Raw genomic sequence first — 59706 nt, forward strand, 5'->3', positions numbered from 1 at the left:
TTAATACGTAAAAGATAGACGGTTCCGATTGGAAAAAAAATGACTCAGGTAGGGGTCGAGTCTTACAATCTAATACTTTAATATCTCGGGATGCATCAAATGTGGTCCAATAAGGCGATGCTGATATCCGACGATCTTCGCTGTTGGTGACAGTGATGGAATTTGTGAGACATGAAATTCAAGCGGTTTAGATTGACGATTGTAAAAATTGAGTTTGTAATTACATGCATTTAAAATATAAATGTTCAATGTAATTCATAACAAACTTCATCTGGTGTTGTACTTGAACGTACATTAGCCACTCGACCACCACACAACGGTGATGATCAAGACCATTGATTTTGTTTTTCTTGTTAATTAAATCATTCCCATAAAAATTTAGTTTGATCGAGTTTAGATAACTTCTTTATTGAGATAAAATTTCATTAATAAAATAAAAAAATTTCCCCGATTAAGTGTGTAGTGATACCGAATTAATTTCATTCTTGGTTTGAAGGATGTACTCTTTACTATGTAAAAAATAGACGGTTCCAATCGAAAAAAAAAGAAGAAGATATTAGTAGGTGTTTGTATAGTATAAACCAAATTTAAAAAATTGGATTAAGAAAAATCTAGTTAATATAGTATAAATATTAGTAGGTGCTTCATTTTACACAAGTGTTGTACTAGCCAAGCTAGTTTGCGCGCGAGCGCATGAATGCGAGGTCCTGGGTCCTTTTCCCAGGAGAAACAAAATTTGTTGCACGCCCCACGAGGGCGACATGTGGGTGCCACATCAGCGCCACGTGGGCGACATGGGGTTGACACGTTAGCGCCATGTGGTTGTCATGTGGCCATTACGTTCCACAATGGTGATTTATAAAATAAAAAAAATTCTTTAGCAACGGTTATAAGCGTCGCTAAATAAACCGTTACTAAATTTTTTTTGTACCAACTCGTCAAAACCATCGCTATACCTCTACAGTGACGGTTTGGTCGACGATTAGTGAACCGTTGGTATAGCCTTTAGCGACGTTTTTTGTGTTCTTTAGTAACGCTTTTGACCGTTGCAAGATCCTGATTTTTGTTGTAGTGAAATCTTTCACAAGGTAACTTAACATAAACAAAAGGAACGGTGATAGAAGGGAACCGTTCCACTACTGCTCCAGACGATAAGGTACATAAAAAGGGAAAAGAAGAGTGATAGGAAAAACAACCATTTCCATAGACCCCATACTAAAAGTTTCGGTTACTGGGGGAAAAAGACAAAGTAAAAGAAATTGTTCATTTCAGAATATCCTTAAAACGCCCAGTGGTTCTCTCAGACGACTTCCTCCTCCAATTCAGCAAGCTCTTGATATACAGGTAATTTTCTTCCTAGATCCAAAAGAGCAAAACGTCAAAATTACCATATGAAGTCTGACGTGTTGTAAAGACACCACTATAAGCTTGGTATGAATTCCACGGCATGCATAATGTAATCACTCTGCTGCTAAAACCCTGAATTGATTGCAATGACACAAGACAACTGTGTATTCTAGCTAGGCACCACAACATATTTCTGGCAGGAGAATTAGGTTACACGATGTTTGTACCACAATTAAGATTTCTATTTTTACCCATTGATTAGGTGACACGTGGCAAGGGTAAATATGAGCAAATGTGAGGATAGAATGGACTTGACTTAATGATTCAGAGTAGAGGTGAATCGATGGTGAAACTATAAACAGTCTTGTCCATCGATTGACCTACACGTGGCGTATCCTGGTGGCATTTTGGACCGTCGATCGAGTGACAGGTGTCACATGGGCGTAAATCCCATGATTCCACGATTGAAGAGGATGGAAACCGCAATTAACGAGACAATTTTCTCAACGTGGGCATGATCGGCAGTTGAAGGAGGTTCATAATCAGAATCCGAGAAGTTTTCAACTGCCACTTTGGGGGGAAAGTTTTGAATTCAAATGTAATGTGAGAAGGCCTATTTAAGTACAAGTTAGTAGCAGTTTCAAGGACACACAAACAACGCCAATCAGGCCTTTATCTTTTCTTTTCTAGGAGTAGAATTAACTTGTAATTGTTCACTCAATCATCTCGATTGATTGTTCTTCTACTTTGAGGGTTAATAAAGTCCATTTTGTTAATCTTCTTCCATACTTCACCCACTTCATTGTTTGTTTCCAAAGAAGTCCTGAAATACGGCAAGGAACCAAACTCCACTTTTCACACCCACATTCCAGCAAGCTAACGATACAATTTCCCGTCGATTCTCCGTCGATTGGAAAGAAAACGAGAATTTTGATAACAATTTTGGCGCTAGAAGGAGGGCCCATTACTAATTTGGTAGTGAGTAATGGCACCAAAGACTAGGAATCAATTGCCAACAGATGGCAACAATGACAATAATTCTGCCAACACTAATGGTGGAAGTGATGCAAATGGAGTCAATACTGGGAATCCAGACCAGAGAAGTCCAGAAGTAGGCCAACCAATTGGCCTAGAAAGTGAGTCACGTGACTTGGTCCAAAAATTTGCGAGGATTTTAAATGATCCAGAAAGTGAAGTAGCCAAAACTCTGATGGCTATGTTTAAGGCAGCAGTGGTTCAAAATCAACCAACGGTGGAAGTCCCAGTTAACGTAAATGTTAACCCTGGACAGACCAGTGGATATGCTAACCGTAGTACTGAAATACCTACTACACAGGTATTTGAAAATCCAACTTTTGAAACTGTTTTTTCCGGCATGAATAGAGTTCCAAATAATGTTAGCAATGGTCAAAACCAGAGTTTTTATCAAAATTTACCAACCACTGTCCCTATGGGAACAGAGACTGGGAACATTGGAAATAATGCCCATGGAGGGCAAAATGCGTATGCAAGTATTTTTAAGAATGATAATAGGAATATTCCAGGTATGGCTAATGGTGATCCAAATCTTTATGGGTATGATCCACCAAACGTAAGAAGACAAGATTATCCATATGGATATGATATTAGGCCTGAAACTCTTGTTCTTCCAAATCAAACTGGAAGAATTCAAGAGCCTTATTTAAGGGCTCAACTCACGAATATTATGCAAGACATGTATGGCCCTGGATTACGGAGAATCGAAAAACCTATGTTTAGAAAACCATATCCAAATTGGGTTGATAATGTGCCTTTTCCTAGGCATTATAGAATCCCAGATTTAGTTCTTTTCAATGGAGAAGAAAATCAATCAACAATAGAGCATGTTGGAAGATTTTGCCTGCAAATAGGCGAAGCGGATTTGGACGAGGCTCTGAAATTAAAATTGTTTCCTCATTCTCTTACTAGAACTGCTTTTTCTTGGTTTATTAACTTGCCTCCAAATTCTGTTCATTCATGGAGGGAAATGGAAGAACAGTTCCATACTCAATTCTTTAGGCATGCACCAGAAATTTCAGTAGCAGACTTGGCTAAAATCAAACAAAAGCCTTCAGAGTCTGTTGAACAATATATGAACAGATTCAAAAAGATTAGGAATCAGTGTCATTTTTACATCCCTAAATCTGAAATAGTAAAGATAGCCCAGGAAAGGTTAGATTATGATTTTAAGAAACATTTTACTGGAACTGAATTTAGAGATTTATTTGATTTTACTTCCAAAGCCATTGGATATGAGGCTATTCTGATGGAAGGAGAGTACAGGAAAAGCAAATCACTTGGAACATATTATCAAGATATAGAGGGTGATGTAGAGATTGATGTCGCCCAAGTGATTGGAAAAACACCAATTGTTTGTGATACTTTGACAAAGGCTGAGAAGCCTGTGAATATGCCCTCATCTCATCCTAACAGGAGAAATCAAGCTAATTTTAGACAATACTCATTTGATTTGTCTAAAGCTGATCAATTGTTTGATGAACTAATTAATCAAAAGTTCTTAACTTTGTCACCAGGGCATATGATCCCTCCTGAAAAGGATAGAAAAGGAAAAGATTATTGTAAGTGGCATAACTCTTTCAGACACAATACTAACAACTGTGTTACATTTCGGAATTGTGTGCAGGATCTGATTCAGAAAGGTCTGTTACAATATGCTAAGGGAAATAAAGAAGTGATGGGGATTGATATTGATCCTTTTCCCTTGGTAGAGGTCAACATGGTGACTGCCAGAATGAAGAAAGGAAAAATGGCATCTCACATTGAAAGAAGGATTCAAGAAGAAAAGGAAATTATGGAAGGAGAAGAGGAAGTTCAGATGAGGCAGAAGTTTGAGAATTATTTTTGCCTAAGATGTGATGAGGAAATCAAAAAAGGGGAAGATGTTGTTGCAGAAAAAGAGTACAATGGTACCTATGCTAAAGGTTCCATTAGATTCAATACCATGGGAAGTAGTGATTTGCAGATCTATGTAGGACCAAAGTTGATTTTTGAAGGTGAAGACCCTGGAATTTTTATATCCTCTGAATCACTCAAATGGTATGGGGAAGATGATGGACCATTCCTATTTAAAGGATATCCTGTGATTCCAGCATTACCAGGGAAGCCAGATACGGGCCTAATATATCCACCTTCATTTATGAATGGAAGGGGAAGAGGCTTTTACCCAAGAGGTATGAAATCAAGGGGAAGAATGCCTTTTGTCAGAGGTGGATATCAAGGGAGGATGGTAATTCCACCAAATATGGAGCATCATGGATGGGATATAGTAAGACATCCTAAATTCCCAAGTGTAAGGGAATTTGAGCCCATTACTAATACTCAGAAAAGAAGGTTACAAAGGAAAATTTCAGAAAGAGAAAGGAGAGATCAACAGGTGATGATGGATTCAACACAGTGGCCTGAAATGAAGGCTAGAGCAGTTCTAAATCGGGCAGCTCCCATGGTATGGACTAGGGAGTCCACTGCACCAACTGGAACAGTGCCTAAACAACAGGTAAAGGAAGCTGAAAAACCTGGGGGGCAAACAATCAAACCAGCCATCACCCAAAGGCTTGGGGGGCAAAGCTCAAGTGTTTCTCCTGTTCTATCAATTAAGGAGCAAAAGGCAGAATTCAAGAAGAGTTTAAAGAAGAAAATGGCAGAATTTCAACAAGTATTGTTAGAAGATGATGAGGATGATGATCTTCTGTCAGTTAACAGTTCAGACATGATGAAAGAAGATTTCAAAGATGACAAGAATGAAGCAGATTCTCAAAAGTCTACCTCTTTTGGTCAAGCATTGGATACAATCCAATTCGGGTCAGTCTCCCCTACTAGAATTCATTGCAACATGATTTTAGTTTTGCCTAAAACTTTTCAGGCAAAACCTAATCAACCCACAAGCTTAGAAGGGGATGTTGAAGACAAAGCAGATGCCATAGTAAAAATAAGTGAGCAAAAGGAAGACTCAAAAAAGAAGTCTATTCAAATTGAGAAAGACACAAAAGGAAAAGACGTGGTTGTCTTGAGGGCTCCCGAAAATGCCTTGGTCAGGCATTTAAGGCCATTATATATTATGGTTCACATTAATGGGCAACCTATTAATAAGGTTTTGATTGACAATGGAGCTATAGTAAACATTTTGCCTTCGAAAATGATGAAGATTTTGAATAAAAATGAGTCAGACTTGATTCCAACAGAAGTGACAGTTGGAAACTTTGCAGGAGGATGTTCACCTGCTAAAGGTGTGATTTCTTTACAATTACAGATTGGAAACAGAAAGATGAATACTACTTTCTTTGTTATTGATTCTTCTTCCAATTATAATGCCTTGTTAGGCAGAGATTGGATTCATATAAATGGGTGTGTTCCCTCTTCTTTACATCAGGCATTAATATTTTTGAAACAAGGAGAGGATAAAGATATCGACGGTATGGAAATTTTCTGGGCAGACAAACATCCATTTAAAGCAGATACCAACAATGTGGAAGCAGGTCTATATGATGAAGACTTATGGCCAATCAAGGTGGAAGGTTCAGAAGTGAAATCGATGGGAATAAGTATTACTGAAAGCCAATTCCTTAAATACATTACTGATGGTTTTAAAGAAATAAGTGGAGATTTTGTTAGACCTAACATGATACTAAGGTCTAGTGGTTCTACATCAAAGGTTTCCCATGATCAGTGACAATCTAAGTCATGTGAATGAAGAGTTAGCTACTTTAAAAGCTACTTTTAAGAGATTATTTTCTTTCATTGTATCTAGGAAATTAGAGGCTGATGAGCCTATTTCTTGTAATTGGGCAGACTGCGTAGTTGATGATAGTCCTTTGTCTGTTAAGGAATTAGCTATGGAAGATCTTAAAGCTGCTCCTGCTAAGCTTGATGATTATAAAGCAGAAGTAAAAGATCCATTAGAGGATTTTAATGTAGGAACAGAGGAAGATCCTAGAATTCTTCATGTATGTGCTGCTTTACCTGATGAAATGAAGGATCGTTTGAAGTACTTGTTGTTAGAATTCAAGGATTGCTTTGCTTGGGATTATCCTGATATGCCTGGTTTGAATAGATCACTAGTTGAACATAAAATTCCTATTAAAGAGGACTTTGTCCCATATCAACAGATTCCAAGACAGATGACACCTGAAGTTCAAAAAGAAGTAAAGAAAGAAATGGAACGATTATTTAAGGCCAAATTTATTAGGCCTGTTAAGTATGTCGAATGGATTTCAAATATTGTTCCTGTAATCAAGAAAAATGGCAAGGTTAGAATATGCATTGATTTTAGGAATTTGAATACGGCATCACCAAAAGATGAGTATCACATGCCTGTTGTAGACCATCTAGTGGATGCAACCGCAGGCCATCGATTTCTTTCCTTTATGGATGGTTATTCTGGATATAACCAAATATTCATTGCAGAGGAAGATACACACAAAACTGCATTTAGATGTCCAGGATATATTGGACTATTTGAATGGATTGTTATGGCGTTTGGATTAAAGAATGCAGGAGCAACTTATCAAAGAACAATGAATGTGATTTTTCATGACCTAATTGGAAGGTTTATGGAAGTTTATATTGATGATATAGTGGTAAAATCACATACATTTGATGAGCATATAGACTATTTAAGACAAGTCTTGGTGAGAATGAGACTATATAAGCTGAAAATGAATGCAATGAAATGTGCTTTTGGAGTTACTGCTGGAAATTTTTTGGGATTTCTGGTTCATAAGAAAGGGATTGAGGTTGACAAAGATAAAGCAAAAGCTATAATAGAAGCACAACCTCCAACAAATAAACAGGAACTCCAACAGTTTCTAGGACAGGTAAACTTTCTTAGGCGATTTATTTCCAATTTGTCTGAAAAAACTCTTGCTTTTTCCCCACTCTTAAAGTTAAAATCTCAGAAAGATTTTAAATGGGAAGGAGAACATCAGAAGGCATTTGAGTTTTTAAAGCAATCGTTGGTAAGGCCTCCTGTTTTGATGCCACCAATAAATGGAAAACCTTTAAAATTATACATCTCAGCAGGACACCAGTCGATTGGTTGTCTTTTGGCTCAAGATAATGAAAATGGCCATGAACAAGCCATATATTATCTTAGTAGGAGATTAAATGAATGTGAGATAAAATACAAGCCTATTGAGAAGCTATGCTTGACATTATACTTTTCTGCCACCAAGCTAAGATGTTACATGTTACCATCGACGGTATATGTGATTGCACAAACGGACATCATCAAATATATGTTAACAAGGCCCATATTAAGAGGTAAACAAGGAAAATGGTTATTATCTTTAATAGAGTATGATTTACAGTATATGCCTCAAAAGGCAGTAAAAGGGCAAGCTTTAGCTGACTTCATAACTAATCATCCTAACATATTAATAGAAAAGGATGAATTTGAGATACATATGGTCGAAATAAAACCATGGAAGATGTCATTCGATGGCTCCAAGACTGACAGAGGAGTTGGAGCAGGTGTAGTTTTTACATCCCCAAAAGGAGAATTCTTACAGTTTTCTTTTCAGTTAGATGAAGACAGGATTCTGACCAATAATCAAGCTGAGTATGAAGCTTTAATTATTGGATTAGAGATTGCAAAAGAATTGAATATTAGGTATTTAAATGTCGCAGGAGATTCACAATTGGTAATTCGACAGATAACAGGTGAATATAAGTGCAATCATCCTTTATTAGAATTACAACTACAGAAAGTTAAAATTTTAATAACATATTTTGATGAAGTGCATTTACAACATGTTTATAGATTGGAGAATAGTGATGCTAATCAGATGGCACAAATTGCTTCTGGAATTAGGATTCCAGAAGGGCAAAGTGAAAAATTAATAAAGGTCCAAAAGAGATTCTTGCCTTTCTCTATTGAAAGAGATAACAATGATTTTGATATTATGGAAATAAATCTGGTTGATGATTGGAGGGTTCCAATAAGGAAATTTCTAGAGAACCCAAAAGAGAAAATAGACAGAAATATAAAGCAAAGGGCCATAAACTATGTTATAGTAGGCAATGATTTATTCAGAAAATCTTCAGATGAAGTATTATTGCTGTGTATTGATAAATCCCAAGCAATGACGGTTATGGGTGAAGTTCATGAGGGAACTTGTGGTTCTCACCAGTCTGGAGAGAAAATGAAATGGTTACTCAAAAGATATGGCTATTTTTGGCCAACAATAAGAAAAGATTGTATCTCATATGCTAAGGGATGTCAGAAGTGTCAGCAATATGGACCTCTTCAAAGGGTTCCAGCTTTTCCTTTACAGTCAATTGTTAAACCATGGCCTTTTAGGGGATGGGCAATTGATATGATTGGAGAAATAGTTCCTCATTCTTCTCAACAGCATGAGTATGTAATAGTGGCTACGGATTATTTTACAAAATGGACAGAAGCTATCCCATTGAAGAATGTAGCACAGAAACAAGTAATTGATTTCATTGAGGAGCATATTTTCTGTCGATTTGGTATTCCTGAGACAATTACAGTTGACCAAGCATCTGTGTTCAATGGTCATGAAGTAATGACTTATGTTAACTCATATGGAGTTAAAATCTTGAATTCTTCTCCTTATTATGACCTAGCAAATGGGCAAGTAGAATCTACAAATAAAATTATTAAGAATACTCTATCTAAAATGATAATTGACAATCCAAGGGATTGGCATAATTTACTGCCAAGAGTGTTGTGGGCCTATAGGACTTCAAAAAGGGATAGCACCAGGGCTACACCATATGAGTTAGTATATGGCCAAGCCGCAGTTTTACCCGTCGAAGTTAATATTATATCTCACAGAGTGGCTAAGCATTATAGCCCAAACAATATGGATTTTGAGGAAGCAATGTATCAAGAATTAGATGGACTGGAAGAATCCAGAATTGATGCTTTAAACAACATACAAGCACAGAAAAGGAATTTAGAAAGAGTCTACAATAAAAGAGTCCATGAGAAATCATTTGCAGAAGGTAATTTGGTTTGGAAAGCAATTTTGCCTTTAGATAAGAAAAAGAAAGGGTACTTTGGTAAATGGTCTCCAAATTGGAAGGGGCCATTTCGTGTGTTAAAAGTTCTAAGAGGAGGTGCTTATCAGTTAGAATCTATTCTTGGAAATGTTCATGAAAGAACAATCAATGGAAAGTATTTAAAGGCATATTTTCCATCCCCTTGGGAGTTAATTGACGAATGAAAACATAAAATCGACGGATGGACAAATAATTCAGACTTGAACAGACCATCACTTGAAAGCCTATAAATTTAGGCTAAACTTTTCATTAGAATAAAACAAGTTACATTTCCTGTTCATAAAAGGAAATAAACATAAATTTCCTATTTAGAAAGGAAATTCAGGCATTGATAGGGTTTCCCTCAGCATCAATCCGAATGATCTCAAAATAATGTGAGAAACTCCAAGTAACAAAAACGTGGAATTTTTCCCAAGCATAAGTCAGGAATGAATGCTCTTTGTCCCTAGCCATTGCCTCTGCATCCATCTTTATCATCTTATCTACCAATGGCCTCATGGCCATTACACTCTTTTCAGCTTGAGCCAAGAGGTGAGCTCTCTTGTGGTTTTTCTTCCGAAGCCAGTTTTGATGCTTTTTGAACAGAGCTTTTGAGGAGTTTGGTGGCAGTTCCCATTTGGAGTGATTTAAATCTAACACTTTGTTATGAAGTTTAACCACTTTGTCATGTTGAACTTCATAATCAACCCAAAAGGGATCATAGAAAGCAGCAGTGCTGGTCTTCATCCAAAGCCTTATAAGAGGCAGTGCAGATTTGAACCCATGAAGATGGGTAGTAATGAGGCTACTCTCATAAAATTGAAGGGTTTCACATGCCCATAAGAAGTTCAAATAGGGGACATGTTCCTCCAGAATGTGAATATCCAAAAAAGCAAAAGCAGCCAATAGCTCTTTGGCTGTAGTTTCATCAGAATCTCTATAAATCGAATACCCAACGTGGGCTTGAGATAGTGGAGGATTATACCTTAGATTCTCTAACTCTTGAAACCAATCAGGGTTCTCAGGTAGGGGGGAGATGTCAGGTTGGTCATCAGAAAAGCCAACAGGGAAAAGTGGCTTTCTAACCATTTCTTTCCAATAAGCTTGTTGATTTTTGGCCCTCTTGAAAAGGGATTCATGATTCTCCAAGCTTGGTTTGCCACCTGCCTCTGCCAGCTGAAATGGCATTGGCCTATATGGCATAGAAAGTAGTGAATCCAGTAACATTGCCTGGGGTTCGTCTCTGACCTAGGGAAATTGATAACTGACTTTGACGTGTGAACGTCGAACACTCGAATTAGGATATAGAGGAGGATCCTCCATTCTGACGACAACCCTTTCAGTGGGTGGATTGTTACCCCAAATGGATGGAGGGTTAGAAGGCAAAGGATCATCCCAGCCTGAAATGGCTGTAGTGGGAGAGAGTGGCCGATCGACGGTATTAAAAGAAGGCGATGGAGTGTTTAGATCGATGTCCATGGTGCTAATTTGACTATGAAGATGAGAAGTCAATTGAAAAGAAAGGGATCGATGTGTAATCATTCCACAAAGATCCAATTTATAAGGAAAATATGAACAATGGTTCAGTTTCCAAGCAGTTAATTAAAAGCAGTTATTACCCATGATCAGCCCCCACTAACAGGAAATGGAGGAAGTGACGGTTGGTATTTTCCATGATTTATCATTGGTTTATCCCAATGGTAAAGAAGGAAATGATTAGCCACAATTTACATCAATTACCAAGGAAGGGAATAGCTTTGGTTAGCTGGTTTCGTGATTTCCTATGAATGGACCCTATCAGTGGGTTTATTTCAAATTTTAAAAGAAATGAGTAAGCAGGGTTGATTTCCCCTATCGATTAGGGACGTGAGTTGCTAAGAGATTCTTGTAATTTGGATAAATACAGGAATAAGACAAACAAACTTCGAAATTAATATCAATATTTCAAGAAAAGAAATGTAAAATCCTACAAACAAGGCTAAACATTGCAAGAAAATACAGAGTTCAAATTAATGAGATGCCTGAAACATAGAGGCCAAAATGATAAGTTGTAATATACAGATTAATCATGGGTTCCTGAGTTTGGCTTCTAGGAGCAACTGGGAGAAATAGCTCCACTTGCTGTTGGTAGCATTATATTTTTCCTGATATTTCAAAAGATCAGTGTTGGCCATAGCAATGATGGCCTTAGTGCTTTGCTCATCACAGGAGACCTTGGATAATTCTTGACTGATCAACTCTTTGCGTGATAATAAGATCTTTTGTTGATTGTCAAGCTGACTCAAACGAGCAAGAAGGGCTGCCTTTTCGTCCTCAATCTGTTGCAACTCATCTTTCAATTGATGTATATTGTTCCCCATTGTGTCCAAATTAGCTGAGATGGTTGCAAATTGATTAAGGGTATCCTGTTTGCTTTTCATTTCTTTTTGACAGTAGGCTGCTACTGTCAAACTCTCCTTTACGATTGAGCCAAATTCTTCAAGCTTGATTTGCTCAGACAGTGGGAAAACTTTCTTGGATATCAAACAAGTGATACAGCCAGAAAAAGCTACAGAATGTTTAGTGGCAAGCTCCAACAGTGGAAGTTCAAGTAGCCCGAAAAAGGTTTTTATCTCATCTTTTGTTTCCTCACTAAGCTCAGACGGTGGTGGAGAAGTCAGAGATTCAGAAAACTCAGAAATGGACTTGGAATAGAACTCAGAGTATTGCTTGGTTTTAGTCAGCATGAGGTCCAAGTCAGAGTTTGATGAATTAGTTGGTAACTCAGCATCAGCCCCATGGGCAGGTGAGGAAAAAGTTATTGGAGTTGTAGGGATGAGGATCAACTCTGGAGTGAGGGCTTCTCCTTCAACTTGCTGTTGCCCTGAGGATTCAGTAGCCTTGACCAATAGTTCTACAGGCTCTGACATAAATTCTCCTTGGATAGGAGAACTAATTCTTGATTGATCAAAAGGAGGCTCCCGTACTCGGTCTCCTTGAGTAGGAGAGTGGATTTCTGGTTGCTCAACACTAGTAGTTCCTTGTTCCAGAAGGGGATCAATTCCCAGAGTCACAGGGGAATTAGGTGCTGAGCTCAAGATGAGTTCAGTAATTGGATCAAATGTTTGAACCTCTGGAAAGGTTGATTCGTGATCCATTTCAGAAATTTTGACATGTTCATCCGAAATTGGTGCTGGACATGTTAAAGGTAAAGGGATATTAAATGGAAGGTCAAATTGAATAATAGAAGAAGAAATTGACAGGAATTAATTGGTTTGTAGTCAAACCTTCATCTTTACTGCACTCATCCTCTGATTGGGGTGCCAATTGAAGTCTCCTCCTTGTTTTCTAAACATGAAAGAAATAAATCAATGGAGGAGTAACATATGATATCTATAGCCCAAAATTGACAGAAGGATGAAATTTTTACCCTTTTAAATGTCACCAGAGTCTCAGAATCTTCAGTAATTTCTGGAGAACTGGCTTGTCGATCGAGCAAGTCAAGACCTTTCATTGCATCCGCCATCAGTGGGGGATTGTGCAAAGCACTTCGAGTTTGAAAAGTCCTGCTTCTTTTCCTAGAAGGAAGTGAAACCTCAGGTTGCTTCCCTTTGTCTTGGCCTTTTAGGCCTCTTGAGACATAAGCTTCCTTAGGAACTAAAACAATGAGAAGTAGTTAATAAGGTTTAGGACTCTATATCTACAAAATAAAGAGGAATGATGTTATGAAAGATACCTGATGAGGATTCTTCAGGATCAAGTCTTAAGAGACAGTTGCTCAGATCTTTATTGAAGATGGTGGGTTTAATACAGTCCCAAAACAATTTGAATTCCGAAGTAAGGGAAGGTTCGGCCACAAAACTTGCTAATTGAAAGCTGGCCTTGATGCCTTGAAATTGTCCAATCAGTTCTGTAATTAGAGAGGTCTGGGTCACAATTGGCCTCGTTTTGGCCAAGTCCTTAATCCGTGGATGTGTATGAGGGACAGGGATCCCTTGTGACAGACCAAATTGCCGAGCACACTGATTTGGCATGTAGACTTCAAAACTACAATTGGAAAAGCGTGTGGTCGAGGGGGAGAATCCTATCGACAGGAATCTTGATATCAAAACGCTAGCCCAAAATTCATTAACTGTTTGGGCTGGCACCAAAAATTTGAGGATAGGTTCAATCCTTCGTGATGACGAGTACCGACAGTCCTTAAAAGGCAGCCAGGTAGGAGAGTCCTCAAGAAGAAGACTATGGAAAGCTGTGAAGTACCTTTTGAAGGATGAGTCTTCATGCTTGGGCTCATGAGCTAAAAAATATTCTGCGTAGCTCAAACACTTACCCCCATCTTTCCTTCTTGGAAAATAACTTAAAGGTTTAAGAAATGAAAAATAGGCATACAGCCATGCCTGGAGAATCCAAAAAGGGCCACCGCAGTTACTGGTGATCTTATTATTTGTGAATGTCCATAACCCTTTATATAATGTCCCTAGTACAAAGGGAGCTAAAGCAAGCTGTGCATCTTGAGCTAGGCAGATAGCCAAACGGACATATTCCTTGGTGATCTTTAAGCCAGACACACATAGCACGTATTTGTTGAGCCAATACAAATAAAAAGCCACTTTCTCAGTAAATGATGGTTCTCTGAGATCAGAAGTGCAAAAAAGGGATATAAAGTGTGAATAACTCCACGAATTATCAGTGGAGGCCTCAAACGGTGGATCACAAGGACGATGATCCAAAGCAGCGTTAACTTCTGCACCTATACACGGTAGGCCAGTCAGATGAGCAATGTCTAAGACTGTGGGACTCATGGGGCCGTACGGAAAAACAAAGGTATTGGATGAAACAGACCAAAAACAGGCGGCAGCAGCAATCAAATTAGGGTTAAATTCAAAAGCCTGTGTGGATAGGTCTATGGTTTCGTAAATTCCCATGGCACGCCACGAAAGGTGTAAGTATCCCCTCATGCGGTCTACCCACTTGGTCCAAGATGGAAATACAGAGGGCCATGATCGGATTGTCCCTCTGGTATTCCAGCCAGTGCGATGGAGACCTGGGAGCGAGAGGAGCAAGGGCTCATCAAAATTCACCGGATAATAGGTTGGTAGTGAATCAGGAGGGGTTGGAGAGTAAATAGGGCCCAGAATGAATTTAGAGGGACAACCAGCTACAGAAATAAAATAAAGAGGAAACTGTGGTGCCTCCCGTAGACATTGAGGATACCTTGGGGGATAGGACTCTGTTGGGGTTTCCGTTTTCTGAGAACTCGATGTTTTCTTCTGAGTTGTCTGAGGAGACGACGATTTGGAGAAAGCTTTGGAAGCCATGGCTTTGCCTTGAGGAGCTTTCTTACGCGCCATCGATTCGGGAGTTGATGGTTTCAAACGATGCCCTAATTTTTATAAACAAGAGAATATATATACGTTGGAAGAGCCCCGTGTGTTAATCGCGCCTCTTGGAAAAGGCGAAGGAATTATTTATTCGAGTTAAATGATGTCTTTTAACTCAAACAAATAAGGGGGGCATTGTTTGTACCACAATTAAGATTTCTATTTTTACCCATCGATTAGGTGACACGTGGCAAGGGTAAATATGAGCAAATGTGAAGATAGAATGGACTTGACTTAATGATTCAGAGTAGAGGTGAATCGATGGTGAAACTATAAACAGTCTTGTCCATCGATTGACCTACACATGGCGTATCCTGGTGGCATTTTGGACCGTCGATCGAGTGACAGGTGTCACATGGGCGTAAATCCCATGATTCCACGATTGAAGAGGATGGAAACCGCAATTAACGAGACAATTTTCTCAACGTGGGCATGATCGGCAGTTGAAGGAGGTTCATAATCAGAATCCGAGAAGTTTTCAACTGCCACTTTGGGGGGAAAGTTTTGAATTCAAATGTAATGTGAGAAGGCCTATTTAAGTACAAGTTAGTAGCAGTTTCAAGAACACACAAACAACGCCAATCAGGCCTTTATCTTTTCTTTTCTAGGAGTAGAATTAACTTGTAATTGTTCACTCAATCATCTCGATTGATTGTTCTTCTACTTTGAGGGTTAATAAAGTCCATTTTGTTAATCTTCTTCCATACTTCACCCACTTCATTGTTTGTTTCCAAAGAAGTCCTGAAATACGGCAAGGAACCAAACTCCACTTTTCACACCCACATTCCAGCAAGCTAACGATACAATTTCCCGTCGATTCTCCGTCGATTGGAAAGAAAACGAGAATTTTGATAACACACGACACGACACGATAGAAGTTTTTTGGCCCAGTACATAATCCACTGCTAAAATATTAGTTCAAAACAATTGTGATTGACAGTGGCAAGTGTCGTCAGAAGCTACTTACTAACCAGTAATCTAAGAAGCACAGACATGGATAGAAGATACGGACACGATACGATAGGAACACGCTGACACATCATTTCTCAAAAAATTAACAGAGACATCAAATGTAAAGTGTATTTGTAGTATAGAGGTATGTTATGATTTCATATACACGACAAAGACATTTTAATGTGTCCTTAGCATGTTCTAGTATTTAGGCATGTCCAATACGTGTCCGGAGAATGTCGCATCGTGTTTGTGACCGACACGTGTCGAACACGGATACGTGAGGCCGAAAAACGTTTCCATGCTTCTTAGCGAGTAATCCATATGCACTCTGAGAAGAGGATGATATTTTCCTAAGATATACTAAACGGCAGAATTACAGTATGTGTTCCCCTGATTCGAAGTCCTATCAGAATTCCATAATTCTACAGAAAATGATTTTCAGAAGAAAAACAAGCAGCAATTTCATACAATCTGTGGTAATTCGACAAAATAATCAGGAAATGATGCCACAAAAAGCAGAACCCCAACAAGTTAATACCCCAAGAGACCAAGTAGAGACCATTAATGTAAATGAACAATGAACGGACCCACACCCCAACTGGAAAGAGGCGAAATACGACACCCTAACTTGAGCTTCTTTCTTTCAAAAATAATGGAAATTGTTTCCCCATCCAATTCCCACAATCTTCAGCAGTCCCCGAGGGATGAGCAAGCTGCCACTGGAGCCCTTTTATCTTCATTCGCCCAACAAGCGGCCCATTTACAATGTAAAACATATCCAGGATATCTGTTCCATTGAGCAGTGGTTTGTCTTTCCAAATATTCTCCAGACACATATTTTTAATAAGACCCTTAACTTCGTGAAATATATCGAGGCGGTCCTCCAAATAACAAGTTGCTGCAGTGGCATCATCAGTGGATCGGTACAACAGTGTTGACAGCAACAATAGAACAAACCAAAGATCTCCAATTACATGCAAAATCATACCTGACTTTACTCGAAGGCTCAAAGAAATTTCATCGAGGGTGAAAACAGTTACATAACCACCATCACAAAAGTAGTCAGCTAGAGGTGGTTTTGGGTCAACAATGGCCAAGAACAAGGGAAATAAGGCAGAGAATATGGGAGCGTACCAGTGCAAACTCCTAACTTTTTCACCATCACTGGACTTTAGCATGAGAGACTTCTGAAACAATAACTTGACGGCACCTTGGCCTACGCATGCCCTATCACACAGTGGCCGGAATAATGCAGCATACAAAGCGAGCCTCCTTTGCTCATGACTGAAGGTACAGAGTCGAACTCGTTGCATAAGTCTCCATGCATCATCCATGTAAGCAACACAAAACGTTTCCAATACATCAGGGTTTGGAGGCAACGAATCCACATTGAAGACATCCCAAAATAACTGCATGTCGCAAATCATTCTTATTCATGTTGATTGTCCTTGGCAGAAGACATCATAAGATAAACTTCATGACCAATAGTTTCCCTCCAGAATTTAAGATTGATAGCAGCTTTCACGTCATTATCAATTGCAGCTCGTACCTCTTCATCTAGCTCAAATCCAAGACTTTTAGCTAATCGAATAGCTCAAAAAACTCGAACGGGATCATACAAAAATGTTGTCTCCAGATTTAATCACTGTGTTTGGTTCACGTTTTTGAATTGAAAATTTTGAGTGAAAATGTAAAAATATGTGATTGGATGAGTTATTTTGAAAATGAGTGGGGCCCTGACTAAGACTGTAGGCAGAAAAGAAAAAAAGAAAAAAGGAAAGGTTAAAGACGGCAAGTTGGACACTTAGTTTCCTCCCATTACTCCCAACCACTCATCTTCTCTGCAAAAGTCATCCCTCCATGAACAGTGTCTCGTTTGTAGGTGGGGATACAGAGAAGAATCAGACGCATTTCCTCTGTTCCAACCATCTCTCTCTCTCTCACTCACACTCTCTCTCTCTCTCTCTCTCTCTCTCTCTCTCTCTTCAATTAAGTCTTCCCAACCCATCTATCTCCAACGTTAATTCATCCAACCTCCACAAGCCTATTTTGTAAAGTCTACAGAGAACGAATCAGGCGTAGAGAGCGAATATCACGCGTACGCTTCCCAGGTCTCGAAGTTGCGAATCTGTAGCTGTAAAATTGAAGACCCATCTTCTCAAACATCTTCTCAAACCAGCTGGAAGACCTAATGTGAAGGGTTTGGTTGTATAAATGAGGAGGTGGACTGCATTCCAAGGGGAGCCCAAACCAACACCAAATCCAGCCACCACGGAAGACCCGACGAATTCCTCCTTGAGATGTGGCAAATGGCTTCTCCGCTCAACAAAGATTCGAAGATCTAGAGGTAAATACACCAGAAAATCGAACGATTTTTCCAATTTCGGTTGTTTCGATTGGGTCGAAAACCCTAGGTTAGGGTTTCCAATCGGCTGTTTTCGTCCCAAAATCATAAATTTTTGAATCGGTTTACGGCAGAAATTTGCCAATCGGTTTACAGCAGAAATATTTGACACCAGAAATTCTTCAATCTACATAATTATTTTTTCATACGTACATATTTATTTTTTCTGTAGTATTGTTGATACTCGTACAGAGCTGAAGTAAATGGAACTCCAATGGAATGTGCGATTAACTAAAAAGTTTTCAATCGGTTTGCACCAGATTTTTTTTTTTTAAAAGTCCCAAAATAATGTGAAAGATCTCGTACGGCCTTCGCCCAAATAAAATGTACTTTCGGGCTGCCTGTGTGGTGGAAATCCTGAATCTTAGTCACCGTACTTTGTTGGGATTAATATCATGATCTAGTCATTGATACCTGTGGGTGCCTCTGGGTTGAACAAACATGAGGGGCACCTTCCTTCCTTCACATTTCTTCTCTTGTATTGATAACTAAACTCACACTTTTTGTAGCTTCAGTTCACCTAGGCCCAAGTATTGTTTTCAAGGAGCTGAGACAAACTTTGTCAAGTAGCTGAATCTTGGTGTTTGAAAAAATCCCCTTCGGCTGTTATTACACCAGAAATTTTTCAATAGGCTATTTTTTTTTGGAGTTCGTATTTTTCTTAACTTTTTTTAGACTCTCTCTTTTGACCTTAATGGTTACGAAGCTGTGGTTATTGTTTTTTGGTAGATTAATTATGAGTGCTTTTCCGTAATGAGTCATGTTCTGATGGATGGAATGTAGATCTTGTAAGTTAGAATTGATTTGTGTAAGAAATTATAGGAGTGGCACCTATGGTGAATAAGAAAGCTTGCTCCCTGTAATTCAGACAGCTTAGATTATTTGGAAGAGCGTAAATTGGTTGGATGAGGTATCCAATTTTAATTGATTTAATGTTGGTGTTTCATTTGTTCATTTTAGGGGACAAGCCCTCTGAAGGTAAACCACCTGGGAGCCAACCATTGAAGAGGAAGCGAAGTTCCCCCTCTCCTACTTCTTCAGCCAACTCTTGTACCGGCGAGAACAACGTTCAATTGGTAAAGGATTTAAAAATCTCTGTTCCCTCTGTATATGGCCCTAGGTAGCATATTTTGTTCCCGTAATATATGTTTTGTAGTTGTTTACGTTGCAAATCATTTGTCCCACCTGTTAGGCCACCATGGACCGCACAAAAATTGATGTAGACATGTGGAGTTATGCCAATGAGGAGATATTTCTCAAAATACTCCTTGACGAATCAAGCAAAGAACAAAGTGTGAACACACGTAAGACTAAAACATTCAATCAACACCAATGGACTTCTATCCACAAAGAATTCACACGCCAGGTTCCTCGGGTTGGGTATAGCATCACCAAAATGCAACAAAAGTTTGAACGCCTCAAAGGACCTTACAGGTTATTCTGTCAGTTAAAAAAAGTTCATACCGGATTGGGTTGGGATGCAGAGCTTCAAACTGTCACAGCTCCTGATGGAGTATGGGATGAAATAATTAAGGTATCAAAACCTAAGTGTTTTATTTAATGGTTACTAATATTAGATAAATCCCCTTTTGCCCCGATATACTAACGAACATTTCCCATTACCTATATTCCATGTAGGCCAACAGTAAGTATGAGAAACTTCGCAATAAAGGCATTGACCATTTCGAGTTGTTGGATGAGCTTCTCCACAACTCTATGGCGACCGGTGCCTTCGCACAACCCGGTACCCGTGGTGCAGCCACTTCCGATGAAGAGCGAGCCATGTTTGGCCCGCCAAAGTCCATTCGGGGGGACGATAGCATGTATACTGACTCGCGAAAGCGAAAATCTGACGGGAGTGGTGGGAGTGTTGCGAAACAAGTTAGGGGTGGGCAAATACATGCTTATGAGAGCGTGGCACTTGCTAATGAAAGAAAGGCAGGGTACTACGAGGCTTTAACTATCAACCGTCAACAATCTGTAATCCCACAATTCACCATAAAAGATACCATTGCTGCCCTGGATGACATTCAGGGGATTGTTGGGGATACACAATACTGGAAGGCATATGCCCTTATGATGGGTCCTGAAGGACATTCTTGGAGGGAAGGGTTCATGAATCACCAGCCGCATAACAGGATTGGTTGGGTCTCACAGCTGGATTGACCAATTAGGAAGGCTAGACAATTAGGCGGTTGTGTAAGAAGGCCATTAGTGGCCATTGTTTTTTTTTTGGTTTTTTTTTTGAACTTCTAATTTCATGTTATGTGACACTTTAGTTTGTTGATTTTTGCGAATGTTGAGTCATGATCATATGCTTTGTGCTTCATATGCTTTGTGTTTCCTGCTACTTCAAACTCCATTTGCATGTGTAGTAGCTTAAAGTTCATTGAAAAGTAGTTGAGACATGAATGCCTTTCAGACTGCCCAAATACTGGACCCTAACAGCGACTGCGCCCATGCGGTGGGGATATACTTCTTGAGGGAAGTTAGTGGGATGTCAACACCTGATACGTGTTATAGATTGAAGCGGATTGGTTGTAAGGAAGGGATTCGAATTGGGATTGGTAGTGAGGAAGGGATTTGAATTGGGATTAGCAGTGAAATTGGTAGTTTGGTTGGAGGTAGGGATTGTGTAGGACTGTCACATTAATTGGAGGGATTAATGTGACAATGTATCAATTGGGAGGGAATACTCCGGACTGGAGTATGAAAGACACCCCTCCTGAGTTTGCCTGCCCCCCCATTTTGGGAGATTCACAGTCCTAGACTATTACTGCACAGCCTTCAAAACATGCAGCCGTTTATAACAGGGCTACCTTCTAGACTGGTCATCAAACAGGGACTATAAAGTTACCACAATTTAGTAACAGTGTCAATGGCTAGCGGCAATAAGCTAAATACCAAATAAAGCAGGCACTAGCAGGCATTAAGTTGATTATAAAAAAAAAAAAAAAACTGGCATTAAGTTTAGGGATTTGGATGTGATTATTTTTGTTGACCTGAAAAAGGATTATCTTATGGGGGAAGTCAATCCGATTATAGAAACATGTATGTCTGTGCTTTTGACTCTAGTAATGTTTCATTCATTTTCCTCGCTTACTGTGATTGTTGATTACGTATCCTAGTCAAATGGGAGAGAAGATTTTCCTCCTTCTATGGACATGGCTGCATGTACATGTTCCTTAAAGGAGTATCTTAAAGGGATATGGCTGATGAGCTACTGCATGTACACCACATCTAGTTTGCGTGGGCATACTCATTCTTGTTTAAAACAACTTTTGTCGGGTTATCAATTGCCTGGATATCAAGATGAAGTTGAGGAGTATATCTTCAAAAACAATTGCTCTTGAGTTTAGGTTCGCCCATGAAAAGAGCTTTGTACTTGGAATGAGACTATACTATGAAGCCCTCGAGTAATTTGAAATAACTGTTTCTTAACCAAATGCAGGAGATAATTAAGTAAAGAAACGTAATGACACAAAGAGTTGAGCAAAATTATGGAACTTCATCTCTGGCCAACTTCGAGCAGCATTGGCTGAATCATCAAGCAGATTAAAAGCGACTTGAAAATCCTCTTCCTCTGATGGGAGTAGAAAAATGAATTTTACCACAAACAAGTTCCTTTAGCTGCTCAAATAAGAGGAAAGCAATTCCTTCATATTTCACTAACAGTGGCACTCTAGATTGTTGTTTCCTTTTCCTCGTGAACAAGTTGGAGTGCATCTAACTTTATATATGATAGCCATTTTATTTTTTTTTAAATTCTAATTTTTGTGTTATGAAACACTTTAGTTTGTTCAATTCTTACTCCATGCCCTCAGCTTTAGAATTGCATTTATCTAACTGTTGTACACATCCAGCCTACACCCATGTCATCCAGCACTCATCCATGGCATAATGAGGATGAAGCTGTTAGTAGCGATGACGACGAATTACTTGATCTCGAATTTTTGGACTTAATGGAAGAAGAAAAAATAAAAATGCCACAACGGACCTGTGAATTAACCGGTCAAGTGTACACAAATTTTTTGTTGGAAAGACACCCTCAAACCATAAAAGACGTTCTCCGTGTTGATGCTTATACGTTTAGAGGATTGGTGGCTGAACTTGTTGCTAGAGGCCAACTACAATGGGATCATAAACGTGTTTGCCTAGAGGAGTCGTTGGCTATTTTCTTATACATATGTGGCCATTCCCAACGCCATCGAGTGGCTGCTGATCGGTTCCAACGATCCACGTCGACCATTAGCGACCATTTCAAGTGGATGCGTCGTGCTCTTTGCAACTTGGCACCACACATTATTCAACCACCTAACCTTGATGTCACGCCACCCGAAATATTAAATGACGGTAGATATTACCCGTGGTTCCAGGTTAGTTAAACAAATATACTTCAATCACTTCGTTCGCCAATAATTCCCGTGACCAAATTAGGCCTTATTTTGTATTTGGAATTTTGTTCAGGATTGTGTTGGAGCTATAGATGGAACCCACATAGAAGCTTGGGTACCCCGTCATAGACAAGTTGCGTATCGAGGGAGGAAGTCCACAATAACACAGAATGTTATGGCTGCTTGTTCTTTCGATATGAAGTTCACTTTTGTGTTGCCTGGTTGGGAAGGAAGCGCCCATGATGGACGTGTATTCCAATCAGCAGTAACGACCCCGGGCTATAACTTTCCGCACCCCCCACTCAGTACGTAACAATAATTAGCTTTTCAATTGTAATCAATCAATATCGCACCCTATTAAATCTAACCTGTACCATTTTAGATAAGTACTATTTGGTGGATGCTGGATATACAAACATGCCGGGGTATTTAGCTCCTTATCGAGGAAGACGTTATCACAGAGACGAATTTAATGGGCATAATACGGAGTTTCACACGCCCATGGAGTTGTTCAATTACAAGCATTCGTCGTTGAGGAATGTGATAGAGCGATGCTTTGGAGTCCTGAAAGCAAGGTTCCCCATCCTTAAGCACATGCCGAGTTATAATGAAGCCCGTCAACCTGGAATTGTAACAGCATGTTGTGTTATTCACAATTGGATAATAATGAACAGAGGGAGGGATGATTTTTTTGATGACTTTGAGGACGACGGACAATGGGAGGGTGGAGAGAACGAGGAAGGGAATGTGGCAAATGTGGGTCCGGTTGAGCCCTTTAACATGTCGCCACATAACACACAATTGATGGCTCAAAGGCGGACTGAATTGGCTCAATGGATGTGGGAGTCTTATGATGATTGATCTTAATTAAACTATTTTTACTATGAGACAATTTTATTTCCAATTTATGTGAGGTGATTAGATTCATGGTGAATCTGCTGCTTTTTTAGTGTACTATGGTTGAAAAATTGTGTTATATTTGTGTTTATGTTCGAACGGTTACCAAAATTAAATCTATGTTGGTTTGTTTTATTGTGTTACTTGTATTGCACTTTCGTTGACACACTGTACTCATATTCATATTTATCGTCGTAATGATATAGGAATGAGAGGGAAAAAATTCTATGTTGTGTTCGTGGGGAGGAATCCAGGCATCTACGATTCTTGGGCAGCTTGTAGTGATCAGGTTATTCGGTTCCCAGGTGCTGTGCATAACAAATTTGCCTCATGGGATGAGGCATACAATGCTTGGTTGGCTTACACCGGCCAAGTAGAGCAGATCGTCCCACCTCCTGTTCTCCCGTTCTTAGATGATGCGGCTGGGTCGTCATCGGAATACACTCCTCCGGGCAGAGTTTCCTTTCCGCTGTGGCTTATTCTTGCTATGACCTTTTGTTTCATTGTGGTTGTTGCTACTGTTATCTTTTACCTATTTTGATAATTGGCCAAATGTGGTTTCTTATGTACTCTGTGGTTGTTTGTTTGAACTTTAATTATTAATGGTTGATGTATTGAGATGTACGCTTATGGAATTTGAGACAGGTTCTACTATTGGGATCAAATTTATTTTTACAACGTATCAATTTCAATTTTCACTTGTATTGGGGCCTCATTCGGCATACGAAAATGTGGTGTTTCAATCGAGCACCTTACCCCCGTCGGTATCAATAGTGCGACTTCTCTCCCTCTCTCAAGAATCAAACTGCGGGATTCAAAAATGTCTGTTCTGAACAAACTTATTTTTCCCTTTTCACATGTCTGTTCTACTGGAAATCGTCCCAAATTTTTTTTTTGGAACTCAGATAGCTTAATCATGAATTGACAAATTTCAATTTAAGTAGGACTTTGGAATTGCGCATAGTGTACATTATAGCCTGCAATCGATTCCGCTTCCGGTAGATCATATGGAGCTCATCTAATAGAGATTTAGAGCCTTCGAGATTTTTCACTACATTAAGAGGTGCTACTGTGTGAAACATTTGGAAATAATATTGCACTCTAAATGAACTTATTTAGTTAATATACTTGTTTGAAATAATTAAATAAGTAGTGGAGCAAGTTAACGTACATGAAAATTTTGGCATTTACAAAAACTGTTTTAGCGTTATCAGAAATCATATGAATTACCATTCTTTATCTCATATGATACCCTTTACCTTTGATGGATTATATCAATTACTAGGAGGGTGGGAAGGCAAGCTTGAAATTGAGATTGCATTTTTTTCAATGGAATCCATTTTTTGAAATTGAATTTTGAAATGGCAATTTTTATTAGACTCAGATTTTTTTCAACGTTTTCGAGTAACAGGTGAAATCCAGTTACTAGTTTTATCAACCTCAAAACAGTTTTACTTTTTAAAGGAGTAAAAGCGTCCCAATACTCCAATTCAACTCACTCAATTCAATGAGTCCGGACATTTTATATATTAAAAATTATGGTTAAAAAATTAAGTGTTCCAAATTTTAATCCGTTTGAACCGGTGGAAAGATTTTAGTTTTTTAATCATTTTATCCTAAATGGTCATAATTAAATTTTAACTTTCTGGCTCTCGTTGATTAGCCCTAAGATATATTTGATTCTACAACTTTCTTAGGGCTAATCAACGAGAGTCTTAGAGTCAAAATTTAATTATAACCATTTAGGATAAAATGATCAAAAAACAAAAATCTTTCTATCGATTCAAACAGATTAAAATTTGGAACGCTTAATATTTTAACAATATTTTTTAATATATATATATAAACAGGGTTGAAATTAAAATCGAATAGGAATACGTGGCGGTCCAGTAGTGAACTGGGACAGACACATTCGGATAAGGGATCCGGACTCAATTGGAATATGAGGAGGGTGGGAGTGGTGGGGCCCCTGTACACCAGGTTCAACACTCAAATTTTAAAGTCAAACAACTGTTCCTTGCCGGCCTTGGGAAGCCTTGGGAACCTCTTCTGGCCCCCACACAGTGTTCAGCATTCAAAAACAACTTTTTGAAATTTATCTCAGAATAGGTTTCCGAACACAGTGAATGTCTCTCATGCCTTTTCCAGTAAAATCTTCAACTGAAGTGGTGTTGACGTCGTAGAACAAGCTGTTAATGGTAAAATCCCTTAGAGATGCATCCACTTCATATTTCACTCCAGGAACGAGGCTGCGACCGCTACTCTCAGTGCAGTGCTCCGATCTTAACTCCACAAAATCAATGCGCATGTCGAACAGCAACATCCTCGCTCTCTCCAAACATCGCAAGAATTTGTTTCAGATGCCTGTAATTATTTTCTATACTCTTTCCCCACAAGAGGACAATAACAGATTTGACTTTTTCACAAAATTTTCTGCCATTCATGTTGTCCACAACAACCTCGATACGATCAGAAGCACGTTGTCTGTCTAGAAGCTTATCACGAACCCAACCACCGGCAATACGGATTTCAGAATAGAGATCAGAATGGTGTGTAACCTGAAGAAGAAAGTAGAATAGGAGCCTCTCGTTATCTGTCGATCAGCTCAATTTTGTCCCTCACTCAGGAGGAGTAAGAAGGTGGCGGCGTTGCCCTAAGGGGCAGACATATTTGCTTCTTCCTCCTCAGGAAGGCCAACATGAATTGGTTCCTTTCCTGCACTACTTGCCGTCATAGCCATTGTTGTTCTTTGACAATACCAGAACCTAGAGAGGGGTAACAATCACAACAGAAAGCACAAAATTCCTACTAACAATTAACCCCTCGATATAAAGTAGTATCAGAAAACATGGTTTGAAAGAGTTGATTTGATTTTTCTTTTTTTAATCTTTATTTTGTTTACTGTTCAGGGCCAGGAAATCTGTATAAGCGTGACTTTTAAATCAACTTCAAAACCATACAACATTAGATTGAGATCAAAGAAAAAAAAAAAAAAACAAGAATCTATCCAACCGGGGCCTCAAAGTTCAAATCCCCCACTAGCCCTTTTCGACATACACAAAAATAAATAAATAAATAATTGTTTTAGAGCACACCTAAACCTAAATAACACGGGGAAACCTAACATTTAGAAAAGACCCTTTCTCTCCCTCTCTCTCTTAACCTCAGGTATCTTCCCACCATCGCCGCCGCCGGGGGGAGGCGTCCCTCTCACCTCCTCCCCCGGGCTTTCTCCCGCTCCCTTTTTCCCTTACCTTCTCTCTTCGGGTCAGATTTGATCCCTTTTTCCCTGTTTTGTCTTCGCCGGCGTAGCCTTTCTCACCGTGCCCTTTCCTTTCTCTGTTTCGTGGGCTTCTCCCGTCGGATACTCTCCTGGATGGATCCGGTCTTGGGCCTAACGACGTGGTGGAGGGCGGCGAGCAGGTGTTTGGGGCTTTGGGCGGTTGTTTCCCACCAGTCGGTATCTCGTGGGCACGACTTGGGTTTCTACGGTTGCCGATGATTGTTGTTTCTTCTCCTCGCTGCTCCAGATCATTTTCGTGGACTGCCCTCAGCCTTGGTTTGTTCGGAGGATAGGAGCGTGCGTGCAAAACCGGTTTGGGTTCTCCCAGCCGGCGACGGTGGCAGCAGGAGGTGGCGGGTTGAGGCTAGAGGCTGTTTGGTGTGGCTGTGTTGTATGGTGGTCTACGGCGGCGGTGGGCTGGGCAGTGGTTGTTGGTAGGCGCGCTGGGTGCGGCGGCGATGGGAGTTTTGTTCCCGCAAGGTTTGGGTTTGGGCTAGGGTTGGGTTTAGGTGTTTGGGCTTGGCCCTATTTTTGGTGTTTGGGGTTTTTTTCTGGTTTGGGCCAAGCCTGTTGGCAGGCCGGTGTACCCTTGATCTTATTTTCTTGTAACTTCGTGTTATAAGTTAATAAATTTTATATTCGCTCAGCAAAAAAAAAAAAAAAAAACCTAACATTTAGAAATTGTCTGACCTTGTTGGGAGTGCAATAAACAAACTAACATTCATTTGGGGGAAAAATTTGTAGTAAACCAACCTAACAACACCCTAAGGCCCCGTTTGTTAACTAGATTTGGTCTTGGGATTGGACTAACAGTCGGACTGTGAATTCCATGGGATGAGCAAGCCCCCTAAATAAGGGTATTACCAATATCCTCTTGGAGATGGTATTGATAATCCCATCACAACCTTTCCTCATTATCAATCATTTCTCATTACCAATCTCTTTTATTAATCCAATTATATTATCTAATCTCATCTCAAACAAATATGATATTAATAATCTCATTATCTAATCTCATCCCAAACAAACATATTCATTATCAATTCATTTTCATTGCCAATCTCAATCCTAATCTCATCTCTTTACGAATCCCATTTATCTATCACTGTTATTAAACGAGGCCTAAAAACTCTATTCACGAAAAGGATGCAACTATATAGGGTCAAGTGTTACCCATGAGACCCACACGTATTATGGTGATGAATCGTTAGAGTTTATTTTATATTAAGATAAATTTTAGTAATAGTCCCTCTAATTTACATGAAATTTTATTTTCATAAAGTGTCAATTGTGTCAATTTCAATTCTTTAGTTTACATTCTGTCTCTATTTTATCCCTCTCACTAGCAGAGTAAATAAAATAAACGGAAAGAAAGGGCAAATTTGTCATTTTACCTCACAGAGGGGCGAAATTGAGATTTATGTAAACTATTTCTTTTGAACAGTGAGATTTTATGTAAACTAGAAGTATTATTTCTAAAATTTTACATTTTACTTTCGTTTTTGCAAATAAAAATAAATAACACCACGTAATATATTTCACACCTCAAATTTTTTTATTGGGTAATCAAAATACGGTGGGAAAATTTTAAATAAATACTTTTTACATATTACACATTATGTTAGAAAAATCAAAAATCAACCCCTTAGACGAAATTTCATGTAGGATCAGAGCACTGTTCGCACGGATATCATTGTGAAGCATTGCCATCCCTGAAATAGTACCCCGATCTAGAGACGAAATATTCGTCCAAAAATGAAACTATCAACTTTCAAGAAGACGAGAAACAAAATTCTTAGAGATCAAATGACAAGTCGTTGATCTGAAAAGACGGACGAAAAATCCATCAAAATTATAAATAAAAAAAAACTAAACAAAACAAAGTCAAAATTATAAAATAAAAAAAATGTTTAGAACTGCTATCATGGCATTTCTCTACCACCGCGGTACGAGGGTGTGAATTCTTGGGAGGAGAAAAAGGGGAAAGAAAAATATTTGTGGCTGCTATGATTTTGTGAAAGAGTGGCTTCTTGATTTTTTCTTCCTCTTGGAATGAATTATCTCAAAGAGGTACACGCAACGGCTTTTCACAACATCCAAAGAAGTCGTCAACTTTGTAATTTCTTGGAAGTTGCTTGATGTTTGAGGCTTTTGAACTACTCTTATATCAAGTTCCAAACCATACTTATTATTAGGCAAATAAAACCATCAGATTGCCTCCGTCTAATAAAGAAAGTCTTCTCTTTAAAGAATTTTTGATCCACTCATGGAGCGTCAATTCTGAGCGAGTCAAGTCAAGCCAAGTGGACTGGAGATACAGTCCATGATTTGCAATCTATCCTCTCCACCGAAAAATTATCTATTCACCCACTCCCAATCTCCGATTTCTTCAAAATTGAAACTCCCAAAAGCACGCTCAGGTTCTCCAGAATGGATAATCTGCTCCCCAAAATCCCCAGAAACAAGGCTTTGTTTGTTTGCACGGTTTGCTTGATCAGCCTCTTCCCAATAATCAAAGCTGACCCAGTTCTCGTATCCAAAGAATGCCCAGACACAAACCTTAGCACAACCAGTACCTACGCCCCAAACAGCACCTACCAAACAAACCTCAACATCCTCTTCTCAGTTCTCTCCTCCAACTCCAACAACGCATCCAACGGCTTTTACAGTTTCACCGCCGGCAGCAGCCCACCCGACATTGCCTACGGCCTCTTCCTCTGCCGCGGTGATGTCTCCGTCACCGTGTGTCGAGAATGTGTGGTTTTCGCTACCAGAGATGCAGTGGAACGGTGCCCCAGGTCGAAGCGGGTCACGATCTGGTACGACGAGTGCATGCTAAGATACTCCAACGTGTCCATCTCCGCCACTCTGGATACAGGGTTCCAGGCAATTTTGTACAATCCTAATAAATTTGAGAATGGGACCCGTTTGAGTGAAGTTTTGGGTGAGGTAATATTTTGAACTCTTTTATGAACCAGATTACGGAATCTACATGCTCTCTTTTTCTTTTTCTTTTTTTATTTCAAAGCCATTGATATCTTTTTTTGAACTGCAAAGCCATCGATATCTTGTCAATTTGAGTTTATTTTTTTTTAATACATGTTTTCAAGTCAATTTAAAGTTGTTTAGGGGGCGACTATTTGCAGTCCTGTATTTTCTCCCTTAGCACACTACATTTCGGTAAATAGTTGTTGAAAATCATACATAACATTTCAGTAAATAACTTTTGAAAATAAGATTATATTTCGGTAATTACATGTCGAAAATATGTTCAACCTTTGGTAAACAACTGTCGAACATATATTTCCGGTAAATAGCTGTTGAAAAAAATATTATATTTCGGTAATTGTATGCTGAAAATGTATCTCAATTTCGGTAACTAACTGTCGAGTATAATTGAAAATTTTTAACGGGCTAAGGGAGAAAATACGAAACTGCAAATAGTCTCCCCCGTTGTTTATTATCGAAATTGGCACGCTGCAAAGGTTACGTAGATTTTTGGGAATTACATAAGGTCCCTTTGGTTTCACTCTTGTCTTAAGTTCATCCCTCTAGTTTCAATTGTAACAATCCTAACCATGAACTTTGTTTGACATCTCAAAAAGGTAAAATTGTTTATGGTAGCTCGGCAAATAGATGGAGTTGTGCTTTTCAGGGGCCTGGGCAATTGTAACAATCCTAAATCTGGCTTGTTGGCTAAAAAGTCCAGTTTGCCCCTTAAAATGGTGGATATGCACATCTTTGTCTATTTGTGTAGTTCCCTTAAACAATTTGACCTATTTGAGACGCCAAACAAAGTTGAGGGTTAGGATTGTTACAATTGAAACAAGAGGGGTGAACTTGAGATGCCAAAGTTCATGGCTAGGATTTTTACAAGTGAAACTAGAGGAACGAACTTGAGATAAGGGTGAAATTAGAGGGATCATTTGTATGATTTTCGTTATTTATAATGAGTTCTTATTTTTAACAAAAATGTTACTTGCACAACTGTTGTGTTGGTTATGTGCGTAATTTTGACCGTCCAGATGTATTTGGACGGTCTAGATTTTAAAAAAACCCTTCCAAGAAAAAGTTGAACTTTTATGGGGGAAAGTTTGAACGAATCCTGACCATTTATTACAGCAATGGACGGCTAGAGATTAGTTGTGTGTTGTGTTTTACACAACCGTTGTGTGTGTAACACTTTTGTTTTTTTAAATCCCTTCAAGAAGATGATAATTTTACCTTAGTTCCTCCAAAATAGAATTTACCATAATCCTTTCAGAATTCAAAACAATTACGTAGTTGGCTATTTGGATCCCTCTTCAGTACTTTTCTGCGTCTGCCACCAATTGTGGTCGAATACGAGAGGACTTAACCTCTGGGCTTTGTGGTAATTGGGTTTGGTTTTATCTGTCCTTGCGGTATATCAAAAAAATTGATTTTTATATCCTCATAACTAGTTTAAATCTAGTTTAAGTTTTGGCAAACCACTTCACTAACTATTTGTGTGAATTTCACTTGAAAAGATAATGGACGATATTGGCGATCGGGCTTCGAGTGATGACTCAGGTAGGAAATTCGCCACTGCAAAAGCCAATTACTCACTCCTTCAGCTGGTGTACGGGCTAGCGCAATGCACGCCTGATATTTCTAATTCTGATTGCAATACTTGCCTTCAGAGTTGTATCTCAACTTTTCCGACTTGCTGTGACACATTGCAAGGAGCAAGAGTTTTGTTTCCGAGCTGTTATGTTAGGTATGAGCCGTACCTGTTTTTCAACGCCAACATCAGTGCCGCTCCGCTCCCAGCTTCGCCTCCTCCTCCTAGTACTACCACTACAAGCAACCCAGCTTCCCCTCCTCCTCCTAGTACTACTACTACTACAAGCAACCCTGGTAAAACTTTCTTTTGTAGAGCATGGATTTGGAATTCAATTTTGAAGGTCTTAGAATTGTCCAGTAACCGTAGCATAACCTTAGCAATGTTCTGTTACTCCTGTCGTTCCATATTCTTTGTCCCTTCTTATTTATGTCACCAAATACTACTGTATCTATTTTGAAGAGTCAAAAGAATATTTTTTGTAACTCTCTAAGTCAATCTGTTACAGAGACTTTTAGAAGTGGAAAAAGTGGAGGCATGTCTGAAATAAGAACTCGTCTACAGTAAACACCCCCAAAAACCAAAAAATTTCATAATAACAAGTCATAAAATTTGTACTTTGAACCACAAAAATTGTAAATAACACCACAAAAATTCGTAAAAGTGGACCAACAAATTCGTAAAAATAAGCCACAAATTCGTAACCTAGAGCCGTTTTTATTTTACTTTTAGCCATCTTTTTTACCACAAAATTCGTAAAAGTAAGCCACAAAATTCTTTAAAATGAGCCACAAAATTCATAAATGTTACCATATAATACATATATAAACAACCCCAAAATATCATATATGTGGCCACAAAAATCCATAAAAGTAAGCCACAAAATTCATAAGGGTGTACCGTCACACTTTCATAAAGTGAGCCACAAAAGCTCATAAATTAAGCCACAAAAGCTCAAAAAATTGAGCCACAAAAATTTTTGAAGGTGGTGTGTACAAAAGTTTTTTCCCTGTGAATAGAATTACACAGATTACATGTCTGCCTAAACTCCCACAAAGGCCCAAGAATATGGGATTAAAGACGATATTTGCAAAATGTCGGCGATGGTGGTCTTTAATGGACACCAGTTATTTGATGTTGACTTGTACTTGGCTTGTTAAAATTTAATTCTCATTATCTTACAAACAATTGTCTTAAAACATATATTTTCCAAACTCGTTAATTACTTTTTCGACTGAAGCTTGAACAATTCACTAAGATACCTTGAGATCAGGACCAGCTCGATTAATGTTTGTTTTAGAAGAATGTTAAACAAACCTCACTTTATAGTATATTTTACATTTTTTGCAAACCAGCTGAAACAACTCACTGCACTACTCGAATCAGATTGTCTGTAGCCTAAGTCAGCAGCTAGCACTACCTTTTGCTAAAGAAAATTGTCGATGAAATAATTTTTCTAATGCAGGAAGTGGAGGAGACGTCTCATTGCAAGTAATCACTGCCATTGTAGTTTCAATTGGGGTCGCTATTATGCTTTTCATAGCAGGCTTCTGCTTCCTAACTAAGAGGGTGAAGAAAAAGTACAATTGTATAAAAGAAAACAATGGTAAGAACAAGGAAAATTTTCGAAACTACCCCCCACGCTAAAGTAAGGAAACTTCTGGCCAAAACAAACTAAAGAAATTTTTCTTTTCTTGTTTTGACCCTTTATTCTTGTTTCAACATTTGATTGTCCAGTTAGGGATGACATCTCAGCAGTGGAGTCTTATGATTTGGGTACAATTCATTTTGCCACGAACAACTTCTCAAACGATAACAAAATTGGTCAAGGTGGATTCGGTCCGGTCTACAAGGTATTTCTCGTTTTTCTAAAATTGTTTGAAATTTTTAGAAGTTGTCCTACATTGGATCTAAAAATTTCGCGAAATGTTTTGTATTATTAGGGTTTACTTCCAAATGGACAAGAGGTAGCTGTGAAGAGGCTATCTGGAACTTCAAGCCAAGGTGCGCTAGAATTCAAGAACGAGGTGGTATTGGTAGCCAAGCTCCAGCATAGAAACCTTGTAAGGCTACTGGGATTTTGCTTGGAAGGAGAAGAAAAGATACTCATTTATGAGTTTGTGCCCAACAAAAGCCTCGACTACTATTTATTCAGTTTGGCATTCTAAACAACTGTGTGTTAATGTTGCTTATTAGGAGTACTTTTTATTGCCATGAAAGTTAAATCAGTTCCTTGCTTCTAATCTGAACTTGCATTTGGATTGATCAATGCACAGACCCACAACAGAGAGCGAAGTTAGATTGGACAAGACGTTTCAAGATTATAGGAGAGGTGGCCCGAGGGATGTTGTACCTTCACGAAGATTCACGGCTTAGAATTATACACCGAGATCTCAAAGCTAGCAATATCTTGTTGGATGGTGATATGAATGCAAAAATTTCAGATTTTGGAACGGCTAGGATCTTTGGAGTTGATCAAACTCAAGGAAATACAAAGCGACCCGTGGGAACTCTGTAAGTAGTGCCCTTGCATCCCGCATGTTTGTTTTCCACGACTCTATACAGTCTCAAGCAACACATCATTCTAATTCATCGAAAGCCGACCCTTGGGGTAACCAAACCGATGTGCGATTATGCCTAGCTGCTTAATGACAATTTATGGACTTTACTATACAGGGAATGATTTTACTTAATTAACTTTCCATCATCTCTTGATACATTTTCAAAATTGATAGGATAATTGGATAAATCAACAGTAAAACAAGGAAAGTAATATTCTTGTTATAAAAAAAAAAAAAAGAGTTGGTACCAAAAAGATTATAAAAAGGGAGTATTAAATGAGTTCACGTACTTTTTGAGTCAAAATTTTGGTGCATTATGTCCTCAATTGTTTCATGTCTGACCTCGTTTGAAAAGAGCTACTTTTGTCCATTTTCCAATATTGGTGATTAGTTGATAATGGTGGCTTGCAGTGGTTACATGTCTCCGGAGTATGCATTGCATGGACAATTCTCTATCAAGTCCGATGTGTTTAGCTTCGGTCTCTTAGTTTTGAAGATCATTTCTGGCAAGAAGAACTACAACTTTTACCAAGATGGTGCTGCAGGCCTTGTCAGCTACGTAAGCTTTAGCTATACATTCTTATTGCTACTACGTCCCTCCCATATTGCTCGTCTCCAATCCAATTTAGGGATGTTCGAAAATGTATGTCTATGTTGGAAGTTCTTAAATTTATCTTTTATATGTAGCTTTAAATATGTTCTTTAAAGTCAAATAAGGGATTAGTGCTATAAATGATGCCGTTCCATTAAAATGTGAATTTATGAATTAGATGTTCTTTTAAAAAGTAAAAACTTGAAAAAGAGACCAGCAATATTGGACATAACATAGGGAGTATCTTACTTATAGTGCCAATATTATAACATCCTCATCAATACATATATATAATGAATCGTTGTAGGCTTGGAAACTCTGGACGAGAGGTACGCCCATGGATTTGATGGATCCAACTCTTGAAGGGTCCTATGCAAGAAATAAAGTCACTAGATGCATCCATATTTCCTTATTGTGCATCCAAGATGATCCGGGCGCCAGGCCGTCCATGGCAACAATAGTTCAAATGCTCAATAGCGATTCCACTACTCTCGTACTTCCTCAAAAGCCTGTATTTGTTGATTGGAGCAGTACAGGGTCGAATAGGATTGAAGAACTAGAGTCGGATCAATCCACATCAAGTCAGGCAATACTAAATGAAGCATCAAAAGGCACAATAGGTGACGAAATATAGATTTCGTCACCAGATAGGAATCCTCGACAACCTTTAGTTGATAAATTTTTTTTTCGTCACCTATATTATTTGTGATGAAAAACATGCAATTTGTGACGATTTTCATTCGTCATCTAACGTAATTTTTCTTCTAGTGACAAGAGTTGGATCAGTCCACAGCAAGTTAGCCAACTACAAGAAAAAACAGTTTTGCCAACACACGTAAAGTAGTCGCTAAACGGGAAGTGCTACAATACACACCCCTTATTTGGGTGTGTATCATATGCACCCTTATTAAAATACACCAAAATGTTATGAATTTCAAAATGTTACGAATCTATTGCTAAAAAGTTACGAATCATATTGTTGAAAAATTACGAATTTTTAGTATAAAAGTTACGATACGAAATAAAATGTTATGAATGACCGGTCCTACAAGTAATTTTTTATGAGGTGGCACAATATGAACCACACAATAGGTGCATATGGTACACACCTTAAAGGGGTGTGTATTGAAGACTTTCCCTCGCTAAACATACAATTTCGTCGGTAAGCGTTTTAGCCAACGAAAATCGTGGCGTCGCTAAGACGTCACTAAATTTAAAGGTGTGTCGAGAAAATTTAAGCATCAGAAAATATCTTCTCAAATTACCCATTCCATCATTGCGCACACCTCTTTCAAGTCAGTTGAAATAACAAAACTTCTCTTCTAAATGAGAGTGCTTATTTTTTACTTAGATAGACTGATAGACTGATATCCACAAGCTTTATTCCACCCCCAATTGATTGGGACACAAGGTTTGGTTTGGTTTGGTTTGGTTTGGTTTACCCCCACAAGCTTTATTCCAACTAGCCAATATATTTAGTGAGACCTCCTCAGTAATCAGTCAGGCGTCAGAATAACTTGTATCCAAATATATGTTTTACAAGGTTAGGTTATGGACCGGCCCCAACAAGACAAGAAGGATGAACAATTAGGCCATAAAATGCATCAAGACCACAAATAAATAAAATATCAAAATGCTGTATGTAGCACGTCATTTCAATAGAGCACCATCAGATGAAACCAAATTTTTTACCCAAACAAGTGAAAAGGGAGAAATCAGTTTAGTACGTATGAACAAACCTAGCTCAGAAAATACTTGCCAATTGTGAGAGCAAGAATAAACCGGCCCCCACTGCTTTGATAACAAACGTCATGTGGCCCTGTTTTCCTGCTATAAATTTGCTCCCCTGCTCATGGTTTAAAAGGTGTAATTGCAACTGGTACGTAATTCAAGAGGTGGGATTCCTATAAATAGGGATTCCAACTGGACAAAAATTTCCTGATCTATTTCTATTATTAAAAGAGATAAGAGATTAAGAAAATACTTTTTGTTACAGTGACCAGGTGTTTTTAACATCAATACCCAAACTCCAACTCCAACAACGACTATTTAGTATTTACGAAAAACAGTATTGTGCATTTGGGCTATACTTTTGTCTTTCTCCAATACGGATTTGCAGGTGCGGCATCAACTAGAATCATGTCTAAATGGGAAAAAGCAATTCGGAGAATTCAGATATAAAAGGTGAAATCCAACACGAAGAATCAAACTTAAGATAGAGCGCCGCAAAACCTTTGGTGACCGTATCTAGGATACTCATGAAGATGCATGAGATTACTTAATTTGATAAAAAACAGTTAAGGCTTTCATTACACAATTGGCAAAATAGATCAAATCAATCGTCATAAATTAAATGAGACCATTGAGATAATTACAGACCATAATGCATCCAAATTGTATGACATATTTTTGAGAAAGTGAAAAATTACCAATACAATGGTCCGTGAATGAAACATCAATTACTGAACTAGAACCTAGATGATGTGACAAGTCTAGGCCAACAAGGAGATTTAGGGATTTAATATTTTTACAATTGCGAGATGAATAACCTGGAGACTAGAGGAAGAATGATTGAAATGTTTGAGAGATTTCGATAGTAAATTGCATTTTTTTTTTTGCAGTAGTGGACAATCTAAGTTTTGTAGCATCGCAAAATTAGTGCATACAACGTCTATAGGAATTTACTCCCATATGTTTTCACTGGTTTGTAGATGGTAGGCACTTGTCTCTGTTACCTGATCCCTCTTTGGAAGTTATTTTCATAGGCTGTTTTTTTTTTTAAGTCCAACTAGTACAAGTGCGCGTGTGGAATTCTTGAACTTAAACATTACTGGCCAGTATAAAACTTCTCTATCTTATTTTCAAATGACTCATCATTTTATTAACCGGCAAGACCATTTTAACATTACTACAAATTGTTACAGAATGAGAAGATTTTCTTTGCCAACGTATCAATATAGACATATATATACTGGTTGCCAGAAGCGGTTTGTCTCATTTATGACAACATGAAAACATAAATACATCAACATTCCCATGGAAGCAGAAATGTACATGCAGTTGATTTTGATATATAAACCTCAACATAATGCAAAATGTTAAATGTGATAATTTTTTCCCGAATCAACTAAAAGATATTGCTGATAAAAAAAAAGTACGATAAATCAAGAAGATTGGAAAGAGAGCAAAATAAAGTAACAAAATATTAAAAGAGATAAACATACACAATTGCTTATGATTATTCATCCCCAATTCGCTTGTTCAACTAAAAGGACGTTCATTTACCACCAAGGATCTACTTGTCTAGAAATGAAAAACTATATAATATATAGGAGATAACAAGGGATAGACCAGTGACTGAGTGGTTGAACATCCAACTAGGCAGATTTTGTGATCAATTGAACATCCCCACAGAAATAGCAGATTCCCAGTGTTGTTCTTTTGAATTTCAAAGACCAAAAGAAGTGAAAAAGAAAACATCAAAGTATACCTTGTAGAGTAAAACCACAAGAGCATTCATCCTAGAGCTCCGACAAACCACTAAAGTATACAGCGATTGAGCACACCTCTGATGATTACAGAACCTTGGCCAAACCTCTAAAAGAACAGAAGTTCTACAAAGCTGTTTGAACACCCCACTGCCACCTGATTCCAGGAGAAACTATTTGAGCGTAATTTGCTATTGAACTCTCATTTCTACAAAGGCTTGTAATCCAAGTTCAGATAAGATGTCAGCACATCATTAGCTAGTCTGCGTATGCAAGTGATGGAGCTTTTGGTCTTTGGCAATGTAAGTTCATGGTCTTATTTCATGTACAGCTCTATGCTTGTGAGTGGAATTGTCCATCCTTGGTGATTAACTTCACTATATCAGAGTCAGTCGCCTTTGTTTTCCTAGTAGCTTTAGGTCTTGAAGAATGCTTCCAAGTTCAGCCTTTTTTACTTGTTGCTTCCCTTTATAGCCTGTAATCACCTCCCTCTACCATCTCTTATGCCAGCAGCACCAAGACTTGCATGAGCACTTCCATAAGTGTTAGGTTTCAATTTTCCAATAGATGCATAATCTGGTTGGGTAAGAATGGGTAGTCTCACACTGCTATATGCCAAATGATGCTCAGGGAGTGTGGAAGTTTAACATGCAAATCCCTTAATTGGTCTTTGTTATGATGGTTATGAAGGAGAAGTGATGAGTAGGATTGCTCAGCTTGAAGAAATGGATAATAAAATCTTTCATAAGGTCGATTGATGTGGTTGGATCTTTAGGGATGTGGTTCCTTGGTTGGGGATTTTTTGGCTTTGAGTGTGTAGGTTTTGGTTTGTGGGGGATATCCTTTTGGGTCACGTGTGGTGGTAAGGTTTATTTTGTGTGGCGTCTTGTGTTTTGTTGGTTTCTTGCCAACTTTTTTAAGGCGTGGGTGGCATTTGATCTGGTCTTATGCTCCTTGTCGTGATGCCGTTGTGCCATGTGTCCTTTTAATCGTCATTTTTTTTATATTCAAAGATTAATAAAATCCTTTTTTTGTTCAAAACAAATATATGATTTTCTTGCATTTTCATAATTACGTTGATGTTTTCCTATACAAACTGACAAAGAATGATTGAGGAAAATCAATTCTTCTACTGAATGCGAAAGTTGAAAGAATAAAAACTAATTTCTAAGGAAATTACACAAGTATGGGCTTTTAGTTGGCATGCATTGCCTGCATCATGTCATGTCATTTTGAATTAACAGGTCGACATGAAAGTTAAAACCGCTATTCGTGTGTTCTATATATTTTCGTGCTAGCGGGTCATGTCATATTTGTGTTCATGTCAAAAATTGATCAACCTGAACCCTTTAACTTCATGTTGGGTTTGTGTTGTGTCAAGAAGTCTTTCTTGATACTCCCTTTGTTCAAATTTGCTCGTCTCCTTTTCGAGTTTTGCATGTTCGAAATTGTTTGCCCATTTGACTTTTTGGATGAGTGATTTTTTTACCCTTGCCTCTCTAAAATAAATTACTTTTCAAAAAAGTTGAAGGGCAGATATTGAAAAGTATAAAATTTGTAGGTGCAATAATAATGATTCCTAAAAAAGTTGAATTTTCAAAATTGGACAAACAAATTTCGACAGAGCTAGGGAGTATTTGATAAGTCACCAAGAGACTTTTAGGTCAATGACATCAGGTGTGCACTTAGGTGCAAAGAGATATGAGGTCAAGAGTTCAACTTCTCTTCCAATGTGTTAATCTAACTATTTTAACAATACTGACTTTTGCTAAGTACTATTGAGCACAAGTAATTCAAGTTGCACAATTTTATCGCAAAAATTTCCAAATCCAATGAAACTTGATAGCCAATATTGGTGGCCTGTAGCCAACCCAATCCATCCAATTTTGGATCGGTTGGCTACAAATAAATGAAGCACTGACTTGGAGATCGACGGTAGAAATTCGGGAAAGGGGTGCCCTCCATATACCAGAGAGTTGTCGTCCCCACGTACCAGTGAGCCGCGCCAAATAATGTTTGAGGATTAATGTTCGTTTTTGACCAGAATGTCGAAGATTATATTATTTACTAAAAAAAAACACTTGCATAAAGGAGTTCACTATATATGTTTAGAACTACCATCATGACATTCCCCTAGCTCCCACTGCTAGCTGTACGAGGGTGTGAAACCCTGGTAGGAGAAAAAGGAAGAAGAAAAATAGTATTTGCGTAGACTCTATGATTGTGTGAGAGAGTGCATGGCTTCTAGATTAATTTTTTCTCTCTCTTGAAATTATCTCAAAGAGTCGAAGTAAGGTACCTGCAAACGCCCTTTTCCAACAACATCCAGCAAAGAAGTCGTCCACTTTGTAATTTCCAGGAAGTTGCTTAATAATTGATTGAGGCTTTTGAACTACCCCATATATCAAGTTCCAAACCAAACCAAACCAAACCATACTTATTAGTACTACTTAGGCAAATAAAACCATCAGATTACCTCAGTCAGTCAAGTCTTCTTTAAAGAATTTTGATCCACTCATCACATGCATGGACCGTACGTCAATTTTTCTTGGGTAAGCGAGTCAAGTCAAGCAAACTTTAAGATTATGAGTTGGACGTTGCTTGGCACTCAATCGAGTTGGCCAGCTCTATCTCACTTCAAATTTTGTTCACACACTTTAAGAAAATGGTGACAATTACCAATCATGTTCCCAGTCCTGTTTCGGTGGCCAGTCAAAACGGTTCATTTCTTAGAACATGCATGATAATTTAACTATCCTCGCGAAAACTTAATTCAATTGGATATAAGTAACTGCTGGATAAAATCACCCAGTTTAGAAGCTTGACGATAGTTTGAACTTCAAATTGTGTGATTTCAACAAGCAGATACCCAAATCTAATTGCGTTGATTTTTTAGAAGATTTGTTAAAATTTCATGTTATAAGAGATGAATTGTTTTGATCATTGCAATAGGACCTGCAACATGATGGATAATGTTCACTCAATTTTAAAGGTCGGTGAACAAAACTAAACTCGCTATATTTTGTGTAGCAGGTATATATGCTTATGTGGTCTCGATTTGGTACGACGAGTTCATGCTCAGCTACTCCAGCGAGTCAATCTTCTAGGCTGTTTTACAACTTGTTTGGATCGCTTTTTGAAAAAAAAATTCTCAACTCAAAAACCACTCATTACCCATACTTTCAATCATTACTCACCCCTATCTCCAATCATTATTCTCATTTCTCTATCTATCTCTCTCCAATCATTACATCTACTTTCAATTATTACTCTCATTTCTCTCTCCGCTCATAACCCTACAAAATTTCTCAATTTTTTCTTCAGAAAACTCATGCAACCAAAGCAACGGAAAGTGATATCATATCAAAAAGTACTAGAGAAAGGAAAAACCACATCAGCACAATACACACAATAATTTCGCCTACTTCCAGAGGCGGCTCCACCATGGCTTGAACCCTGGGTTCAGGAGAGGAAATGCATTAAAATCTAGTAGTTTTTTTTTTTTTTGCACAATTTGATTTTTTAAATATTTGCAGCACATCTGCATTTAAAAATTTACTTCATTTTGTGAGTAAGTTGGAAATATAACTCAACAAAACAAAATAAACCATACCCAACAAAGTTTAACACCAAAATAAAAATTCCTATTTTATACCGAGCATTAATATATAAAAACAAAAGTTCTCATTAGTTACCGCTCAACAAATATTCTGAAGGCTGGAGCTGATGGGGGGAGATCACATCCAGTTTTTTACCATGTAATGCGATACAATGTTTGCATCTCGGCCGTCCAAAAATGTTTAAGATTGGACGGCCCAAAAATATTTTGAATGGCCCAGATTTGTTCGGAGGAATTTTGGGTATTTTAAAATAAAAATCCCTCAGAACAAATCTAGACTGTCCAAAACACTTTTGGATGGCCAAGATGCGATCACTGGACCAAAAACTGGACACGAAACTGGACCAGATCCGATCCCGGAGCTACTCCTGCCTCCCTCCTCGGGGAGCGGCTCCCATCAGTTTCTAAGAATACATCCAGTTTGGGGTCCAGTTTTGGCAATTTATTTATTGGAATTGTTCACTTTTTAGAGCTCGCCGAGAACATGGACCACGCCGGAAATCACGTTGATCAGTCATCGTCATTTGATATGATTTCGAAAAGCATCAAGATTCAAAAATTTGTGTCAAACAGGTTGCAATATAGTGTTGCACATTTTTTTTTTTTTTTGGCAAGCCTAACACGTTTCGAAATAATATCATCCGGTATCCGATCAGTCTAATTTTCGATGTGGTCCCGATGCTCGACGACCTCTAAAAAGTGAAGGATTCTCATAATTGTTATGGGCCCGAAAGGACCCATAAAAATGGCTGAAACTGGACCAAACTAGATGCTGGGAGCTGCTCTCCCCTCCCCATCTCGGAAAAATTTTCAGTGCCGAGTGGGTACCATGTTTGCCTAAACTCCCACAAAAGACCAAGAATAGTGGACGAATGGCATATCTCAATTGTATTTTCTAAAATGTGACCTATATTTCCTTGTGTTAAACGAATTGAAGCAATTCGATGTTGACTCATGTCGGCTTGTTATAAACTGAAATCACTACGTTACCTTACAAATTAACCAAGTCTGAACACATTGTCAAAGCTCGTTAAGTTTTGAAACGAAACTCAACCGACTTAAGTAACTCTTGTTTTAGCTCGCTCGACCTCTTAAACACCTTACTAGCTGAGACAACTTACAATGGTACTCGAATCAGATTGTTTGCCACCTTAAATGAACGCTACCTTTTGTTCATGAAAATTGTTGAATGAAGTAATTTCTGCAATGCAGGAAATAGTTGAATCTCATCGCAAGTAATCATTGCCATTGTAGTTCCAATAGGGGTCGCTATTATCCTTTTCATAGCAGGTTTCTGTTTCCTAAGTAGGAGGGCGAAGAAGAAGAAGTATAACTTTATACAAGAAAGACAATGGTTGGTAATATTTAATTTCAACATGCATTACCCCAAAACAAACTAAAGAAAGAATGACCATTTATTCTTGTTTCGACTTTTGATTTGTTAGTTTCTTATTGCCATGAATGTTAAACTTGGAATCCAATATGGAATTTTAAATTTTTTCGGCAAAAGAAAATTTTATTAAACTCGAAAAGGGTACATCGAGTAAAAGGGAAGAGAGAACCAGAAATGAGACCACTTTAATGTGTTTGTCTGCTGAATGACATTCTATCTGTCGTTCCCAAGTCTAGTTCCTTACTTCTAACTTGAACTTGCTTTTGGATTGATCAATGGACAGACCCAAAAGTGCAAACGGAGTTGGATTGGTCAAGACGTTCCAAAATTATAAATGGGGTTGCCCGGGGCATGTTATACCTTCATGAAGATTCCCAGCTTAGAATCATACACCGCGATCTCAAAGTCAGCAATATCCTGTTAGATGGTGATATGAATGCGAAAATTTCTGATTTTGGCATGGCTAGGATCTTTGGTGTTGACCAAACTCAAGTACGAGTCGAGTCGTTGGAACATTGTAACTAGCGTCCTTTCAATCCCGTGTGTACGTTTTTCTATTATAGCATTAACTGACTATATACAGTGTTTTTCTATTGTAGCATTAACAGGCACTGACTATATACAGTCTATATCGACGCATGCATCATTTGATTCATCAAAAGCAAACCCTAGGGGTAAAGAAACAGATAAGATATTAAATGATTTGAACATTCGTATACAACTCTTTTTCGAATAGTAATCCTTTTTTGACCTTACTATTGGTTATTAATTTACCTGATTACCTTTCAATCAATTCTTGACATATTTTGAAAACGTACGAATTTTTAAATCAAGAGTAAAATAGAAAAAGCAGTGTACGTTGTTAAGGGAAAAAAAAAAAAAAAGCAGTGCATGTACGAATTTTTAAATCAATTCATGATTCATTGATAATGGTGGATTGCAGTGGTCACATGTCTCCAGAGTATGTAAGGCATGGACAATTCCCAGTCAAGTATGATGTTTTTAGCTTCGGTGTCTTAATTCTGGAAACTCTTTCTGGCAAAAAGAACATTAGTTTTTACCAGTCAAACGGTGCTGCGGACCTTCTGATCTATGTAATTAAGCTCTTATCCATGCATTCTAATTGCTACTCCTTCTGTCGCACATATTGCTAGTCTTGTATCCATGACTTGAGGACGTTCGAAAATTTATGTCCTTGTTGGAAGTTCTTAAAATTAACGCTTGTAAGTAACTACAAATATATGTTAAGAATTAAAGTTAAAACTTCAGAAAAAGAGACTAACAATAGCGACCAATGATATTAGACATAACACGGCAGGGGAGTATCACACCTTTTATTGCCAATTTCACCACATTGAAAATTCATGTATATAAGGACTTGTTGCAGGCTTGGAAACTCTGGAGGGAAGGAATGTCCTTGGACTTGATGGATCCAATTCTTGAAGGGTCTTGTGTAAGAAATAAAGTCACGAGAAGCATCCATATCGGATATGAACGTTTCACAGGATCTTTTGTATTCTTAGGGATTACTTCTAGATGGACAAGAGGTAGCTATGAAGAGACTATCTAGAACCTCAGGGCAAGATGCACTAGAATTCAAGAATTAGGTGGTATTGGTAGCCAAGCTTCAACATAGAAATGAGGCTATTGGGATTTTGCTTTCGAAGGAGAAGAAAAGATACTCATTTATGAGTTTGTGTGCAAAATGCAAAAGCTTGCCAAAAGTAACAAGTATACTATAAAAGGAAGGTTGAAAAAGGTGAGAAGGATATTCGATAAGCTCTGGGTATTTTTACCTCCATAAAGTTGGTATCAATACATAGAGCAAAAGTCCTCTGTAAGCTCTCGGTATCGATACCACCATAAAGTGGGGTATCGATACCCCCACGTGTGTTCAGCTTGGAGTAGCTTGGTATCGATACCCCACTGTATGGTGGTATCGATACCCAGACTCTTGGATAGGTTCTGCTTTGATCTTGCCTTCCACGGCCTTCACTCGTCCCGTACACCCTCAGGTGCTTCACTTCTCGATTCTTGGGACTCGGTGGCACACCATCACGTGGCCTCGGGCACTTGGACACCCTCGAGGGCTAACCAAAGCGTCAAAAAGCGGCTTAATCCGCAAATTTACCTAAAACACTTACAAAACAACCTTACGTGCAATATTGAATAAAAACGATAACTTTTTTGCATGTATAAACGCTACAAATTAGAGGACTTAAGCACCAAGATTATACAATCTTGGGTGCTTATCAACCAGCGTATCCAAAAATCTAGTCTAGTGGGGTACTTTTTTTTATCAGCTCTAGTGGGGGTAATTTAGCATTTATGATGGGGTAAAAAATTGTTTTCCTCACTACAAGAAAAATGAAAATTAGTGACGAAAAAGTGGCGACGAAATTTAATTTTGTCACTAAATGAGTATATTTGGCGACGAAAAAATAAATTCGTCACTATTTTGATAACTTTCGTGATGAAATAATTTCGTCACCAATTATGCCTGTTTAGCGATGAAAAAAATATTTTCGTCACTAAAGGTACTCATTTGGCGATATAATACATTTTTCGTCGCCGAAAGATTAAAAAATGTGACAAAATTATTTTTTGTCGCCAAAGATAATCATTTGGTGACAAAAAATATATTTTGTCGCCAAATGTGAGCAATTTAGTAACGAAATATTTTTTCCGTCACCAAATGCTTAACTTTGGTGACGAAAAATAATTTCGTCACCATTTTAACGCTTTCAGCGACAAAAAATATATTTCGTTGTCAAATGGGTACCTTTCGTGACGAAATTTATGAATTGCACTTTGTCACTAAATGTATTTCGGACATAACTCTTTACTAAAATCTCCGATTGAGATAATTCAAATTGGGTTTGAACAATAACTCAATTGCCTACAACTTTCATGTTTATCAAAATTGCTAATTTTAATGTTTAAAGGTCCAAAATTACATTCGAAATATATTTTCATGTTAAACATATGTGTTATATATTAGATATTTCAAATATTTACTGAAAAGTGTGTGTAGTGCAGTTGGTTGGAGCTTGCGTGAAAAACCCAAGGGACTCGGGTTCGAAACCCAGCAGGAGCAAGAAAGATGGATTTCTTTTCCCATATGAAAACATCTTTCGCAACGAAAAATTTCGTTACCGATTTCTTATATTGGTGACAAAAAATTTTGTCACCAATGTGACCCATCGGTGACGAATTTTTTCGTCATCAAAAAGCACAATAAGTGAGGAAAAAAATTTCGTCACCAATTATTCACTTTTTGGTGACGAAATATTTCGTCATCAAAAGGCACTATAGGTGACGAAATCTAAGATTTCGTCACCAGGTAGGAATCCTCGACAACCTTTAGTCGACAAATTTTTTTTCGTCACCTATATTATTTGTGACGAAAAACATGCAATTTGCGACGATTTTCATTCGTCACCCAATTGAATTTTTCTTGTAGTGCCTAACCAAATTCTACTATACTAAACATGCATTAAGTAACTACAAAATTTTATAATGCATATTTTTTATAGAAGTATCCATAAATGAGCATGAAATATTAAACAAAACTTTTAGAGCATTTTTGACATTAACATCGATAAGTTTTTAACATGATCATGATAATCTTGTTATGATTTTCTTTTAAGATGTTTTTCCTTGACGGTCAAAAACAAAAATAATCAAGAAATAAAAGGTCCAAGCAGACAAACTGTTTTTATAAACCAATAATTCTAAGTGAACCATACTGCGAAAGTTGAAAAATAAAATTAACTCCATATCTTAAGATTTATTTTAAATCTTAAGATATATTCAAGTGTGTATACTAAATATATATAGAACTCTTAGGAACTACTATGGTGCATACTAGCGTACGATATGCATCCATAACACTTATCACTGAAAGGAGTAACATTTATCAATGAGAGACATAACATTTTACCAATAGACATAACATTAGCGTAACATTTTACCAAATAGGCATAATTGTGTATACCGTATAGATGCACCCTTAATTATTGAGAGACATAAATATTTATTTACCACTTAGAGGCATAATATTTTTCCAAAATAAGCATAACATATATAATTATACGGGATGTGTATCGGAGCTTTTCACATATGATAAATATATATACTATTACAAAAACATTTTTTCAGTGTTATTAGTCACCTTTACACGAGTAGATTCGTCCCTGTTTCTTCCTCATTTCCTACTTCCTTTATGCCAATATAAAATCATCAGATTGCCTGTCCTTTACTCAACAAGTCTTCTGCAAAGAACTTTGATCAACCTATGGAGTCAAGTCAACCCAACTTTCAACAGAGACACCGCTATCCAGGTTCTAAGAAATTCTCTATTTTTGACCAGAGATAAACTTATTCACGGAGCTTTCCAGAAAAAAGTCGTTCATAGAAAACGGCCAATCTCACCCGTCAGTTTCGGCAATCAACAATTGAAATATGCTTTTAATCTTTGACCGATAATAATTTTTTCTTACGGTTAAGAGTTTGTCTTTAATCTGGATCGTTCAAAACATTTTTGAACGGTTAAGATTGGTCTCCGTAAACTTTATTTATGGAGGTTCGATAAATAAAGATTTAAAATGGGAAATGATATTGGCACTCCAAAAATTGATGTAGGCACTCCAAAAAACAAAAAAATGTGGTTTTGGAGTTACACTGATTTTAAAGTGTCTGCATCAATTTTGGGAGTGCCAATATCATTTCCCTTTAAAATCTTCTTCGGTAATGGGTCATATGTTTCTTCAACTTCTTTAATCAAACACCGTCCAGTCTCCTTAATAAACGGCAGTCTCCTTAATAAACGGCAAAAATTTCCAATCCCAAATACTTTTTCCGCGCCAAAAATTTGACAATAACAAAAACTTGAAGAATTTTCTTTTAAAGGACGTGATCACACAATCCACTGCCGTGGCCCCTCCCTCTCCCTCTCTCTCTCTCTCTCTCTCTCTCTCTCTCTCTCTCTCAAATACTTTTCCAAACCGAACTCGATCCCTCTCGTTTGCTGGTATACCAGGGAACACTACAATTCAATCCAATTGAATACAATACGGCCTCACTGACTCACTTCCAAGTCGTCGGAGCTATAGCCATGGATAATTTTGCCAATCTCTCCTCTCCACGACTCATTTCTTCGATAGCCCTCTCCCAATCTCCATTCTTACAGTAAGAATTTGAAACTCCCGAAATCCTTCCCAGGTGCTCTACAATGGCTAATTTGCCCCACAAATTGCCCAGAAAGGCTTTCTTTATTTACTTGATGATTTGCTTGCTCAGCCTCATCCCAATAATTGAAGGAGCTGACCCAAGTTTCCGATTCATAGACTGCCCAAACACGACCAATACTTACGCTCCAAACAGCACCTACCACACAAACCTCAACACCCTCTTGTCTGTTCTCTCCTCCAACTCCAACAACACATCCACCGGCTTTTACAACTTCACTGCCGGCAGCAGCCCTCCCGACGTCACCTACGGCCTCTTCCTCTGCCGCGGCGACCTCACCCCCGCCGCGTGTCAAGACTGCGTCGCTTACGCTTCCAGGGATATAGTCGAACAGTGCCCCGAGTCGAAGCGGGTCACGATTTGGTACGACGAATGTATGTTGAGGTATTCCAATGCGTCCATCTTCTCTATTATGGACACAAAAGGGGGATATTTGTGGAATACGCAGAACGTGACGAATGCGACCCTGTTAAACGAAGTTTTGGGAAAGGTATTGGTATTACGGACTCTTATACTATGTGCAGAATAAGGATTCTCAGTAGTCAGTACTCTCTCGTATGATCCTAATCCTATATATGACTGAACAAGATTATAAACTCTATCTTTCGACCGTTAATTTTTTCACTTAAACGTATAAACCATCTTCCAAAATCAGGACGACAGAATACTGAGAAGTACGTTGATGGAATCTGGTTTAATATTCTATATTAAGAGATGAGGTTCATTGATTTATTTTACCATTTAGAAAAGAATGGATATGTATTCTGGGATACCTTGAATAGAAAGATGGACTAAAATTATGGATCTCATGAGTGAGTATATTTTATCTGAATAAAATCCACAAGAGTCTATAAAATGAAAGTTTCGAAGATTGTTTAAGGAAATATTTTTCAAATCTACGAGTATATCGAATTAGCTCGCTGGTTTATTTTTATTTTTATTTTTCAATCGATAGGACTATGATTATATTGATAAAATCATAAGAGCGAAAAAATAGATCAAAAAGGGCATTCATCCCTCTGAAGAGAGGACAGAAGCCACACCGGAGGACTAAACTACCACGTAGAAGAGACAAGACCTCTCACCGCTTTTTGAGCGATACTATGGGCAACCCCATTACCGCTCCTTCGCACAAAGGACACCTCCGCAGAAGAAAAAACAGCTAGAATATGCATGATATCCGCTACAAGCACCGTAACCTCCGGATGGTCTTCCTTGCGCCTTTGCACCAACTGTACCAATTGTTGCGAATCCCCTTCAATAGTAACTGATTCCAGCCCCATTTCCATAACAAAAAGAAGGCTATCCCTTGCTGCCATCGCCTCCACCACCAACGGATCTGTCAAGAACTGTTTGCCAATTGCTCTTGCCGCAATAAATCTCCCAGTCCAATCACGTACAACCATTCCCATTCCACACCGCCACCCATGCTTATCCATGCCTCCATCAAAATTGATTTTGTAACACCTATTCCCCGGACAGCAACCCACCGCCAAGGCTCCTCACGTAAATCCCAAGTGCCTCAGAGGGGAATCAAATCCTACCATGTTGCAGGTGCAGATCCGCCCTTACCACTGGGACAACCTAGGGGCAGGTAGTATTTCATATTTCAACCCATACAATCTCGATGCTTCATATGGGCCTCTTGAGAAGAAAAAATGACTTTTCCCCCCAAATATCTTTTTTTCAGTTTTGTCGTTTTCCTGGGATAAAGCTTATAATAGAGTAAGAGAATAAAAACTCAACTTGTTTTGTTAAAACCTACAGGAATTAAAAATTAAACTTGGTTAGGACATAAAGGACAACTCAACATAAGTCTAGGTTTGGTATTATAATTTTAATTTTAATTCGGGCCTTGATGAGTGCGACTATCATAATAGGACGCCCGGTTGAGGATATTGTACTCCAAATCCCTATATCTTGTTCTTTAAAATACGTTTTAATCCTTCCAAATTCACCTTTTAGTTTACCATAATACTTTCAAATTTACAGTGATTTTATATATAGTTGGCCTATGCACGGCCACTGCTGGGTCAATTATGAGAGGCCTTAATTAACCTCTTGTCTTTTTGGTAAATTAGTTTGGCTTCTTTCTTTCATTTGCAGTATGTTCACCCAAAAAATGATTTTTAGTCTGAAATCTAGTTCTAACTTTTGGCAAACCACTTCACTAACTACTACTAGTGTGAATTACACTTGTAAAGGTAATGGGCGATATAACCAATCGGGCTTCAATTGATGACTCCGGCAAGAAATTCGCGACTGGAGAAGCCAATTACTCACCACTTCAAACGTTGTATGGACTAGCACAATGCACGCCAGATTTGTCTGATTCTAACTGTAATATATGCCTTCAGAATTGTATCGCTTTCTTTCCAACTTGTTGTGATGCAAAACAAGGAGGGAGAGTTCTGTTTCAGAGCTGTAATGTCAGGTATGAAATGTACCCCTTTTACAATGCCAGCGTCGGTGCCGCTCCGCCACTGCCTTCACCAGCCCTCCCTCCTCCTCCTCCTCCTAGCACTACAACTAGGAGCAGCCCTGGTAAAACTTCTTTTGTAAAGCTGGATTTGGAATTTAATTTTCACGGTTTCTAGATTTGTCCAATAACCTTAGCTATAGTCTGTCACTCCTATAGTTCCGTATTCTTGGTTCTTTTTTTTAGATGTCCCCAAATATGGTCCATTTTGAAACGTGAAAGAAAATCCTCGTACCTCTCTAAATCCATCCATTATAAACACATTCAGAAGCGGAGAAAAAGTGGTGGGATATTAAGAAATAAGGTAATTAATTGTTGTGCCCCAAGGATCTAAACCAAACACACAAACGCAGAAAATACGTGGTTCCAAAATTGGGTACATCCACGGAGGAATCGGAGCAATCTCACTATGAATCGAGACACAAATGGAGTAATTCTCTCCCAACTCAGTACAACCTCTCTGATTACATTGTTGCTAGCCTCACTGATCTCACACTCTGAGAGATACAAATAACCCAGAACAAAGTCCCCATATATAGGCAAAACCAATGCTCAGTTATTTGCATAAACATTACTCCTGGTAGCCGCATGTTCTGGTACTTGATGGGAAATAGAGAGGAGTAACTTCGGGAGGTTGAAACACTTATGTCTGCATGTTAATTTGCCAAAACTCCCACAAAGGACTATGAGCTGAAAGGCATATATAAAACAATTATAGTCTTGAAATTGTGAGTGATCATGGTGTTAACAAATTCAAGCTATTCGATATTGACTCATATTTGACTTGTCAAAACACTTATTTGAGATCACTACCATTACCTTACAAACCAGGTCTGAATACATTTTCCAAACTCGTAAAGTTTTTGACCAATGCTTGATATCCTAATCAGCTTAGGTAACACTTGTTTGAGCTCAGATCGATTGTAAACAAAACAAACTTACTATTTACTAGTTTCAATCAAGTTGAGACACTCACTACGCTGCTCACTTATAAAAAAAACTCACTAAAGTGCTCGAATAAGATTGTTTACACTAGTATGAGTGCTAACTTTTGTTAGTTAAAATTGTTGATGAAATAATTCTTCTAATGCAGGAAATGGGGGAATCTCATCGAAAGTAATCATTGCCATTGTAGTTCCAACTGGGGTTGCCATTATGCTTTTCATAGCAGGTTTCTATTGCCGAACTAAGAGGGCACGTAACAATAATAATTCTAAAAGAGAAGAAAATGGTGAGAACAAGGGAAAATAACTTCTTTTAGCCCAAAAAAAGTAAAGAAAGTAATGTTAGAGACCCAAAAAAAACCATCGTGTCCTTTCTTGTTTTGACCATTTATTATTGTTTCAACTTTTGATTTGTCCAGTTGGGAATGATATCTCAACAGTTCAGTCCTTGCATTATGATTTGGGAACTATTCAAGCTGTGACAAACAACTTCACAGATGATAACAAAATTGGTGAAGGTGGATTTGGTCCAGTCTACAAGGTATATTTTTTTGTTGTAAAATCGTTCCCAATTCTTAGAAGTTCTCCTACTTTGGATCTATAAGTTTCACGGGATATTTTGTATTCTCAGGGCTTACTTCCAAATGGACAAGAGGTAGCTGTGAAAAGGCTATCTCGAACTTCAGGGCAAGGTGCACAAGAATTCATGAATGAGGTGATATTGGTAGCCAAGCTTCAGCATAGAAACCTAGTGAGGCTATTGGGATATTGCTTGGAAGGAGAAGAAAAGATACTCATTTATGAGTTTGTTCCCAACAAAAGCCTAGACTACTATTTATTCGGTACGGAAATCTAAATAAGTCTTTGTTATATAGCTTGTTACCTTTTAATTGCCATGAATGTTAAATTGGGAATCCAATATGGAATTACCTGTCAAACACACAAGCAAAGATAAATAGTACACAATATGAATTGTGTATTGAGGAGCATTTCACTTGCATGCTCAGAAATGAGACCCCTTTAATGTGTTCGTTGGCTAAATAACATACTATATGTCATTCCCAAGTCTAGTTCCTTCTAACTTGAACTTGCATTTGGATCGATCAATGGACAGACCCACAACTGCAAACGGAGTTGGATTGGTCAAGACGTCACAAGATTATAGGAGGGATAGCCCGGGGCATGTTGTACCTTCATGAAGATTCCAGGCTTACGATTATACACCGCGATCTCAAAGCTAGCAATATCTTGTTAGATGGTAATATGAATGCGAAAGTTTCAGATTTTGGCATGGCTAGGATCTTTGGTGTTGATCAAACTCAAGGAAGTACAAGTCGAGTTGTTGGAACATTGTAAGTAGTGTCCTTGAATCCTGTGTGTTTGTTTTTCTTTAATTGCAGTACCAGGCGTGAATATATACAGTCTCTATCGACGCATCATTTGATTCATCAAAAGCCAACCCTAGGGGTAAAGAAACAGATATGCTATTAAATGATTTTTTAACACTCTAGTATTCTATTCTTTGTTAGAATAATAGTCCTTTTCTGACCTTATTATTGGTTATTAATTTACCTGATTACCTACCCATCAATTCTTGACATATTTTCAAAATCGGTAGGTACTTTTACCTTTTTGGACCTGATTACCTTTTTGGACCCGTGTGTTTGTTATGTGTTGTTGTAACCAAAAAAAGAAAAAAAGGAGTGCTAAATCAATTCACATACTATTTTTAGTTAAAAGTTTGGGGTAATATGTCCTTTAACTGTTTCATGTCTGATTTTGTCCGAAAATATATAGGTTGTTTCTTCCAATCACCTATTCATGATTCATTGATAATGGTGGATTGCAGTGGTTACATGTCTCCAGAGTATGTAAGGCATGGACAATTCTCTGCAAAATCTGATGTGTTTAGCTTCGGTGTGTTAGTTCTGGAGATCATTTCTGGCAAAAAGAACAGTAACTTTTACCAGTCAGATGGTGCTGCGGACCTTCTGAGCTATGTAAGCTCTTTTCCATACATTCTACTTGCTACTCCGTGTGTTTCCATTTTGCTAGTCTTCTATCCATGATTTAAGAATGTTTGAAAATGCATGTCCTTGTTGAAATTTCTTAAATGAACGCTTGTAAGTAATTACAAATATATATTAAAAGTAAAGATATATTAAATAATGCCTTTGAATGTGAATGTGAATGTGAATAAATTCATCAATATCCTTTTAGAAAGTTAACACTCCATAACAAGACCAACAATATTAGACTCTTTTTATTTTATCTGCGACCACATATATTAGACATAACAAGGGGAGTATCATACCTTTTATTGCCAACTTCTTCACATTGACAATACATGTATATAATGACTTGTTGCAGGCTTGGAAACTCTGGAGGGAAGGAACGTCCTTGGATTTGATGGATCCAACTCTTGAAGGGTCCTATGCAAGAAATGAAGTCACGAGATGCATCCATATTGCCTTGTTGTGCGTCCAAGATGATCCAGCCGCCAGGCCTTCCATGGCAACCATAGTTCTGATGCTCAATAGCTATTCCATTACTCTTGGAATTCCTCAACAGCCTGAATTCCTGGGTCGGAGCAGAACAGGGTCGCATAATGTTAAAAGCGTAGAGTCGGATCAGTCTTCGAGCAAGTCAATACAATGGTCTGTGAATGAAGCATCCATTACTGAACTAGACCCCAGATGATGCGAGAAATCTAGGCGAATACAACAAATCAGTGTGTGATCTATGGCGTGCGATAAATAACCTAAGAGTCTCGACGTGAAAGATTTATTGACATGTTTGAGAGATTTAGAATATGTAATTGCATTTTTATTACAGTACCAGACCAATATAAGTTTTATAAATTCAGCACAGCGTTACAATGTCAGAATAAGTTTAATGCTATGCATTAGACTGGTCCTCTTACAGAAATAGAATGTTGCCAACTGTTATATAGAAGAATTGTCACTTATGGATGGACAGCAGGTAGTAATCCTTAGCAAAACGATAACTACTCGTGTTTGATTGATTGAAGTTCGATTCTTACCAATGGAGATAAAGCTGGTAGACAACTCAGTAAAAGTGCCCTCTTTCTATGGAAGCCCTAGGTTGTTCCGTGTGTGGGATTACAATCCCGCGAGTGCTAGTAGCTGTACGCGCAGTGTTCTAAATGGCGGCCACCAAGGCCACCTAGGCGTTTGGAGGTACCTCACCGCCACGCCAATACCCCTTGGCATTTGATTTGGCGCCCAGGGAGATTTGGCGGTGTTTGGCGGCCCTTGGCGGGCTCGGCGGCGTCTTTGGCGGCCTAAATTGTATACTATTGACGTAAAAGGGCTACAATTAAAAGTACAAAAACTAAAAGGGCTTATTATGTAATTTTACAAAATCATATCTATATATATTACAATTACATTTACATCCCCATTCAACACTCTACACTCCAGAGCTTCAGAGGCGGGAGGAGACGATTCAGACGAAACGAAGTGAAGTACTCTGTCGATGCCATCGTCTCTCTCTCTCTCTCTCTCTCTCTCTCTGCTTGATTTAGAGAGCTTTCAGAAGTGTACATACCTGATTGAGTTTTTTTGAAATTTATGTATTTCTGATTGAGTTTTTTTTTTTGGTATTTAAAAAAAAAAACAGATTGTATAACGACAAATAGATTGTAAAAAAAAAAAACAGATTATGACAGATTGTATTTTTTTTTAAAAAACGCCAAATTGCTTGGCGCCGCCTAGGCGGCTTGGCCCTTGGAGGTGGGTCTCCGCCCTACTAGTGCCAAGCGCCATTTAGAACATTGGTTATTAATTTTCTGCTAGCATGCGTTTGGTGTTTCTTGACATTTGATGAGTCAATTCCCTGCTGTGGTTTGTTCCTTTTTCACTCTTTTCAACTTAACTCCTATTATGCAAAATAAATAATAGATGTAATTTTTCCGTCACGAAAAAAAAAAATCAAACAAATGGCGTTTAAAGGAATTGTTCTGGATCCTGAGAATGACTTGGTCTGTACCCTTTGCCTCAAACAAAGGAAACCTAATTCCGACGGTTCACTTGAGCAGAACTCGCTCAAAAGATCAAGGATATCGAATCTTCTATATGTAAAAATCATAAAATACTCACACGCCCATAATGAAATCGATGCTACACATAAAGTTTTATACATACACGGAGATCTGGGGTTTTTGAAATGGGTTGAATTTGAGGAAACAATTATAGGGTTTATGAATTGGGGCTACATATATGTATAATTGCAGAGACAGGGGGAGATATACCTGGTTCCCGTATCTATCGCCTGATGTTGCTAATCGTGCGATCTCTTCCTTGCCGATGGGGGATTGGATTCACATTTTCCCGTCGAGACAGAACGAGAACGAGAGAGGGAGCGTCGAGTCGAGGGCTGAGGGTAAATAAATTACGAGGCACTTGTTTTTAAATTAGGTAAATAATAATTCCAAAATTGTTTTTTTTCGAAAATCCTATTGGTACCTACCGGTACCGTAGGGAAATCGTAGGGACGGCCGCGCCGGACCATCTCCGGCCACCGGACGGCCGATTCGAGCCGTCCAAAAATTCTGTAAAAAAAAAAAAACGAAGGGGCCTGCAAGAGATTCAATGGCATCCGACGCGCGCATGGTGCTCGATCCAACCACTCTATTTGTGTGTGTGTGTGTGTGTGTGTATATATATATATATATGTCCCCTTGTTTCTTTTTTTTTGGGAATTTTTGAACGGCTCGGATCAGCCGTCCGGTGGCCGGAGACAGTCCGGCGTGGCCGTCTCTACGATTTCCCTACGGTACCGGTCGGTACCTGTAGCCATACTCTCTTTTTTGTTGGTGTCAAAATTTTTATACCCAAAAGATTTGTACCATGTGCATTGCATAAGACTTGATGCTCCGGAGTTTTGTCACCAACAAAAACAATTTTGGCATTATCACTCCCATTAAATTTATGCTATGTTTGGAACTTAACAAAGAGAAACGGAAATTAAAAAAAAAATCTTTTTATTGTTTGGTTGGAAAAGAAAGAGAAAAATAATTTCAAGTTTCGTGAATAGTTTTCCTTCCATTTTTTCTCTCATTTTCTACCCATTTCTCTTTTTCTTTCTTTAAGTTCCAAACAAAGCCTTAGTTTCACCACTAATCTCAATTTCATGTAAAGCGTGAGATTAGGCCTCGTTCCAGTTTCTTTAAAAATGAACTTTTAGAAAATGAAAGTAATTTCAAGTTAAAAAATCATGTATTTACGCAAATAATTTTTCTACCAATATAAATCTTGTTTGATAGATCTCATTGAAATCTTTTAAACAATGCAAAAAAAAATTAAAAAAATATTTTTCTTTTTTATTATATTTGAGCTTGAAATTATCTTTTTTTTGAAAAAGAAAGTTTAAAAGGAACAGCAAGCAATTAAATGTTTTCTATTTTTTGGCAATCACCAATTTTATTAGAGAAGGGGGGAAAATCCTAGAGATTAAAAAGTGTTTTTTTTGGCCATCAACCATTTTATTAGAGAACAGAGAAAAAATCCTCAAGAAATACAATGAATCAAAGGCATGAGCCTATACAAGTATTAAAGCCGAAACTAAAACCAAAGCGTAGAAAAGGCCTAGAAAGAAATATGCCAATTATGGCACATAAGGATGGAACCAATGGAGACAAGTGGCGGCGGCCTCCATGACAAAAGATTTTAGAAAACACAATTATTATATGTAAAATAAAATCATCCCCAACTTAGATGAGATACGGTAATCAAACCAAGTTAATAATTTTGCATTTAATACATTCAATTTTAAGTGTCGTACTGGGTTATCAAACAACCCCAACTCACTTCTTTTTTATGTGAGGAGAGGAAAGTTCCACACTATCACGCCAGCATTTACTTTTACGTACTCCCCAAAACGATGCACTTAGAATGCTTAGAGTTACGAAATATTGGTTGATTCCTAGATGAATACTTGATGGCTGGAAGATAAACGCCTCAATAAAGAGCCCCAGGCGCTGTCGTTTTGGGACAGCAAGAGAGAGAGGGGTTGCGTGGCAGCTTGTGACTGGTTTCCGCAAATTTTTAATTAAACGGAAGCTCCGTTAATTAGTTTATCTCTATTTGGAAATTGTCAGACCTCGTTGGTGGCTACGTTAAACAAACTACTCCCTCCTTCCCTAAATAAGTGTTCGGCGTGTAAAACTAGGCCTTACAAAATATGCATGTTTTTTATTAAAAAATTTAATTTTTTTTCACAATCTAATAGAACTCATTGCTATCTATTGATTTGTGAAAAAAAATTGATTTTTTAACGAAACAAATGCATCTTTTTAAAGGTTTAGGTTTGCGCGTCGGACACTTATTTAGGGATGGAGAGAGTAACAATATTCATTAGGGGGAAAAAAAATGCATTAGCACCAACCTAAGAAAACCCCTAAAAAAAATGAACCCGTCATCCCTTCTCACGACCTAGAAATCAAAGTGGAAACCTAGAGCTTTCCAAGACCCCAGAAATTAGAGAGAAGTTTATTTAGAAGAGAGTGATTGAACAAAAACCTCTGTTCGCAAAAATGATCCAGCCGGCACATGGCGGAGGCATATAGGGTTGGTTACCAATGGGACCCACACGTATTATGGTGATGAATCGGTTAGAATTTATTTATTACTGCCCGTAAGCAACCCGCTTTGAACACAAAAAAGGTTTTGTTTTTATCCATTGTCGTTATCTTCAATTTTCTAATAAGAAGAATAATATTTAACCCGTGCGTACGACATTACAATGATCATCCATATCACAAAAATTCCAGCCAACAAATTCAAACCCAATTCCATATAGCATTCATAAGATCCAAATTCAAACATGACATAAAAGCTACTACTAAATAATAGACTCAAATCCATACATAAATGTAGCTAAAAAGAGTGCACCTCATAGGAGGTCGTATTCTGCAAAAGAATCATAGTCCAAAAAAAATTGTCTTTAACTATCTTCACTACTCTTGAATGCGTATCTACTTCTTCAAAAAGCAGAATTAAGAACATGAACAACAACACGAAAACATACGAAAAGTAATAACTAAATGAGTTAGATCAATTCTCTCTAAAGTAAAGTGTTGACGAAAATAAGTTACCTAACTCTTGGATCTCGTCTATTCGCGTTTACCGTAAATTATGAACCTCTCTTTCTCCAATAAAGGTACGAAGCAAAAATTTATTTCTCCTCTTCTTGGAGAGGCTGATAAATTAGAAGGATTGTGTGTATAATTATAAAAGGGAAACCTAAGTTTAGCCTATATTATTATTGAAAACATAGGGGTTTTTTTTCCGAAGAAACACACATGTGAATGTTAATTAATTATTAAAAGAAAAAGGGATTGTTTCCTTTTGTACGGTAGAAAAATCAACCTAAACACAGAAACAACTTAAAAGCAAATATTAAATTAAATGCAAGAAAATCAACTTCAGAAGAAAATCAATTATTGAGTTGATTTTAGTTCAAAAAGATAATCAAGGCTTTAAGGAAATAGTCTAAAAGCAATCAATTGAAAGTTTTTTTAATTTTTAATTTTTGCTATTTGTTAATCCTAATCTACTATATCCTAGCTAGGGAGTTTGGGGAGGAGATGGGTGGTTACGGAAATCGAACCATATAAGGGAGGCATCAACTGTACTGCACTCCACTTACCAGCCAATTGAAAGAATTTACAAGTCATAAGATTATGAGGTTTATATTAGGAAGTGTTCTCTTGATCGAATAGCTATAACATATTAAAAATTCAATCAAACGGCTAGAGAGGTGCTCCTGTTTGTATGTGTTAGACAAAAGCCGTTCTTTTTTATAATATATATATATATATATATATATATCGGGGCGGTTCTAGGGACACTTAAAAAAATTATTAAAAAAATCCTCCAAATCTTAATCTCATAGTTCCCGATCAAATTTTGATGATCCGAGCCACTCAATGTGTTCAGAACGTGATTTTAAAGGTGCTCGCGAAAAACTGGCAAAAAAACTAACCTGGAAGGGCTTGATTTGAGCAATTTTTTATTGGACAGTTCAATAAAGTTCACTAAAAAACTGTTCGGATGAAGCCCTTCCCGGTCTTTTTTTTTGCTGATTTCTCGCGGGC

The 59706-nt window shown here is 38.0% G+C and overlaps 5 protein-coding genes and 1 long non-coding RNA gene across 8 annotated transcripts; 4 read left to right on the forward strand and 2 right to left on the reverse strand.

Moving 5' to 3' along the window:
• Nucleotides 1-1097: 1097 nt before the first annotated feature.
• On the reverse strand, nt 1098-17338 carry LOC131313383 (uncharacterized). The gene is made up of 2 exons (XM_058341674.1): nt 16295-17338; nt 1098-1356 (listed from the first exon to the last, which is right to left on the reverse strand). The coding sequence occupies exon 1, from the start codon at nt 17126-17128 to the stop codon at nt 16325-16327; it is 804 nt and encodes a 267-aa protein (XP_058197657.1). The 5' UTR covers nt 17129-17338; the 3' UTR covers nt 1098-1356; nt 16295-16324.
• On the forward strand, nt 6216-9572 carry LOC131314024 (uncharacterized). The gene has a single exon (XM_058342522.1). It carries the CDS (start codon nt 6216-6218, stop codon nt 9570-9572), a length of 3357 nt encoding a protein of 1118 aa, XP_058198505.1.
• A 93-nt stretch (nt 17339-17431) lies between the features above and the next one.
• On the forward strand, nt 17432-24092 carry LOC131313382 (uncharacterized). 3 transcript variants are annotated; one of them, XM_058341671.1, is made up of 5 exons: nt 17432-18048; nt 19066-19181; nt 21969-22481; nt 22573-22804; nt 22882-23487. In XM_058341671.1, exons 1-5 carry the CDS (start codon nt 17916-17918, stop codon nt 23358-23360), a joined length of 1473 nt encoding a protein of 490 aa, XP_058197654.1. In that variant the 5' UTR covers nt 17432-17915; the 3' UTR covers nt 23361-23487. The 3 variants fall into 3 exon arrangements, with proteins under 3 accessions (XP_058197654.1, XP_058197655.1, XP_058197656.1); XM_058341672.1 differs by lacking the exon at nt 22882-23487 and adding an exon at nt 23603-24092 and having other exon boundaries at nt 17434-18048; XM_058341673.1 differs by lacking the exons at nt 21969-22481; nt 22573-22804; nt 22882-23487 and adding exons at nt 19298-19639; nt 19744-20330 and having other exon boundaries at nt 17481-18048.
• Nucleotides 24093-28775: 4683 nt separating this feature from the next.
• LOC131313373 (cysteine-rich receptor-like protein kinase 10) lies at nt 28776-35093 on the forward strand. The gene is made up of 8 exons (XM_058341651.1): nt 28776-29628; nt 31188-31557; nt 32727-32867; nt 32999-33114; nt 33205-33415; nt 33538-33775; nt 34234-34381; nt 34722-35093. The coding sequence occupies exons 1-8, from the start codon at nt 29110-29112 to the stop codon at nt 35046-35048; spliced, it is 2070 nt and encodes a 689-aa protein (XP_058197634.1). The 5' UTR covers nt 28776-29109; the 3' UTR covers nt 35049-35093.
• Nucleotides 35094-47920: 12827 nt separating this feature from the next.
• LOC131313376 (cysteine-rich receptor-like protein kinase 10) lies at nt 47921-54450 on the forward strand. Its single transcript, XM_058341665.1, has 8 exons — nt 47921-48654; nt 50369-50708; nt 51737-51874; nt 52007-52128; nt 52219-52429; nt 52702-52939; nt 53437-53587; nt 53958-54450. The coding sequence occupies exons 1-8, from the start codon at nt 48148-48150 to the stop codon at nt 54285-54287; spliced, it is 2037 nt and encodes a 678-aa protein (XP_058197648.1). The 5' UTR covers nt 47921-48147; the 3' UTR covers nt 54288-54450.
• LOC131313388 (uncharacterized) lies at nt 50913-56002 on the reverse strand. The gene is made up of 3 exons (XR_009196184.1): nt 55861-56002; nt 53902-54167; nt 50913-51333 (listed from the first exon to the last, which is right to left on the reverse strand). It is a non-coding gene; the product is annotated as an uncharacterized LOC131313388 (long non-coding RNA).
• Nucleotides 56003-59706: the final 3704 nt, after the last annotated feature.

The sequence above is a fragment of the Rhododendron vialii genome, chromosome 13a, assembly GCF_030253575.1.
Source record: "Rhododendron vialii isolate Sample 1 chromosome 13a, ASM3025357v1".
In the NCBI taxonomy this organism is placed as follows: Eukaryota; Viridiplantae; Streptophyta; class Magnoliopsida; order Ericales; family Ericaceae; genus Rhododendron; species Rhododendron vialii.

Bases quoted from the DNA above. Each gene is read 5' to 3' on its own strand.
- LOC131314024 (XM_058342522.1), top strand. From the start codon at position 6,216: ATGGAAGATCTTAAAGCTGCTCCTGCTAAGCTTGATGATTATAAAGCA.
- LOC131313383 (XM_058341674.1), bottom strand. From the start codon at position 17,128: ATGATTTGCGACATGCAGTTATTTTGGGATGTCTTCAATGTGGATTCG.
- LOC131313382 (XM_058341671.1), top strand. From the start codon at position 17,916: ATGAGGAGGTGGACTGCATTCCAAGGGGAGCCCAAACCAACACCAAAT. The intron at 19,182-21,968 runs GTAAAGGATTTA...GTACACATCCAG, and splicing joins GCGAGAACAACGTTCAATTG to CCTACACCCATGTCATCCAG. The intron at 22,805-22,881 runs GTACGTAACAAT...GTACCATTTTAG, and splicing joins CTTTCCGCACCCCCCACTCA to ATAAGTACTATTTGGTGGAT.
- LOC131313373 (XM_058341651.1), top strand. From the start codon at position 29,110: ATGGATAATCTGCTCCCCAAAATCCCCAGAAACAAGGCTTTGTTTGTT. The intron at 29,629-31,187 runs GTAATATTTTGA...TCACTTGAAAAG, and splicing joins TGAGTGAAGTTTTGGGTGAG to ATAATGGACGATATTGGCGA. The intron at 31,558-32,726 runs GTAAAACTTTCT...TTTCTAATGCAG, and splicing joins TACTACTACAAGCAACCCTG to GAAGTGGAGGAGACGTCTCA.
- LOC131313376 (XM_058341665.1), top strand. From the start codon at position 48,148: ATGGCTAATTTGCCCCACAAATTGCCCAGAAAGGCTTTCTTTATTTAC. The intron at 50,709-51,736 runs GTAAAACTTCTT...CTTCTAATGCAG, and splicing joins TACAACTAGGAGCAGCCCTG to GAAATGGGGGAATCTCATCG. The intron at 53,588-53,957 runs GTAAGCTCTTTT...GACTTGTTGCAG, and splicing joins CTGCGGACCTTCTGAGCTAT to GCTTGGAAACTCTGGAGGGA.